General features: G+C 36.9%; 1 pseudogene; it reads left to right on the top strand.

Annotated features, from left to right (window-relative positions):
- The first annotated feature begins 38,500 nt into the window (after window positions 1-38,500).
- On the top strand, window positions 38,501-65,406 carry LOC148522665 (uncharacterized; annotated as a pseudogene).
- Window positions 65,407-72,089: the final 6,683 nt, after the last annotated feature.

Genomic DNA, 72,089 nt, shown 5'->3' with positions numbered 1-72,089 from the left:
GTTTGGTACTTTTTTTCAGCACAAAACAATGGAGTTGAAAAATTTCTTGGAATTTCCAAATTGCACTAATCTCCAAAATACCTTCATGATCATTATTCACCCCCTCCAGTCTGTTTGCTGTATGCAAGCTTCTTTGAAGTCTATGTGGTTTCAGGAATAATAAACAATTCTATCCTTGGAAACCACAGTTTTTAGCAAATAAATTTGGTGGAGTGAAAAAATCATTAAAACGTAATACACATTGTGTCACCTGTGTTTCTATGCAAATATTTTTAAACAAACCTAAAGGTGAAAATAAGTGGAAGTGCCTTAAGGGAACAACAATATCCTTTGAAACTACTTAGTATTTTTTCTGAGTTTGTTGCATGAGTTTAACTATAGAGTGTGCCTGTGTTTTTACCCACATTTTTTTATAAAAAATTAAAATAAAATAATAAAGACAATAATGCAGCAGGAGTCTCAACATGTGCGGTATTGTACACACCTATACATATATCTGTCCAATCTATCTGGTAGGATGGATAAAGTGCTCCATTTTAAAGTGTTTTGGTAATTTTTATTCCCACGAAAATGATTAGACACATATATCTATGGGTTTGGTTATGCATCCTTATGTTTATCAACAGAAATATTATTTGAAATGTGTTGCCAAAAAAAGAACAACACTCTGCATATAGAGTATTAATTGCTAAAATTTAAAAACCTCATCAAATTTTAAAGCTGCTCATAATCCAGGAATGTACTATCTCCAAAATGCATCATACTGCAACTGGTTGATTGTTTAGGAGAGATGGAGTGTATATGATAATGTGGTTGAACTTTAGTATTGGTTTGGATAAATGTTGGGTTTGGTGGGCAGTATAGGTATTTGGTTGTGATGGCATAGGATATGTGTATCATTGAGACTGTATTGGAGGTCTGTGGTTCAGCTGTGAATATAAAATTGTATTCTTTATTTCATTCAATTGTGCCTTGTATAGAGTATCATGAATAATCCTTTTTATTTCTATTCTTGTGTTTATTTCTAAATCCCAGAGTTTACCTGCAATATTTAATGCTTCCCCTTCCCAGAATCCCACTATTGCTCTAAAACACTTTTTGCACACACCATAGCCTGCTTAGTCATGGCCTTTGTGCAGTCTCCTGATTCTCGCATCCTTTTTTTGGCTCTTTTTTCATTAAATTGCTTCAGTGCAAGGTGGTGCCTTCAAAAACACAAAATTGAAAAAAAATACATACACATCTATCAATACATGGTAGCAAATTATAATTGTTTTCTTATTATGTTATATGTTACGAATGTCTTGTCTGTCTCAAATGAATATTTCTTGATATGTTATTTGTATTTGTTATAAAAATGTATTTATTTAATCTGAAAGAAGTTTATTAAAAGTTATGTTTTTAAATTATTTTATATTTCAAGAGTGCTCAGGTCACAGAGTTTTTTCTCGTCTTGGCTTTTTCACCTATGAACAGGAACAACAATGCAAATAGTAAGTGGAGAACACATATCAGATATGTTCTCAATATTTAGGGGTACTAATCAGAGATGCCCATTCCCTCCATTTTGTTTGCACTGCCACTGGAGCCTTTAGCTATTGCTTTACATAGAAATAAATATTTACTGGTATAAACATAGTCAATTAGCACTTTTGTAGTGGATATTATATTGTTTATTTCTAATGTTGACACGTTATTACTGTACATTTTTTATTTGATTAGTAGATTTGGTTCTTTTACAAGAAAAATCCAATGTGATGCCTAAAAATCTATTTTATCTCTAAAAATAACTTGGCATTAATATTGCTTCTATTTTTGAGAATCTTTATAAATTAAATTTCCCTTCTTTATATTAAAAGTATAACAAAAAATTGTTAGATACCTGGACACATCTATACTATATGGGGATGAGTAGCTTTATTAAAAAGTGTGAATTACCCTAAAACAGATGTTACCCATCACTCTCTATGAGAAATATTTTAAATCCTATGATAAACAATTATTTTTTTTTATGGGAAGGGAAAAAAACTAAAATTGCTCTCTCTAAATTTTGCTTACTAAAGACACATGTTGACTTTGGGACTCTAGACTTTCAAGTTTTCAAAACAGTTGTTTTATTATCATAATATATTAGACTGGTTCTAAATTAGAAGTATATATATACCAATTATTTACTTGATCATTTTTTTTTATCTGCTTATTCTCCTGCAGCTTTAATGTTTCTTCCAGTTTCTTCCATTCTGTCAGAAATATGTTCTAATATCATTTTATTGACAAATATCACTCCTGGTTGGAGATTTACAAAGAATTTAAAAAAATTTTTTTATCAACAACATTCATCACTTTTTGGGGAAATCCATTATTTACTCCTGGATTATAAAATAATATATTTTTGTTTTGGAGGGACAAAGGATTTCAGCTATGTGAGATCTGACGAAGTCCATTGACGTGACGAAACGCATTTGTGGATTTGGAGAAGAAATACCTGTGATTTTCTGCATGTCCAGCCGGTGTGAAGGAGAGGGAGAAGATCCCGTCTTGTCAGCCGCGATGCTTGTTCTGAGCTGATGCTGTACAACTCTGCGGCACTGTGAGAGCTTTATTTGATACGCTCATGAAAATTGAATACATTGTAAGTGTTCTCATTGACTTCTAATAAATTATATGTTTCAATGTGTTTCACGATGGTGCGCTCCCTATTTTTTGTTTCCATATAGACATATGGCTCAGGAGGTGAGCCAAAGGAGGTGAGCTGCACGGATCAACATCATCTGGTTGATTAAAACATTGGCTGGACAATATTATTGAAAAAGGAGACTACAAGGAATATTTGCGCTAGAGACTGTGTTTTTATGTAAATATATATATATATGTATATATATATATATATATATATATTTATTCGGGCCACTCTTGCTTCAGGTTCTAGCGAGCAGCCAGTGGCAAGAAACTTTGCCATGGCATCCCATAACCTTTCAGCACTTTCCTATAAAATCATCGACCACATCCCTCCGCATGTCAGAGGCAGTGATCGTGGATGCAAATTACTACAGTGCGAGTCTCAATGGATTATGATGTTAGATACACTCTCTCCCCGAGGTCTAAATGAAACACTGGGGCTCCAGTGTTTTGTTTAAATATAACATTTTTTGTATAATGTGTGGTGGTTGTCATGTATATTTTTACATCCTGATTATGCCCGGGTATTGGCAGGTAATCTAGGTGTTTAATGGTGCCCTCTTGTTTCCATGATATCTTTGTAATTTTTGGGATCTTTAGACAGACTGCTATTAATTTATTATTTAGCATAGCAGTGTTTGCACAGTGTGCAGGCTGTGTTATGCTGTGGTAATGAACATCTTTTTTATGCATATATGTGTTAATGTTTGTGCAATCAGTCAGTATTCAGGGTATTGAGCTTTAATAGCAAGAATCTATATTATGTTACCCACAGCTCTACTTCCGTATGTCATTAGACTGCTATGCATTTCCCTTATTGTGATTATTGTGGTTTAGGGGCTAGTGAGCACCACAGACTGTTTTTAATTATATGTCATTTGTGTTTGTCATAATGCTATTTGTTGTGTGGTAATCATGGCGATTGCCCTGGTATCTGTTGGATGGTGGGGGAGGATGTGATGTCACTGCTGGCTCCATGGACATCCAGTTTGGAGCCAGGAAGTGATGTCGCGGTGAAGCATGGTACCTAACTGTTATTTATACAGGGTAAGGGTTACATGCTTGCATGTACTTTATGCTTGAAAAAAGCACCGATTGAAAGTGCTGAAACATTGCAGAAACTATCTTCCATAGTTGGTCGTCTTTTCTATGGAGTGCCGCCCTGTGGGTGTTATGTTTAGTCCATCCTGGTTTCAGCGGCTGACTGCGGAGGGCACCCAGCTCAGGACATTGTGGAACCCGTGAGTGCCGGAGGCTTGGATGTGTATATATATATATAGTGGTATCTAGGTGCCAGATCCTTCATAGTATTTTACATATTACTCTGTGCATCAGGTTAGTATATTTCTCCTTTTTCATAAGGTTCTGATGCACTCAGACTAAGACATACACTCACACATGTGATGCCATAAATTGAAGTATTTATTTAAAATACAAATGATTAGGTTACATTTCTTTAAAATAGATTTCTCCAATTTTTAGATATACCACATGCCCTAACAACAATCCTATATTATTTTTGAATTACTAGTGAGGAATAGAGTGCAGCTAAATTGAAACTGTTTTTTTCTGTATTTAATTTTGATATGCATGTTTAATTTAGTGTGTTGCAACTACAGTTCATCATTTATAAAAGGAACATACCTGTCCTACAGGGAAAGTGTGATATGTAATATTCCTCTATTTGCTATTGTCAGTAATATAATAGCTTGGTGCAGGATAGTCCCACTCCACTAACACAAAACCTACCAAAGTTTCTTACTCAAATATATCCTATAAATACCTAGTTTGTCATACAACAATGATCAAAGTTTCTGTGAACACATCACTGAGAAAAATAGCTTAAATCTGATCATGGTATCCCCATTTTCATGCTGTAAGTAGAGAAAATGGTGGAATCCTGGTTTTCAAGCTAACAGTAGGTGTGAAAGGTTTGGCAGCATGTGTTCCCCTTCTATGGTCAGTGCAGGGGTTGAATGGTGTATTATCTGCACATTCTGAGATCACAATATGAGGATTATACAAAATTCATAGAAAGTGCTATAGACAGGGCTGTTTTTTAAGCAAGAATAAGCAGGAACTCAGATCCTGAACCATTTATTAACTGAAATATTGTCATTAACCAAAATGGATTTTCCATTAAATAGGTTTTATTTTGTAGTCACTTTTAAATGCCCTACTTACCAGTCTCTTACCACATGAACTCTGACTCCTTTTTTATTCAGATAAGCTAACACCCTCCTTTTTATTCATTGATCACTGTCCAGTCCTATATTTAATTATTCATTGTCTATTCATTCCTCGTGTATTAGTATTTTTTTTATCTATCTTGAATTTATTTGTATTTACCTATTCTTAGAATAACCTATACATTTATTAATTACTTATTTCACTGTTGCACTTTATATATATGATTATTAATTTATTTAGTAATGCACTAGCACTTTTATAGCACATTAGTTGCTAATTAGTCAATCACATTGTTTATATATATATATATATATAAATATAAAGTTGTTTTTCTATAGCTCCACACCAAATATATCTACCTACAGTTCCTGAACCTACTTTCTCTACAAAAAAGTGCTGTTTATACATACATCAACAGACCACATGTATAAGAATAAGTATCAGTATCTGCACTTTAGAGGTCTCGTACTTTATATCTGACTGGAAATGGGAATATAGCAATTTGATAACATATCACTCAATGAAATATTAGAAATTGATTAGGTCATATTTGCAAGTGTATTTAAATATACATCATGTTCAATATAGAAAATAACACTGTTAGGGGTAAATTTACTAAAGTGAGAGTTTTTAGAAGTGAGTTTTAAAAGAGATATTGCCCAAAGAAACCAATCATATTCTAGCTATAATCTTCTAGAAGGTGCTAGTAAAATGTTAAGTAGAATCTGACTGGTTGCTATGGGCAACATTTCTTCCAAAACTCACTTCTAAAACTGTCACTTTAGTAAATTTACACCCTAGAGTAATAGTAGATTTACTTAAATTACCAATATGCAAAATAAAAATATTTTATTTCTTACAGGACAACAAAGAGGCAGAATTCCTTTAAGAATTTTAGAATATTTTGTAAAAAATTACATTGTTCTCTGATGAAGCCAAATAAAAAAGTAATTTCTTCTTAAAACACCTGAGGATTCACAAAGGCAATTTTTTTATTACCTGGATAGCAGAAACTTTCCACAGATAAACTGTTTCTCATCTGAAATATGATGAGTCTCATAGAAGTGAAATCGCATCTGTTCTCTGAGTGTGACAAAAGCTTTACATGTAAATCACATCTTCTCATAGATCAGAGGATTCACACAGGAGAGAAATGGTTTACATGTTCTGAATGCAGCAAGTGTTTTTCCCAGAAGCAACATCTTGTTAGACATGAGATGATTCACACAGGAGAGATACTATTTAAATGTTCTGAATGCAGCAAATGTTTTTCCCATAAGTCAAATCTTGTTAAACATCAGAGGATTCACACAGGAGAGAAACTATTGAAATGTTCAGAATGTAGCAATTGTTTTACTGACATGACACAACTTGTTAGACATCAGAGAATTCACACAGGAGAAAAACAATTTAAATATTCTGAATGCAGCAAGTGCTTTTCCCAGAAGTCACATCTTGTTAGACATCAGAGGATTCACACAGGATAGAAACCATTTAAAAGTTCTAAATGTTGCAAATGTTTTACCCAGAAGTCATGTCTTCATAATCATCTAAGGAGTCACAGATTAAATCAAATATTTCAATGATCTGAATGCAGCAAATGTTTCTTTAGTAAGTCACAACTTTTTTACATGAGAGGATTCACACAGGAGTAAAACCATTTACATGTTCTGATTATGTCAAATGTTTTACTATAAAGATAGTACATATTAATCACATGAGGAGTTACTTTGAGACCATGAATGTAGCAGTTGCTTCTTATGTAAGTTAACTTGTATCACTTTAATATGTTGCATGTGAGGACATGTTATTATCTGTTTGAGATAAATGTTTTGTAAATATACGGTACATCTTTTTGAAAACCTTAGAGGAGAAACATTTATCCTTGACCCTCTGCACTAGTTAAAGATAAAGACAAAGTATAAGGTGAAACGTCCCAAATTTGTCTCAAAATTATGATTTATTTCTAATTATTAAATAGTTCACTATTATGGCATAAGGGGGTTCTACTACTGAAAATAACAAACAAGAGAGAGAATAGAAATTGTCTTGATGTAATGCACTGGTTTAAACATAAAATTTTTGTATCCTCAGTAAAGGCAGATTATCTATATTAAAAATATTAGCAAAATATTAGAATATAAAATATAGTAGGGAAAGTGACAAACAAGTATGAAAAAGACAATCAATGTGGGCTGGTGCAATTGTTGAATGTGTGTCCAATGTAGTGACTGATCTCTGTAATTTACAACTGTTCTGCTTATGCAGGTGCTAGGACTAGTTGAAGAAAGAGCTTTATGTCCAGTAAAGACTTCCAGAAGCTCCTCTCATTATTGGAAATCCATCTATTGGGCAATTTATATGCACCTTTCTCGCATCCTCTAGTAAGTGAAGCTATTAGTCACTGTTACTGCTCCATAGGACTGCATACAAAAATCTGAATCCATACCATGCTGCTAGGGGAGTGAGAAGGCATTTCTAAAGTGTTTTTTTGGTTATTTGTCCTCCTGGTTTCTAATTGAATTGATTCTTATGATTGACAGATATATGTGTACTTGACATGTCTACAGGATCCCTGCACACTGACCTGTATGATTATACAAGTCTACTCTCTGATCTATCTTATATCTCCTATATCTTTTTATCATACCTATGTACTGCAGTCATCCCTGCCACTATAAAAAAGTATAAAAAAGCACTATATAGTAAAATGTGCAACTAAGTCAGTGGTCACCTGTATCCTATAGTAACCAATTAAATTACAAGTTAAGTGATTTTTATGCCTCTAGTTAGCTAAAAGCTGATATCTGGATATTATGGGTTAGAGCAGATCATAATGTTATTTAATTCCACCCCAAAGACAGAAAATTGTGTACCGGGCTAATAATAAAGATGCAACACATTAAACTATTTAAAACTGAAATTACAGTGAAAGAAAACATATAACTAAGTAAGACATACAGTGTAACATAGTGATCTCTCTCAGAGAGATCAATTTTATTAAATAGCAACACTTGATGTTGACTAAAATCTGATATTAATAAATCTGTTTTTGATTGTGGAAATAATATATTTTCGGAATAGTAAATAAGTTTTTATATTTTCTATATTTTAGAAGATGGTGTCATGGGAGATAATTAGGGGGTTATGTTTAACTGACAATATTGCCTAAATAATAGCCACATAGCAAAAATGGGAGAATATTTCACTCTAGAATTTTAGATAATTCTGTATTAGTGCAATTTGCCAACAATATATAGTTACTACTGTCCCACTGGGGATCTAAGTTAAATTCAAGGTTGATGATGCTCCCAAGAGTTAGAGTACTATTTTCATAAAAGTCATACTGAAAAAGAGGACTTCTTTGTGGGGCATGATTTCAAGTTGTAATGTATATATACTTCTTAAACATTAAATTATATTCATTTTTATGAATTATAAAAAAACTGATGACCTTTATCAATATCATTTCATATAACAACAAACACTATAAACATGCAAGAAAAAGGTACCAAAGGTAATCAAGGTTGATTGAGCTCAACCCTTATGTAATGGCTGTTATCTGTAGTTTGGTGAATGAACCTGAAACTGTGCAGAGTTATGTTCAAAATCTTTTACTTTACAAAGTAATGTATGGCAAAAAAATGGTAACAGCAAGTAATCATAAATCAACAAAAATATAATTAAAAATAAAATTTAAAAATCAAGATCAGAATCAAAATCAACTAGAAACACAATTATTAGCACTTGAACGTGGTATTCTGGTTCAAAGTGTATATATGATAGGTAGCATGCCTATCATATATACACTTTGAACCAGAATATAACATTCAAGTGCTGATCACACTGAACTAACCAGCAGCCAAGCCGATTAGTGTTCCTGACCAGGAAGTAATGTTTAGCATCACGCAATGGAAGTAGGATCCAGGGAGACACCGTGACCATGGAGCTCCCATCTACAGAGGAGAGGAAGTTGGAGACAGATGGCAAGAGGAGAAGCAGGTGATTCCCACACCAGTGGAGGGGGTATGCGGTAGAGGTTTGGCATTGCTGACACTGCAATATCCCCTCCCCAGATGATGGCACCGCAGACCGTGTCACAGGTACCTGTGGGATTGCAGGTGCTGAGCTGCACACCTCCATAGGTCCTGCATAGACTTAGCAGCCGGTCACAGGGACACCCTTATGCAATCAACCACTACTCTCCCTACACCACTCACTCTGTAAAGAAGACCGAGGGATGTTATTCCATATCAGGACACCATACAAGCACATTGAATACTGGACACTGCGGGATGCCAAAATCCAGTCATTTAAACTGCACTAAAAGATTTCAAGCATAACAATTGGTTATAACAGTGAACAGTTATTTGGAAACAACTGACTTTATCCTGATGTTAAAGGATTTTTTGATAAAAGAATTTTCTTTTCTCAAAACACTGATACATTTAATCAGCACATAAATTCCTTTAGAATCACATACAGCAGAGTTGAATGCACATCAGCTCATTTTCTATTGATGACACAGTAACTGTGTCTCTTGTTGATTTTGATTCTGATATTGATTTTTATATTTTATTTTTAATTATATTTTTGTCAATTTATGATTACTTGCTGTTACCATTTATTTGCCATACATTACTTTGTAAAGTAAAATATTTTGATAAAATATTCTGCACAGTTTCAGGTTCATTCACCAAACTACAGATAATCTACAGATAACAGCCATTACATAAAGGTTGAGCTCAATCAATCTTGATTACCCTTGGTACCTTTTTCTTTCATGTAATACAGAGGGGGACAAACCTCTGCGATTTTTAGCTCACCCATTTAGTACCTTAGTGCGCAAGTGTTACTGCTAATTATCTATAAACACACAGAAATGAGGGAGTGAATAAAAATTGTATTACATGTAATTACTCACAACTGAACAATGTAGTAAATGTCAGCTACAATAGACTGGGAACTATCCTTTTTTTACAATGGGTTTGATATAGAGGTCATATGTAAAGGTAAAAAATAATGTATTCTCCTATAAAACATCTGTAAAAAGTTTAAACAATAAAGGAAAAAGATCAAATAGGTATATACAATCTGGAACATCCCATAAATATATAAAACATATATTATACTATATACTATATACCTTTACAAATTACATTGTTATGTTTCAATGTTACAAGAAGCTCATCTGATTTCCAAAGAGGTTGAGAAACTTTTAGTATTTGCACTTAGCAGATCATTGTAGTTGCTGCTAAGGCACTGCTCTAATTACTGCCTGTCTGTGTGCAGTGTCAGGTGCATGTTGATTGATTCTTCTGTCTGTGCACAGCCCAGATTCACACCAGTCTGTCATTAAGGAAGGCTTGCTCTGGTTGGTCCCTGTTCTGTTTAAATTTCAGCCAGTCCTTCACTCCATGCCGGTGATAGAGTTTCTCGTACTTCCAGTTTTCCAGTCTCCTGCTTGTCAGTTGAGTTCCTGAGCCAGTCTTGCTGTGTTTTGTTATTGCTGTTTGTTCCATCCAGGTGGCTCCACCTGCATCTCATCCACTCATGCTGCTTGTGCCATCTGGACAGCACGGTGTGCTTCCTACCTCAGAAGCATCTGTTGCCAGTGTCAACCCAGCAGCACATGTAGCAACTCTGCATTCCAGCTCCTCAATCTAGCAAAACATTGCCACTGTCATCCCAGCAGCAATGGTAGCAACTCTTTGTTCAAGATGCAAAATCTAGCACATTGTCACCAGTGTCATCCTTGGCACTTGTAGCAGCTCTGCGTTCTAGGTGCAAAATCTAGCATACCATAACCAGTATCATCCTGGTGGCAGTGGTACAACTCTGCATTTCAGGTGCACAATCTAGCACACCATCACCAGTGTCATCTTGGTGACATTTGTAGCAGCTCCACATTCTTGTGCATATTTCACCTTAGACTCATTAGCCTAAAGGCTGCATCTGTCCTGGGGCCCCAAGTCACTATCAGCCCCCAAGACTGCTACAACAGCCCAAAGGCTGTATGACATCTCTAGTCCCTTGGCCACGACTATTAAGGTCACTATCAGTCACAAAGGCTGCTACAACAGCCCAAAGGCTGCATAACATCTCCAGTCCCTTGGCCACAACTATAAAGCCCATAATCAGCCCTTTTGATGCTGCTTCACCAACCCACAGGCTGCATCTCATCTCCATCCCTCAGCTACAACTAGCCAAAGCAAATCAGCCCCAAGGTTGCATCAACAGCCTAAGGACTGCATCATATCTTTAACTCTCGGCCACAACTAGTAAATACATTCGAGCCCTCCAGGCTGTAATCAGTTGGTTATACATAAACGCAGTCAATTCCCTCCTGGAATCACAACAGAAACTTAATATGTCCTGATTTTGGGTAAATTCTTATGCCAGCTAAAATGAAAAGGTTTGAAGTTTGGTCATACTTTTACGTATATCAATACAATATATTATACATTAAAATGTAACTGATCCAGAGGGGCATTATGTAATAATTAATGTGACTATTAAATGTTTTCACTATGCATTTTGTCATTTATATCCTTTCATTATTTATAGTAAGAATTTATACTGCATACTTAATTATACAGACAGTACAAGTAGATTATAATTTAATAGTTGGGGTGAATTTAATATTTTAGCTTCTTCGATTATTACCATACAATATACTTCTCACACCCATTCTAATTAATATACTATAGGTTTTCCTTTTATATCACAATAACTACATTTAACAGATATATGAAGGGTATTTTATGAAAGGAATGCTGAAATTTAGCTTATTTCTATATCGGGTCATGCACTTATATGGGTTACATTATCTTTTAAATCCTTACAAGGATACTATAAAATGTGGCACTTATTTATCTAATTCTTGAGAATTTAGCAAATGTTAAACACTGTATAAAACATGTCAAAAGGATCTCACAGCTGCATATAAAACAGATAAATTCTCCCGTACCTTTTCACACTTTTAACTTGTATATCTTCAGCATAAGGCTCAATTTGGTGCTTTAATTACTCAAATAGCCAAAAAACATTTAGCAAATAATAATTATAGCCTTTATAGGCTATAAAAAAAGTCTGAAAAACTACTTTCCACCATTCTCTGTGGTGAGAGAAACCCTATTTGTAAAAGCTCCTAAAATACAGAGGGGACCAAGATTACCACCAGGAAAGAGGCAATAAAGGTATTTAATTTTTTTCTGAAGCATTATGTTTCCAAGATTCTTTGAATATTCAAAATAAATCTAAATTTAGGTGTATATTTGACTTCTTCACATATCAAAAGATCAAGCAAAAAACTCATTACACATATTTCATGCAATTAACTTTCTAAAGGCCTGATTCAGTACGCGATTGCATGGTAGCAATCATGCACGCAGTTCTGCTGCAAAATTATGCAAATGATTTCGATTACAATGTCACCGCAGCAGCACAATACAAAGATGCCCACTTCCCTTTACTCGCGTCTGTAATACCTTGCAAGTCTACAAAAACAATGTTAACAACAAGTAACATCAGAGCCATCAGTACATTTACACAAGGTCAGACCTTACCCAGAAATTGCTAAACTTCCTGTACGCAGCGCTCAGAGCTGCATATGCCATCGCAAGGGCTAATTTATGCATGCCCCTGCAATGGCATTCAAATGCACTGGGATGCCAGCGTTTCACCAAAAAACCTCGACACACCCCTAAATGGTACTTCCTGTCAATTACTCTGCCGTGGATCTGAGTACTCACTGCATATATTTTCCAAGGGTTCGTGCAAAAGCACTGCAATGCATATGTTGGCGCAGAACACGAACATTGCCCATGTGCATGTGCTTTGGCAGAAGCGATCGATGATAAATCAGGCCCTAAAGAATTTAGTTCACTTTCGTGTGGTAGGGCTTCAGGTCTGGATGGTCAAAGTAGTGAACACTCTTTTACAAGATAAAAGAACCTTTGACCCTTGCCCTCAATTAATTTGTTTCAACATACACTTTATCTAGGTTCTTTAATTAAGCTCTTTAAAAACTGTCACCTAAGCCAGAACTTTTAGAGTCATATAGGCCGATCTTACTACTTAATGTAGATTATAAAATATTTACCAAAAATTTTCCAGAATGTCTAATATGAATCTTTCCAGATATAGTTGAAGATCAGTCAGGATTTGTCTGGCAGTGCCATTTGGTTACCAACATTAGGAAAATATTAGTTATTATTTAGTCTCTTATTTCCTTTGGCACACCTGACCTCAACATGACTATATCCCTTGATGCTTAGAAAGCCTTTGATCTTATAACATGGGTTAATTTATTTGAGCCATTATTGAGGTTTGGTTTCCTATAGGAATTTATTAATATTATATGATCCCTCTGTACAGGAACAACAACACAAATAGAAAGTATAGAATACATATAAGATGTGTACTCAATATTTAGTGGTACTAGCTAGGGGTGTCCATTTCCTCCATTTTTATTTGACCTGGCCCTGGAGCCTATAGCTATTGCTTTACAAATAAATACATTGTTCACTGGTATAAACATAGTAAATTAGCACTTTTTGCAAAGGACATGATGCTGTTTATCTCTAATCCTGACCCATCGATACCATCCATTGTTGATTTGTTTAGTAGATTTTGTTTGTTTTCAAGATGTAGGGTTATTTTTGATGAATCCAAATTGATGCCTATGTTTGGCCATACAATTAATCATAATAACCATTCTATAGTTCAGCCATTCAAAATAACTCTAAAAAAACCCTTGGCTTTATTATTCCTTACGTTCTTGAGAATTTTTATAAATTACATTTTCATTCTGTATTTTAAAAATATCACAACAAGTGTTAGATACCTGGACAAATCTACACTTTATTGGTATAAGTAACTTTATTAAAAAGTGTGATTTACCATAAAATAGATCTTACCCATTACTCTCTGTAAGAAAGGTTATAAATCTTATGATAGATAAAGTACATTTGTTATGGCAAGTGAATAAAACTAGTATTGCTCTCTCTAAATTATGCTTATCAAGGACACAGGGTGGCTTTGGGGCTCCAGACCTTCAAGTTTTCATGAAAGTTGTTTTATTTTCATAATATATTAGAATGGTTCTGTATAAGTTGTATATATGCAAATTATTTGCTTGAACAAAACTTTTTTTCTGCTTTTTCTCCTGCAGCTTTAATGCACCTTCCCTTATCTTCCATTTTGTCAGAAATGTGTTCTAATATCATGTTTATACATAAATATCACTCCTAACTGGCAATTAACAAATGATTTAAAAGATTTGTTTTTATCAACACCATTATCACTTTTTGTGGAAATCCATTATTTACCCCTGGTTTAGAAAATAATATATTTATTTTTTGGAGGGACAAAGTGATTACAGCTCTATGAGATTTATTAGATCTTGGGGGTGTATTTTTGAATTTTACCTTAATTTTCCCTCATTGTTACAAAATACCTACTCCTGCAATTACATTTTATATGTATTTACAAGCTAGATATCACATCCAGCCTTTTTAGTTGTTGTACCCCCATTATTTTAAACAGATCCGTTAATGGTGTTTATATACTGTTTATGTATGTGAGCCTATAAAACCTTTTTCCTGACTATAAATTGGACATGTAGTACAGCTGATAAAGTTCTAGGCAAACTCACTTTTACATGGAAAAATATTTTAGATCCTGATATAAACCCCAAAAATCTAACTACAACCTATTATATAATTTTTAATTTACAGCCATGGCCAAAAGTTTTGAGAATGACACAAGTATTGGCTTTCACAAAGTTTGCTGCCTCAGTGTTTTTAGAGCTTTTTGTCAGATGTTACTATGGTATACTGAAGTAAAATTACAAGCATTTCATAAGTGTCAAAGGCTTTTATTGACAATTACATTAAGTTTATACAAAAAGTCAATATTTGCAGTGTTGACTTCTGCAATTGCCCTGGCATGTTATCAATCAACTTCTGGGCCACAAACTGACTGATGGCTGCCCATTCTTGCCAAAACAATGCTTGGAGTTTGTCAGAATTTGTGGCTTTTTGTTTGTCCACCCACCTCTTGAGTAACAATTCAATTGTCCCATAATCTTATAAATAAACTTTTTGCAGAGCTACTACTAAAATTTGGGACCATAAGTGTAACTTAGTAAGATATTCTTCCTTGAGGATACTGCGCTGTGTATAACCTAAGCAGAGGTATACAATTGCATGATCTGGGAAAAGGAGAGCTATAGGGAGTTCCTGCCAAGAAGCTGGTTAGTTTGACTGACACCAGCACCGGGGCAGCAGCCACCTGTCCTTCACCTTTTTCTTGGACACAACTCTTTCTCTAATGTTATGCAAAGTCTGAGTACAAAAGTGACAAAGTATCACACACAATATATCCAAAACACCTGCAGTGGAGGGTTATTGTAAATGAGAAACAGCAGTGATAGATTATGACTGACAGTTATTCAGAAAAGGCAGCATAACACACATCAGATTTCATAAGTCACATACATTGCACAAAGATAGACTGTTGATATATATACTGTATATATATATATATATATATATATATATATAGCACTGAGTCCAAATCAGGACAAGATCCAGCAAACCATTCACAAAGAAAAATATATTTTATCACCATCAGGTTAAAAAACAAGCCATGATATATTTGACATAATTAGCACATAAATGTTCAAGTTTAGTAGCCTTCAAGGGACACGGGGCGACATGCTCTGATCCTGGCATTCTCTTAGTGCAGGTAGTATATGGAGCTCTGTATGACCTGATCACCGCAGGAGAGGCATACAGGGAGACTGACCCAACAGCCTCAGAATACAACCACCGAGAACTCCTGAGCATGATCTCTGACTGACTCATTTAGAAGGAGGCTGGAAGGAGCAACCAGGATACAGGAAGTTTTACAACTGAACCAGTATCCAGGTCAGGGGAGGGCTGGCAGGGGATAGCGTACCTCCCATTATGCTGTATGGATCCACCTGGCACACTGACATGGCCACTGCCATCAAGCCCCTGGCAGTCAGGATTTCTCATTTACCAGTGGTCTAGTGCCAGAGACAGTTTACACGTGGCTTTGCACTACAGCATCCTCCGGCGAGTCTCCACCGCCTGAGGCACAGACTGCCACATACTTCCTTGCATCAGTGGCCACAGGGAATCCCTTACCTGCATCTTCGATGTGCCTGGTTGCAGTCCTGGGCAGTTTAAGTCCACTGAAAGTGCAAGTACCCACACCAGCATTGTGGCCCGGTGGGGGATGATGGAGTAGCGACACAAGCATCTATCTAGATGCTAAGCTGCTTCAAGTCTTCCTTCCATCAGCATGTGCCACCACTCAGAAAAAAAAAGAAAAAACTTGTGTGGGACTGCTCCCGCAGTCTCACTGACCGCATGGTGCTCCTGCACCAAACAGAAAAATTGACTGCCTGTAGCCATGGGAGGGGTATATATGGAAGAGGACCCAGGGCATCCTGGGAGTTAAATCTTGTTGACTGTTTGGTGCCTGAATCACTCCAGTTACATACCCAAGGTAATTTATGTGGACCCTATGAACCATTAAGAAGAAACATTCACTTTTCCTCTTTCCCATTTTTTTAAAGTAGCATTAACAGATAGATAAATTTATTAAATTGATAAGCATTTACTTTCCCTAAATAACATATAGTTCCCATTAATCAAATACTCTTACAGTTTTTTTTATCTAATACTGTCATATTTAAAAAGTAATGCTTAAATAATATATCATATAACATGTTAGTATCTAATGAAGGACACTAATACACACATCTATACACTCAACTACTCGTAAATGTGAAAGTAATGATCACACAGTCACAGAATGTCATTACATTTCAAATTCCAGCCTTTAATATTACACCTGTGATGAATGTTGCCTCTGGGTTTTGTCATTCATTGAGTGTCCGATTCAGGGGTGGATTGTGAACTAAAAGTGGCCCTGGAAAAATTGCTAGAAGTAGCCTCTTGTGGCCTAATCAACTGTAAGTGGAGTCAGCACCCAAGTAGGTGGGAACAGTACATCACTACTATTATGTTGGGCATAATGTGGGTAATTCAATTATTTTATGGGGCACCTTAAATAATCAGGGCAAAGAGGCTAAACCCATCTAAACTACTGCTTCAGATGGTCAATCTCCCATTTTGGTGCCAAAAGTACTGACTTCTCAATATTTCTGCTTGCTACCTCAGCTGGCTGTGAGCAGAAATATGTCTACACATGGCTATGTGCGCCAAAGCAGAGCAACAATTGAATTTCTCTGCTATGCGTCCATTAGTTAAGACACCCAAAAACTAATTTAAATTGCTTTAAAGTCTAGTGGTCCCTACACTCAAATACATTTAAGCTGCTGTGACAAGCCCCAATCCTTTACATTTCATATAACATATCCCACCAAAAACTGAACTCAACCACTAAAATACATTAGTGTGGCACCATCACAAAAAATCATGAGCTAAACATATTGCAGTCCTGACAATGTATGTAAACATGAATATAGGTTTACAACCTCAGTTTTGACGACTGGATACCCCAATTTGTGATAGGGTTTCCTTTTACCCCAAGTCTTGCTGTGCTTTTGCTAATTGTCCCTTGAATTACCAGTGTCATGGGAGCAAAAAGATGTAGGTGAGCAAAGGCACACAGAAGGCAATGTATTAGGACAGATATATCTCTATACTCTTGATCATCACTTTCATTAAGTCAGTCAAGTGGGGTCACAAAATGTGTGGAAACAGGTTTCTGGGTTTGGAGTGACATTGGATCACAAGTTAGGGAAAGAGATAGTCTGTGGATGTGGGGGTACAGAGATGGTCTTTAACTGTGGAAAGGACATTTTGTATCAGTAAAGTCCCTGGATATTCAGGGACAGAGATAGTCTATTGATGTGGGGAGACAGGGGGTTCACACAATTTCCCTGAAGTATGGGGACATAGATGGTCTCTGGGTGTAGGGGGACAGTTAGTGATACCTGGGTCTCAGGATTTTGGGGGACAGGGGACGCTTGTGAGTTTACTGGATATGTGTGTGTGGGAGGGGGTTTGCAGTCTCTGGGAAGAGGGAGGCATGTAACTTGTGTATCCACTTCCCTTCTCCAAAACACACAGTGTAGCTGACATAAGCTTGGCACAGATGAAGGCTTCAGTGCAGTATGGCCATGGAGCCTGGGAAACAACTGCCAAAGAGACTGCTGTGCTTCACCAGTCCTTCTTCCTCTAGTCTCCCAGTGTTTGACCAGCAGCACTTTGGCCTCTAAAACAGTGTATAGGGACCTGATTTCTCAGGCTCCATGGCTCCTGTTGTCCTGCACTCAGTGGGGGAATCTCACCCCAATACACCCTGGCTTTGAGCCCCCAGATCATCTCTGGTCCCCACTCATGGTGAGAGAGACCGTGCAGCCAGCTCAACCTTGCACATGCAGAGAGCAGCAATAACATAGCACAATCCCAGAAACAATCATGATAGATGGGTTAGGCAGTGAGAGGTTTAGGCAGTTCTGCCATGGGGGTGCAAAGGGTGTGGGTATCAAGCATATGGGGTGCTGTATATGAGGGAAGGTATTCTAAAGGGACATGCATGGAACACTGCATTTCATAGTTAGAACAAAAAAACATCTTACCTGTGAAATTTAGGTAGGCGGTATTGAATGTGGAATCTTATATGTCATATATTTATCATATCAGAAAATGATACACGACTTATGTATCTTATATATGCAAATATATTATAATAGGCTTACAAATTTGGTTTGCTCATAACAAAAGGGCCAATATTAATACCAGTCCAATCACACAACAATGTACATCACTTGAACATTGTCCATATATATATATATATATATATATATATATATATATAAATATAAATTGTATGCCTTATCAGCACAAATATTGTCCAACCTTGCAGGGCATTATATATTACAAGCAGATTTCATGTATATTTTAGAGATTCCAAAAATGAGTTTGAAACATGGAATATCAGCTCTATTTCACTAACACTTTATTCTAGGTATACAAACTACAAGATGTGAAAAACACAATGATAATAAGTCTTATAATTATTTTAAGCTTCCTTAACTATGATAAATATATAACAAAACACAAACACTATTACAAACTTAAAAAATACACATACTGTACAGTTGCAAGTTTTTCTCTTAGGGTAAAAATACATAACTACCTTCTTCTGACATCTTAGGATCTTTTCCTTGTCTCTGTCCCTCTGAACTAACTAACTAGCTCTAAAACTCTGCCTTATATCCCAGACCTTAACAATCCAAATTTACATATTTTAATAGACAAGAATCCTAGGGTTGCCATATTCCAAGGTGTCATAAAACATGTCAGATTGTTCTTACTCAAAGGTGACTAGCAGAGGAAGTTTGCTGGAGTCATAAAGTCTGATAGCTCATCAAGGGTTTTCTGTTGTAGATGTCTCTCATTGTAGTATGGAAAAATGACGGAGCATTATGGAAGCCCTGGGGTAGAGACGTAAACGTGTATTGCTTTCCGATGCATGTAAAGGCAAATTTTTTGTATTAACTCTCTTCAGATAGAGGCAGTGACCAAAATATGTTTGAAATGTCTAAGAATGTGAACCATTTATGCTCTGGGCTTAGCATTTTCAGAATGTCTGGCATTGACACAACTGTGGGTGTGCAGCTATGTGTAAAGCCATTGAGTTTGTGGTAGTCAATTGTGAGCTGCCAGGAACTGTCCGGTTTATGTACTTGCCATATTGGTGCATTGTTAGTGGACACGCATGGTCTAATTATATGATGCTCTAACAGAGAGTCAATTGTTTCTTGGATGAAACTTATTGCCTCCTGTGGGAAAGTTTACTGTTTCTGTGAGGGAGGATAAGGACCACTGACTTAATCACTTTGTTTACCTTGCCTCAGTCATGTTTGTGTTTAGCAAAGGCATTCTGAAATTGTTCAAGTAAGGGCAATACCAAATCTTAATTAGGGTGTTCATTATTAGCATTATTCACATCATATGTTGCATTGTTGGGTTTTACTGACGCAATTACATGAGACTCTGGTATAACTACAATCTCAAGTATTGCATTAAGAGGACTTTGTAGGAGCAAAAGGTTAGTCAGATCCAATATACACCTATTACGGATTATAAAATCAGACCTAACAAATTAGTTTCACTAGGCAATGAGGCTAATGCAAATGTGTGAATAGCAGATGCATCTCCTACTTGTATTGGGAGAGGTTTTGACAAAACTGTATTCACCTTATTCCCTACAAAACTTTGGAGATGTATTGCTATTCCGGCTGACAGAGGATAGTGTTGTGATTAGTCATCATGTAGGATAGATATAGCGGCACCGGTGTCTAGTAGCATTGTGTGTTGATGGCCCCTGACCAGAACTGATACTTGAGGGCACCAGCACCTTTCTAAAGTGATTGGTGCAACTATCCTTGGGGCCACTGACTGTCAATTTTTCTATTTCTGTGTGTAAGTTTGCTGCACTTTGTTTGCTTTTTCTAAATCCTCATATTTCTCTTTTATGGTCTGTAGCTGGTGTCTTAGCTCTGTGTAAGTGGGACCCTGGTTGTAAGTGGGACCCAGGTGTTTAAACTCTGTGTCATTTCCTCTGCTCCCATAGTGTTAATATTAATGGGTTATCTTCACTTTGCTGTTTTATTTCATATGTTACCATTGTACCTGCTACTGAAGGGTTAATTATCTTTTGAAGCTCCTCTACAGTTTACTCATATGCACCTTTGCCTTCCTTAATCAAATCTGGCAAAGCACTCCATGCAGCTAATGGAATTGTTAATTGCAATACCTTAACCTGATCAGTGAGATTTTTAATTCCTAGAAGTTCACACCTCTGTTGGACGTTGGCTGCATGGGATGTGATGTGTTCTCCTGGACTCATTTTACCAATCATATCTGCCACTCCCATAAGTGTTTTTATGGGTTGTGGGGGGTGACTGGCACCAGGGGCCCTGGAGTGAATGGCCTCAACCTCACTATTGAATCCCAGTAAGGTTTTCCTACTCTCAGTGCGGAATGCTGGCTATTTATTAGGCATTAGTGTCTCTATCTCTATCTGTTCCTCATCACTACTATCTGGGCCTATTAATATAGAGCACTCTCTATTTGCTGCTGATTCCGAAAATTCTCCCAATGCTATGGGCACCCTGAGGGTAGATTCAGTAGAATTCCCCTCTTCCCAGAAGCTCTCCCTCTCCTCATGATTCATGTCCCAATGTTCTCTTTCATATGCATAGACAGGGTATGGGACAGTGGCTGCAATCCCTATCTTAGTGTTTGCAGCAAAATCCCCTTTTAGGACAGATATCTCTTGCATAAGCTGCATCTCCCTGTCCATACAAGAGGCATGGTCAATTGCTTTCCCTTTCATACACTCTGTGAGCTGTCCCTAAACAACTTTATATGCACTTATGATCTCATCTCTCTATGTGTAACCTCTATTAAAGCTCTCCTACATTATGTGACTTAGTTCTGGGAGATTTTACCCATGTCATTAAGTGCTGTTAACATTATAACTTGGACATTTAGCTGTTCTACTTTTTCTTTGCTTTCTATTTCTTTTAAGTTAAATTCTTCTCTACATATTTGTAGGGTTTCAGCTAAATTACTTAATTTTGTAGCCATAGCCAGGGAGGCTGCATATAAGCCTGCAATGGCCATTCCTTTCTGTTTGCTATTGTTTTTCTTTGATGATTTAATTTCATAATCAAACAATCCCTGGACATAGCTCCAAGGATTCTCCTTTAATTTAATATCACAAACAAAGTCTGTACACTTTTGCTTTGTGATGTATTTCACTACAAAACTGTCTATATTTGACAGAGCCAGCTCCATTATACAAATGCGCGAGACCCAGAAAGCAATGGGCACTCTGTCACTCTGGGTCTCGCAACAAAGTGGGTGAGCTGTCGATGCTGAGTGACAGCTCGCCCCCTTTTGGTGGGTGGGCCGGGAGAGTGGCTGCCCAAATGGAGGCATTCCCATGTGAAAGCCTCCATTTGGGGGCGGCCCCACTGACATCACAAGTGATGTCAGTGGGAGAGATTTTGGCTCTGTTAGAGCCAAAATCTATCTGGGGCTTGCAACAATGAGACCCTACCACAAGGGTCTCATCGCAAGCCCGATGGTCATGATGGTCTTGATCATCGCGACCATCTTCCTTGCCACTCGCTATAGCTGTGGGTGGTCACCCACAGCTATGCGAGCAGCCAGGAGGCCGTTCTAAAAAAAAATAGCTCAGACATGATTCAGAGCGAGCGCTCTGTCAGAGCATGTGGCTCTGAATCAGGGCCTGTATGTGTAGCTTTCTGCAGCATGTGCCCACTAGGCAACACCACGAATAGATGGAATATCCATATAAGACTATTTGCTTCTATAGCAATATCTTTTGGTCCTTGGTCAGTGTGAGGGTATTTTTGAGAGCTGCAACTCTACCTTTGATGCAGGGGCGGATTGGGCCACCAGGACAGCGGGAAGGTTCCCGCTGGGCCGGTCCCATTCCCTCCTCTGCCGGGCCGGCTGACACTGTCTGTCAGCCAGGCCGCTTTATAAATTTCCCTGTCCCGGCTGCGGGCAGCCGCACTTGAAAGCTGTCATCAGATCACGCTGGTGCGGGGTCGGGGCTAGACGGACTTTGAATGTTAGTTACTGCTGCAGAGACTCCGGGTATTAGTAGCAGGCAGCAGCATCACAGCGAGAGCAGGAGCAGCCGGGAGGAGCAGGAGCACGACAGCAGGTCAGTAGCATAGCCGGGAGGAGGGGCACCATGTTTCGTCACACTGCTGCACTAGTAAGACACCACTATTATGTGTAACAGAAGCAAGGGATTTGTCAGACAGAGGGCGGGGGCAGGGCAGCCGGCAGTATACAACCATGAGCTTCATAGTATAACAATACTATAGTATGAAGCACATGATTATGTACTGACAGCTGCCCTCTGCTCTCTCTGACACACCCCTGGCTTCTGTTGTTACACACAAGGAAATCACACCCTCTCCCCCTGTGCACGGAGCCAGTACAGTATGGGCAGCATGGGAGGGGGCATGGTCACAAGTACAGGAGGCGGGACGGGCTCTCGGTGGGAGCTGAACTGCTGAATCATGATGATCCAGACCCAGCAGAAGATGGCCACCACCACGTAGGTAAGGGGATGCAGAGTAAGGGCACTAGTACCAGTTTGTGTGTGTGTGTGTGTGTGGGGGGGGGTGTATGTAGAAGATGGCTGCCATCAGAGGAAAGAGTGTGTGTAAGGGGGGGAAAGTGTTTGCAGCAGATGGCCACCACCAGGGGAAAGAGTGTGTGTTTGTGTAGGAAATGGGGGTATGGGCACTACCAGATGTTTGTGTGTGGGTGGGGGAGGCTGTATGCTGAAGATGGCCATCACCAGGGGAGAGATTGTGTGTGTAGAGGAGGTAGAATATGGGCACTACCCCCCCCCACACACACACAGAAGTATATGCAGAAGATGGCCTCCTCCCTGGGGTAGTGTGTGTGTAGGGGGGTATGGACACTACCATGTGTGTGTGTGTGTGAAGAGGGGGGGTGAATGCAGAAGATGGCCACCACCAGGAGACATAGAGCGTGAGTGTGTGTGTGTAAGGGAGGTTATGCAGAATATGGGCACAACTGTGTGTGTTGTATGCAGAAGATGGGCACCACCAGAAAAGGGGGAGAGTGTGTGTGTAGGGGGAGATATGCAAAATGTGGGCACTACCAAGTTCGGGGTGGTGCATACAGAAGATGCCCACCGTCAGGAGAGTGTGGTGTTGGTGAGGGAGTATGCAGGAGATGGCCACCACCAGGAGTGTGTGTGTGTGTGTGTAGGGGGGTTATGCAGAATATGGGCACTACCAGGTGTATGTGTGGGGGAGGGGGGAGTGGTATGTAAAAGATGGGCACCACCAGGAGTGTGTATTGGAGGGTATGTAGAAGATAAGCATCACCAGGAGTGTGCACAGGGGTATGCAGTAAATGGGCACTACCAGTTATCTGGGTGAAGTGAGGGTTACAGGAATGGACACTATAAGGAGTGTGAGGTGGATATTCAGTAAGAGAAGGGCATTACCAGGAGTTTTAGGGGACTACAGGAGATGGGCATTAGAAGGAGTGCAGTCGGGGGAGTGTAGGAGTTGAGGAATGTGTTGCGAGTGTAGGAGATGGGCACTGCCAGGAATGTGTGGAGCACTGAGGTCATGGGTACAATACCCACCATGGCCCTAAACGGTGTGGTATATAATCCCTCTGCTTGCGTGGGTTTCCTCCGGGTACTCCGATTTCCTCCCACAATCCAAATTTAGTAATAGGTGCTGGGAAAATGAATGGGTGCTGTGGGTAAATGTAATAATAGGTGCTATGTGTGAATTTAGTAATGGGTGCTGGGAAACTTATTGGGTGCTGGGGGTAAATGTATTAATTGGTGCTGGGGTAAATGTATTAATGTGTTTTATTTTTTCCTGTAAGGGGCAAATGTGTTTTATTTTTTTTCTTGTGAGGGTCAATGTATTTAGTTTTTTTTTTCTTGAGGGGCTAATGTGCTTTTTTTCCCATGTGGAAGCCCATGTGTGTGTTGTTTTTTCTGTGATTGTTAATGTGTTATGTTTTTTCCTGTGGGGGGCCAATGTTTGTCTTTTCCTATTGGGGCCAATGTGTTTTTTATTTTTTTCCATCATGCATCCCGATAATGTTCGTACAGAGGGCCTGATTCAGACCCGCTCGCAAGCGCAGAGCGTTTGCAAGCGGGTCGATGATGTGCCAGTGCGCATGCACGGCGTGCGTGAGCCCCGGAGCGAGCGCAAAAAGCACTCGCTCCGGCGCTCTAATCCAAAAGGGGCGGCTGTCGATGTTGATCGACAGCTTGCCCCGTTTGGAAGGCGGGGAGGGGGAGTGGCTGGGCAAACAGGAACGCTTGCCACTTGTGGGTGGCCCTACCACTTGTGGGTGGCCCTACTGACATCACAAGTCCACTGGGGGTTGCGATCACAAGACCCTACCGCAAGGGTCTTGTCGCAAGCCCGATGGTCGTGATGGTCTTGACCATCGTGACTATCACCTGGCCGCTTGCATAAGCTGTGGGTGGTAACCCACAACTATGTGAGCGGCAAAGAGGCCGCAACTAAAAAAACAAGCGCCTGCCCTGATTCAGACCGAGCGCTCCCTTTTTGCGAGCGCCTCTGTATCAGGTCCAGAGTCAAAGTACAGATTCTGGCACATGCATAAAGAAGTATATTGAAAATGTGTTTGGCGTACTGTACCTAGGTGATTACAGAGGGTTGGCTAATCAGATGCAGATGTAGGTGAGTGAGGGTATAATTAGAGTGACACAGGCATGTTGTTGATAGTTTTTGTGTACAGAGACATGAATGATGCTGTAACTTACGTCAACAGTGCGACTGATGGGGGTCTAAAAGCATGATTGCAGCATCTGTAGTCATTAAAAGTGGTCATCTCAGTCTTGCACATTCAGGCGCACGGGTGTACACCAGGGAAGGGCTCTATAGCAACATTAGCATTATGCAGCAAAAGACGCAAAGAAAGCCACCACTGCATCCAACTCAGAGTATCCCGCCACCTCCCTCTTCACAAACCCCACCTGCTCAACAGACCCCTCCCCCATTAGGGCTGCTTCCAGAAATTTCCCGGGCTGGTTTTCCATCCCAATCCGCCCCTGCTTTGATGTGTCTGGAATCAGCAGTAGCATAACTAGATGCAGCTAGCAGACAGACATACAGCCATGGTTGGAGAACAAATCAGACACAGGAAAACGCTGGTGGATTCAATGTGATACTGGTCAGACCGCTCTAAAAGCTATCCCAGTTCACTCGTTTATTTATACCAATCTGAAACAGGTTAGTCACCATGAGTCAGCGTTTTGCATGTGCACAAACAACTTGTTTGTGCACCGCAATACTGGCTGGACATACAGATAAACATATGACATTATGACACATGTTCTTGTAATATCTTGGAATCTTCTGTCTTGCCTGCCATCTTGTTATCTCCTTTTGGGTGGTCATCATAGACTGTCTCTTTGATAATGCTTATCTTCTTCACTCCAGGCTGACTGGTGAATAATATATTTTTCTGAATCTTTAGACTTACATAACTTTTCAAATCTTTTCTAAAGCAACATACACACAGATAGAGCATTTAATAAACTTAATGAAGGTTCTATACGATCACAGTCAGTCCTTGGCCATGCACTTAATGTCTACGGTCATAAACCCAGAAGTCTATAAATACCCATGAGAGCTCAATATTGAAAGAGCTGCTGTTGGATCTCAAAATACCATTATGATCACAAATAGGGGGGGATAAATTAACTTATTTATTAGAAATGAAATATCTCTATTATTTCAGGTGTGCTTAAAACAATTTTCAATATTTTTAATCTGTCATCTATTATCTATGAAAAATGCTCCTACTTTAAGATTATTTATATATGGCCTATGTGTATTTTTACCAACAACTATGAATGGAATATTTTATTTATCCATAGTCTGCATATTGGAGAAGGAGGACCTAAAGATAACCAGATAGGAATATGCCCCACTTGTCATATTGTGAGTCATGGTACGACACCTGTTTTCAGTGAAGGTCTATTTTTTATTGAATTTAGGAAATATTCCCACTAGAAATATTCCTTAAAGGGAATTTTTTGTATTCTTTCTTTCGGTACACATGAAAATGGAGTATTCCAGAAGATTTTGATCATCTGTAAAAGAAGGCCATCTACTTCTGAGTAACCGGATTGAGGACTAAGTAGTCTCATTTGTGTTTGAACATTAACATTTCTCATTCTCATTTTTCTATTTTTTATCCTATTATTTTTTTTTTTTTTTTTTTTCAATGTATATCCAGCATTATCCCATTCTCAGATTGTTTTGAAAAATTCTGGTCTTGAGTAAAGTGACACTCATATTTCTGGGTACAGGAAGGCTGCAAGTTTTGCGCACCCTCTTCACACATATTTTTCTTTTTGTTCTGCATATTGGGCCTGATTCAGTAATACACATGATGGTTTGAGTACAACTCCAATGGTGGCCGATCAGTATATGCACAGTGTCTGTGATGATCAGTGTCTGCAGGTTCTATCACAGTGTCCCATAACCTAGGGTTGGTGAGCATATTACAAAATGAGGGTCTGTCAATTCTAAGGATCGCATTTTGTGTACTATTTTATTTTCATCTGTATTGGCAGGGCCAAATAGGACCAAATGTTTAGTGTGTCTGCACCTTCAACGATTCTTGCTACCATTCTTACAATTGTACGCCAAGCAGGGTTGCCTCTGTGGGTGTGCATAATTAATCCCAAGTTCTGTAAACATTTGGCCTTTCTTTGCTTTTTCAGATCATTTTCTTTGGCCCATACACTATTATTTATTATTACCAGTTATTTATATAGCGCACACATATTCCGCAGCGCTTTACAGAGAATAGTTGGCCATTCACATCAGTCACTATAGGCTAGCCTTTCCAAGGAACATATACTCCAAGCCTATTTTACCCTATTGGAATAAACTGTATCAGTGCTTGCTGGCATGTGTTGTTCCACAGCTTGCACGAATGTGTATGAATGAAAGTGCAAGTGGGCAAATGCATAATAGCTTTACCTTAAAAATGTTCACACACATTCCACAACTTTCCTTTCTAGTATGAGCAGCCCAACACCTGGATGGCAACCCCTGATCTATACTGTACTACCTATTCATATATATCCCCCAATGGTAAGGCAGTATATCCTGAAGACAGTTTGCTTATAGACTAAAACATTGATAGCATTATATATATATAGATATATATATCTATATATATATATATATATATATATATATATATATATAACAAAGGGGCTTTGAGCTCTGAAACATTAGAATTTTATGTGACACCTTAATATTGTGTTTTGTATCAGCCTCAGAGTGCTGCAGTTTTTAGTCCTCAAAAGCTCAGACACATAAAGATAAGTTTAATGTTTCATTAAAGTATGATTTTCATCAGGAAATACAAATGTAGTTAAAACATCTTACCTTATATACCCTCACCCAGCATGTGTGTGCATCCAAGAGAAATGGAAAAAACAATAGGTAGCGCTACTATGAGTCCCATTCGATACACAATTTGTGTTTAATATTTACTGTTATATAAATACTGTAGCAACTGCTGATAAAAGTCAGGTAGTGTCCTGGAATAGTAGAAGAATATAAACTAGATAGAAATACAGCAGCGCTTAAAGTATTTACTCAAATTAAAATATACTTTAATTCTCAGGTATTAGATACAAATACTTGTGATATCAAGGTAGAATAACATAAAAATACTAATAATAATATAACCTTACTGCATAAATTTAAAATAGGGTGAAAAAAAACCACATTAAAAAAACATAAATGAAAACATAGAAAAAAGGCACAACCTATACATGGAGGGTATGATGATGATGATGATGATGATGATTGTGCAAGGTGTGCACAGATGTGCACACACTCATGTGTTGAGTCTTAAATTGAAAGTTTGTATATAATTCCAGAATACAATTTGTCAATTGCTAGTTAATATCTACCAAATGTTGCAAGTCCAGATCAGAGTAAATCAATTTCTAATAGCAGATAAAAGGAAGAAAATCAATCCTGCTCAAGTGGTTAATAACCATATTGCCCACACACAGGCCCTGTAAAAGCCCCTCTCTGTATCTGGTAACAGATATCACATACATATGGAGAAGTATGCACCATAACATACAGTACATGTTCCAGCCCAGATGTATCACCGGGTAAAGAGGGTTAGTGGAGGGTCTCTGCCATCCAGGTTGATCTCCCATTTAGCAGCAGCAGTACTTTCTATGCCTTTAGAAGTTGAGTGGAGTGCTGGTGCTCTGTTTATATCGGGGCTGTGTTGTGTGTTTTAAAGTTGAGCGGGACCCAGGTACAGGGTGGGGATGATGTCACCTGTGCATCAGCATGGCGAATATCAGTGACATCTAACCCATCACCATGGAGACAGTAGACAATGCAATGCACTATGAAGATAAATAACAAACAATAAATCTTGATGTAACAAGGAACACTATTATGAAAGAATAGAAAGTCAACATAAATAAGACAATGTACATGGTATAAACAATTATGCAAGTAGATAACAAGCTGCAAATCACAGGTTCAGTAACCTAAGCATAAAAGACACCATATGAAATGATCAAATAACTAACACAGACAGTGTACTAAATAAAACACATGAAGACTAAAACATGTAAATCAGACCAAAAGGGAACCGATGTGCCCTTTCAAGTCAGACATGACAAGGGCAGAACCCCATTAAGCCCCTTAAGGGCAATTATCTCCAAAAAGTGAATCCAGAAAGCCTTGCATTTCATTCAATATTATTTATATCCCCTCCTCTCTTTAAATGAGGTATATGAATAAATATTCTCTACCAAATAATGGCAAAATTGTGCCCAGCTTCAGTGAAATGGTGAGCCACTGGTTAATCGCTGGAACCATTAATGAGTGCTGCTCTAACAGAGGATCTATAAGCACCCATCCTCTCTTTACATTTTCTAGAGGTCTTACTAATATACTGTAGGTAAGGCCACAAGGGCACACAATCTGATAAATAACAAAAGAGGATTCACATGTCAGATGGTGCCTAATTTGGAGATTATAACTATCTATTTGAACAAGATTCCATAGCTTTTTAGTGACATTGTTAATCTGTGGAGATAGACTATTAAATTGTGTGACCCATGTAAACTTATAAGTGGTTTGAATGAACATGTAATTTCCTACATAGAAATGCTTCCTGTTCAAACAATAAAACTTTCTGTTTTAATTGTAACAGTTGTTTATAATCATTACCTCTGACCATTTTATTGCAAATCAGATCATAAATCTGCTCTACTGCCTTTTGTGTAACATTATTTATCCTTCTTAGTTGTATCATCTGTGAATATGGAATACCATATGTCAAATTTATAGGATGGCTACTATTAGCAGATACCAATCACTACAGGGTTTGAATTTTGATATAAAGTGTTCTATTCTTTTTGCATTTTCTGTAAAAAAGTGTACTCCTTCACCATTATGAAGATTTCAATGGGAAATATTTTAACAAATATCAAAAAAACTGTAAATGGTTTTACATGGAAAATATTAGTTCCCAAAGAGTGTAACACTACATTAATTATTGTTTTCATGTTTGTTTGTCTGTCCCTTATAAAGACATACACCTTTAGCATATCAGGCTGGAATTTGGTTAGGGCAGTGCATATTATTCAATATTCAGTCACTATTTTTCTTAAATTGGCATATTATACCAGTCAATACTTCATGATAAACATCATCAGACACAACTGCTTGTTCAGTACTAGTTGTGTGATGAGGTGGTGATTCAGTTTCAGGCATTAAAAGTGTTAAACATGACCATTCTCTTTTAGCCAGTTTACTTGATATGATATTTTTCTATAGTGCTGCTTTATGAAGCTTTGCCTTGTCATTATAGTCTGTTAAAGGTTTAGTTTGTAGTGAGGTCATAATTTCTACTTCTAGATGATGTGTTATCTGTTTTGCGTACTGTATATCCTCTGCAAGTAGCATATTGTTGCATAAATGCTATATTCCTTGTTTATATACCAAGCACACTTTCTATATGTAATTTAGCAATGATTAGTCCAAAGGCCCATTCATAATGAGATATCAAAACAGTGAACCAATAATCGAACAGATTGTTTTACCAGATGCTGTTCTTTACGAATGCAGCATTTCTTATTGCAATGTGATTTTATAATGTCCCTCTTCTTTTACAGGATAATAAGGAGACAAAAGTTTTGTACCTTAAGAAAAGGTCCATCTCACAAATAGCTGACTCTAAGTTGCTTGAAGCAGTAGATAAAATAATATTTATTTGAGCAATTTAAGTATGGATAGGAGAAGAAAGAAAGAAAGAAAGAAAGAAAGAAAGAAAGAAAGAAAGAAAGAAAGAAAGAAAGAAAGAAAGAAAGAAAGAAAGAAAGAAAGAAAGAAAGAAAGGGTGAAGGAAATGATAATAGGAAATAGAAAAAAAGCAGAGAATATATGGAACTTATGGAAAATGACATTTTAAATTGGAAAGAGAGAGGGAAAGGGGAAAAAGCTTAAACATACTCTTTATTGCTGTCAATTGAGATTTTTTGTTACATTTTTCTCCATTCTTCTTTTCCTCCATACTTGAAAGAAACTGAAAAATAGCAGAAAATGGAAACAAAATAGTTCCCATTGTGGCTGCTATTTCTGTTTCCCCAAGGGTCAGATCTGTATCTACTTCCCCTGTACCCTCTAGCGTTGCTGAACAGTCTCCATGGGGTTACCCCCAACACCTCTAACTTACGAAGATATTGTGAAGGCAATCCAAGATAGTATGTGACCCCTTTTCAAGAAACAAGCTCAACAACTAGCAGATGCTGTGAGAAACTTCAAAGCACAAAATATACAGCTTTCATCTCACATAGACACAACTGATGTTTGTTGGGTGATAGATTCCAAGATGTGCAAGTAATGAGACAATAGTCTGTTTCCATGATTAAAACCCCAAATCAGATCACTGACAAGTTAGATGACTTGGAGACTCAGTCTAGGAGGAATAAGTTTTGGGTAATTGGTCTACCAGAAACTGTGAATTGAATATTGTTTATCTAAAAGACCCAGGGCAGTGATTTTTCACTGTTTGAATATTTTACATAAGATGGTTTAATGGACTACCTCAAGAAAATTGATCAATCTGGAATGATATGTATGCTGCCTTCGCCTGTTTCAGGATTATTGTGCTGTACTATCTAAAACCCCACAAAAATTATCTTCAATCTGTACAAAATTGATAAAATATTTTCAAATGATTTCTTTACTGTACCCTGCTGGCTTGTGGATTGTTCTTGATTCAGGGAATATGGGCTTTAGTTCAGCAGTAGATGCTTCAATTTTGCTGTATAAAATTGCATAAACTCATCTTCATAGTTCATCATAAAATCACAAAAACAGAAAAAGGGGCTGAAAGTTAGATATATTGTGCTTTACTCGTTTGTCTATTTTCTTTGATTCAGAGCCTAAGGAAAGAATATGTTTTTAATGCATATTAGAATATTCACAGTCATATCTTTTGATATTGTATAGGTTATATAATTGAACATTTCTTACTTATTAAGGAGTTGTCATTGTTATTAGTGGATTTCATTAGGGATCTCAGGAGTATAGTTTGGGTTGATCAACTAACTATCATGTTTTGTGATAACTTATTCTGGAAGTCTATTTTTTTTTCAATTTTTCTCCTGCTTTGGGATTTTTGTTGTTTTTGTGGTCCCTGGCTCTCTATTAAGACTTGTCCCTCCTCTTATTTGGTTTGCAATCATATTGTTTTATTTTTTCTCTTTATAATTTGGTTATCTTTCTGATATTGCATGATTGTGATTTATCTAGGACCCTTTGTATAGTTTAATACTAATATTAAAATTTGCTTGTGGAATATAATCTGGCATTAATTCACTTATTAAGCGGAATAATTTTTTTATCTATCACAATTACATAGTGATGTCTCAATGTTTCAAGTAGCTCATTTGAATTCTAAATAGGTTGAGAAAGTTAATATGACCCAATTGCAGCTCCTTTCTTATGCCAACTAAAATTCAAAGCTTGGAGGTGTGCTCATACTTTTGCATAAATCAATACATTATATTATAATGTAACTGATCCAAAGGGGAATTATGTAATAATTAATGTGACTATTGAAGGTTCTCACTATATATTTTGTCATTTATTTCCTCTCATTATTTATAGTAAGAATTTTTTCAACTACTTCTTAATTAACTATATATATATATATATATATATATGTAGATTATAATTTAATAGTTGTGTTGACTAACATTTTAGTTTCTTCGATTATGGACAGACAATCTGCTTCTCACACCCATTCTCATTCATATAATATAGGTCTTTATTTTATATCACAATAAATACCTTTAGCATATATATGGAGGGCAGGGCTGCCATCAGAAATTTTGGGGCCTGGTACTGACAAAATAGGCAGGGCCCCATGGGGTATAGGGCAGACTTGTGTGGAGTTGTGGATAAAGTGGGTGGAGCTACTTTGGGGGTGGTGCATTAATTGGTATGTAAATCAGGGATGGCTAGACATGGTGGATGGGGGGGCACAGGGTAGAGAAGGCTGGGTATTAATGGGGACACAGGGAGGGAAGGCTAAAAATTCAGGGGCACTTGGCTGGGAAGAATGGATTGGGGTGGCAAAGGGCAGGGAAGGCTGGCTCGGTCTGAGGGGGGCAAAGGGCAGGGAAGGCTGGCTGGACTAGGGGAGAGGCAGGGCAGAGAAGGCTGGCTGGACTAGGACAGGGAAGACAGGCTGGCTGGACTAGAAGGGGAAGGGAGTGCAGGGAAGTCTGGCTGAACTGGTGGGGTGGGCAGGGAAGGATGGCTTGCTAGACTAGGGGGGTGGGCAGGGAAGGATGCTGGCTGCACTGGGGGGAGGGTGGGCAGGGAAGGATGCTGGCTGCACTGGGGGGAGGGTGGGCAGGGAAGGATCCTGGCTGCACTGGGGGGAGGGTGGGCAGGGAAGGATGCTGGCTGCACTGGGGGGAGGGTGGGCAGGGAAGGATGCTGGCTGCACTGGGGGGAGGGTGGGCAGGGAAGGATGCTGACTGCACTGGGGGGAGGGTGGGCAGGGAAGGATGCTGGCTGCACTGGGGGGAGGTTGGGCAGGGAAGGATGCTGGCTGCACTGGCGGAGGGTGGGCAGGGAAGGAAGGCTGACTGCACTGGGGGGAGGGTGGGCAGGGAAGGATGCTGGCTGCACTGGTGGTGGGGGTGGGCAGGAAAGGAAGGCTGGCTGCACTGGTGGGGGGGTGGGCAGGGAAAGAAGGCCTTCTGGACTGGGGGGATAGGTAGGGAAGGATGCTTGCTGGACTGGGGGGGTGGGCATGGAAGAAAGGCTGGCTGGACTGGGGTGGTGGGCAGGGAAGGAAGGATGGCTGGGATGGAGAGGGCTTAGGGAAGGCTGGCTGGACTGGTGGAGGGGCAGGGAAGGCAGCATGGCTGGCTAAACTGAGGGTAGGGCAGGCTGGCTGGACTGGGGGGCATTGCAGGGAAGGCTATCTGGACTCGAGTGGGGGCACAAAACATGTAGAACAGAAGTACCTGAGAAAGGGGCCATCTGATAGCAGCGAGTAATGCAGCAGGTGGAGAAAAAGAGCATCTGCATTGTGGCATTTAAACTATGGAGCCGGTCGTGAGCCAATCATAGCTCGCAGAACAGCAGCCAATCATTAGCAGCCGCTCCTGATTGGCTGCTGTTTCGCGAGCTATAATTGGCTCGCGGCCAGCTCAATACTACTATTGAGCTGGCCGCGAGCCAACCACAGCTCGCGGAACAGCAGCCAACCAGGGCGGCTGGTCCTGATTGGCAGCCGTTCCGCGAGCTGTTATTGGATCGCGGGCAGCTCCATTGTAGTTCAAATGCCGCAACACCACTGATGCTCTTCCTCACCGAGTCGCCGCTGCCAGCCGGGCCCCCTCTCTCTCCTGGCCCAGGACAGGAGGCCTGGCAGTCCCCCCCTGATGGCGGCCCTGATGGAGGGTATTATACCCCTCTGAAAAACTACTACTTATTATCAGATTTGCATCTTACTAATGATAGAAATGCTAATATTAAGCATATTTCTATACCAGTTCATGCACTTATAACTGTTACATTACATTTTAAATCCTTAATAGGTTCCTATAAAATGTGTCACTTAATGTCACATTTATCTAATTCTTTAGAATTTTGAAATTTTTCACCACTGTATAAAACATGTCAAAAGGATCTTACAGATGCATTTATGGCATATAAAATGTCCTCCTCCCCCTCACTATAAACCTGTATACATTCAACCTTTTGCTTAATTTGATGCTTTCATTAATCAAATAGCCACAAAACAGAAAGCAAGTAATAATTATAGATTCTATAAGTATGGAAAACTACTGTCCACCCTTCTCAATGGTGAGAGAAACCATATTTGTAAAAGCTCTTAAAAAAATAGAGGAATCCAGGATTACCAACAGGAAAGAGGTGTTGAGGATATATAAACTTTTTTATGAAACAATATATTTCCCAGATTCTTTGAATATTCAAAATAAATCTTAATTTTTGGAGTATATTCAACTTCCTCAGATATCAACAGATCAAGATTCTAATGGCCTGATTCAGCACAGATCGCACAGTTGCAATTGTGCACGCAGTTCAGCAGCAAAATTATGCAAATTAATGTGATTGTAATGTGTCAAAACACAATATAAAGATGCCCACTTCCCTTTACTCACATCTGTAATACCTTGCAAATCTGCAAAAACATCAATAACATTAAGTAACATCGGAGCCTCCCGCACATTTACACAAGGTCAGACCTTACTCAGAAATTGATAAACTTCCTGTATGCAGCTGGAGCTCAGGCTGCATATGCCATCACAAAGGCTAATTTATGCACATCCCTGCAATGGTGTTCAAATGCACTGGCATGGCTGTGTTGTGCTGAACACCCCCTGTAACATGCCCAAATGGTACTTACTGTAAATCACTCTGAGATGGGGCTGCATACTCACTGCATTAATTTTCCAAGGGATTGCGCACATGCACTACAATGCATATGCATGGTCAGAACATGAACATCGCCTGTCTGCATGCACTGTAGCAATTGCGATCCATGATGAATCTGGCCCTAAAGCAAATAATTCACTTTCGGTGGGTGAGACTCCAGGGCCAGTTGGTCAAGTAGTGAATACTATCATATTTTACAAGATAAAAATAAAGAACCTTTGAGCCTGCCCTTAATCAATTTTTTCAACATACTCTTTACCTAGGTTCTTTAATTCAGCTGTATAAAAACTATTACCTAAGCCAAGGAGAGATTAGGAACTTTCAAAGTCCAATAGGCTAATATCCATACTTATTATATGTTATAAAATAGTTACAAAAAATTTAGCAGATTGTCTAAAATGCATATAGTTGAAGATCAAACAGGATTTGTTTGGCAGTGCCATATGGTTACCAACATTAGGAACATCTTATCCATTCTTCAGTCTATTATTTCCTCCAGCACACCTGACCTCAACATAGCTATATCCCTTGACCATGAGAAAGTGTTTAATCTTATAACATGAGATCATTTATTTGAGTCATTGTTGAGGTTTGGTTTTCTGTATGAATTCATTAATATTCTATGGTCCCTCTATACAGGAACAACAGCACAATTAGTAAGTGGAGAACACATATCAGATGTGTTTTCAATATTTAGTAGTACTAGTCCAGAATGCCCATTTCCTCCATTTTTATCTACCTTGGCCTAGAAGCCTTTAGCTACTTCTTTACATAGAGATACATTGTTCACTGGTATAAACTTAGTAAATTAGCACTTGCAGAGAATATGTTGTTGTTTATCTGTTTAATTAATCCTGACACATCATTACTGTCCATTTTTTATTTGATTAGTAGATAATATGGTTATTTTCCAAGATATAGAGTTAATTTTGATAACTCCAATGTGCTGCCTGTGTTAGGCCATAAAATTAATCATAATAATGCTTCTTTAGTTCAGCCATTTAAAATATCTTTTAACTCTCAAAAATAACTTCACAGTTATATTCCTTCTGTACTTGAGAATCTTTATATTTACATTGTCCCTCTATATTTGAAAAAGATCACAAAAGTTGTTAGATACCTGGACACATAGAGTATACAATTTTATTGGGATGATTAGCTTTATTAAAAAGTGTGAATTACCTTAAAACAGATGTTACCCATCTCTCTATATGAAAGATTATATATCCTATGTTAAACTACTAAGATTTTTATGGCAAGTGAAAACAACCTAGAATTGCTCTCTTTAAATTATACTTACCAAGGACACAGAGTGGCATTGGGGCTCCAGACCTTCAAGTTTTCATGAAAGTTGTTTTAATAACATAATATATTAGAAGTATATATAACAATTATTTACTTGACCAAAACTTTTTCTCTGCTTATTCCTTTGCAGTTTTAATGCACATTCCCTAATTTTCCATTCCATAGAAATGTGTTCTAATATCTTGTTTAAAGATGCATATCACTCCTGGCTGGCAATTAACAATACATTTAAAATATTCTTTCTATCAACATCATTCATCACTTTTTTGGGAAATGCAATATTTACCCCTGGTTTAGAAAATAATATATTATGTTGTAACCCCATCCTTTTAAACAGATCCTTTAGTGGTGTTAATGTACTCTCTATGTTTGTGAGCCTATAAAACCTGTTATCTGACTACAAACTATTTTACACTTAGAAATGTTTGTCAAGGAGCCCAAGAGCCCCGAAACGTTGGAATTTTTTGTGACCATTTTAATATACTTATTTGCTTATCAGTCTGTGAGTGTCGCAGTTATTCAGCTTCTTCACTAGTTTTTTCATCCTGAGGGCACTGGAGCAAGTTGCCTTTGTACCAGAGGAGTGCCGGTCTGTTTGCAGTATTTATATAAATATATATATATATATATATATATATATATATATAGAGAGAGAAAGAGAGAGAGCGAGAGATGGGATGTAGTTAAAATGCTAATCAGATGGGATGCCGGATGAATATATGCCAATGCCTGAGTCCCAACAACCAGTAGAAGTTTCTTACACAAAAATACACTATAAGTACCTATTTTGTCATACAACAATAATCAACTGTTTCTGTGTACACATCAATGAGCAAAATATATTTAATCTAATCATATTATCCCTACTCCCATGGTGTGGGGAGAGAAAATTGGTGCATCAAATGACAGTAGGTGTGACAGAACCAGTAGCATGTCTTACCCAGCTAACATCAGTGCAGGGGGTGAGTAATGTACAATCTGCACATTCTGAGGTCACAGTATGAGGATTATACAATATTTATAGACAGTGCTATAGACACGGCTAGTTTATTAACTACCACATATTGTCCTAAGCCAAAATGTTTTTAAATAGAAAAGTTTCCTTTTAAACTCCCTTTTGAGTGCTGTACATTTTAAATATTTATTCATATAGTTGTTTATCTATAGCTCCATTCCATGTGGCTCCACCACAGTTCCTGAACCTATTTTTCAGAAAAATAGCCCTGTTTATTGATACATCAATAGAGCATGTGTATTATATTAAGTATTTGGGATCTGCTAAAAGAGGATAGAGCTCTCTGTGCTGCACATCTGACTGGAATGGGAATTTAGTAATTGAATAACATAACAGTCATTGAAATATTAGTAATTGACATGGTCATATTTGCAAGTGTATTTAAATTTACCTCATGTTCTTTATAAAAAAATCATAACACTACTAGTGTAAAAGCAGATTTACTAAAATTATCAATATGCTTTTAAAAATTACTTCTATTCTTACAGCACAATACAGGACCTGAAATCATTTTAAGAATTTTAGAAGATTTTGTAAAAAATGACATTGTTCTCTTATCAAGCCAACTAAAGACATTTCTAAAATTGCTTGAGGATTCACAAAGGCAATTTTCATTAACTGGATAGGAGAAACATTCTACCGTAAATTTATTTATCATCTAATATATGATGCATATCACAAAAGTGAAGACGCATCTGTGCTCTAAGTGTGACAAAAGCTTTACACATAAATCACAGCTTCTCATACATCAGAAAAATCACACAGGAGAGAAACCACTTACATGTTCTGAATGCAGCATGTGTTTTTCCCTAAAGCAAAGTCTTGCTAGACATCAGAGGATTCACACAGGAGAGAAACCATTTAAATGTTCTGAATGCAGCAAGTATTTTACCTACAGAACACAACTTGTTAGACATCAGATGATACATTTAGGAGATAAACCATTTAAATGTTCTGAATGTAGCAAGTGTTTTACTGACATGACACAACTTGTTAGACATCAGATGATTCACACAGGAGTAAAACCATTTACATGTTCTGAATGTAGTAAGTGTTTTTCCCAAAAGCAAAGTCTTGCTACACATCAGAGGATTCACACAGGAGATAAACCATTTAAATGTTCTGAATGCAGCAAGTGTTTTTCCATAAAGCCAAATCTTGTTAGACATCAGAGGATTCACACAGGAGATAAACCATTTAAATGTTCTGAATGCAACAAGTGTTTTTCCCTAAAGCCAAATCTTGTTAGACATCAGAGGATTCACACAGGAGAAAAACCATTTAAATGTTCTGAATGCAGCAAGTATTTTACCCGCAGTACACAGCTTGCTAGACATCAGATGATACATTTAGGAGATAAACTATTTAAATGTTCTGAGTGTAGCAAATGTTATACTGACATGACAAAACTTGTTAGACATCAGAGGATTCACACAGATGAGAAACCATTTCAATGTTCTGAATGCAGCAAGTGTTTTCCCAAAAGTCAGGTCTTGTAAGACATCAGAGGTTTCACATAGGAGAAAAAACATTTATAATGTTCTGAATGCTGCAAGTGTTTTTCCCATAATTCAGATCTTGTTACACAGCAGAAGATTTACACAGGAGAGAAACCATTTAAATGTTTTTAATGCAGCAAGTTTTTTTTCCATAAGTCAGCTCTTGTTAAAAATCAGAGGAGTCACACAGGATAAAAACCATTTACATGTACTGAATGCAGCAAGTGTTTTACTGACATTACACTACTTGTTCTTCATCACAGAATTCACACAGGAGAGAAACCATTTAAATATTCTAAATGCAGCAAGTGTTTTAGTCATAGAACACAACTTATTAGACATCAGATGATACATTTAGAAGATAAACCATTTAAATGTTCTGAATGCAGCAAATATTTTTCCATTAATCATAGTGTGTTATACATCAGAGGAATCACACAGAAGAGAAAACTTTTTTAATGCAATGAATACTGTAATTTTTTTTTACCAAAAAGCAAAAAATTATTAGTCATCAGATTATTCACAAAGGAGAGAAGCTCTATAAATGTTTTAAATGCTGTAAGTGTTTTACCCACAATACACAACTTGTTTTTACATCAGATTATTCACACAGGAGCATGCAAATTATCAGAATGCAGAAAATGTTTTACTGTAAAGAAAACACTTGTTATTCACATGTGGTGTCACTCTGATGCCCTGAATGTAGCATGTGTTTCTCAAATAATTTACTGTAACTTGTATTAATTTAACATGTTTAGAAGTCAGGGCATTTTTGTTCAGTATGTCACAAGTGTTTTATATAAATAAATCTTGTTTAAAAAACTTTAGAGAAGACACATCTATCCTTGACCCTCTACACCATTGCAAAGATATAGACTATGTGTATGTTGAAACTGGCCAAAAAATACTTGAAATTAAAATGTATTTAGAATAATAAATTGCTCACTATTATGGCATAAGGGGGTTCTACTACTGACACCTAATACAATAGTAAACAACAAACATGAGAGATAATAGCAGTTGTCTTGGAGTAGTGCTCTGGTTTAAACATATTTTTTGTATTTTCAGTAAAGGCAGATTATCCATATTCAAAAATATCAGCACAATATTAGAACATAACAAATAGTAGGGAAGGTGAAGAACAAGTATGAAAAAGTGAAATAAAAATTAATTGGGGCTGGTGCAAGCATTGATTGTGCATCCTAATGGAGTGACTGATATCTGTAACAATCAGCTGTTCTGCTCATGCAGGTGATGAAACAAATAGAATAAAGAGTTTTATATCCAGTAAAGATTTCCAAAAGCTCCTCTCATTACTTGGATTTCATCTAATGGGTAATTTAAATTACTATATATGCAACTTTCTTGCATCCCCTAGTAAGTGCAGCTATATGTCACTATTACTGTACCATAGGACTTGTGAATTATAGTTTGCAACCCCAATAGGGCTGCATTCCAAAATTTGGATCAATATCGGGCTGCTAGGGGAATTAGATGACATTTCCACAATGTTACATTGGCAAATCACCCTCCTGGTTCCTAATTGAATTGATTCTGATGATTGGCAGAGATATGTTTACTGGACATGTCTACAGTATCCATGCACACTGACCTGTTTGACCCTACAAGTCTACTCTCTGATCTGTCTTTTACCTCTTAAGTCACAGGTCACGTGTATCCTATAGCAACCAATCTTATTACAAGATTTGTTAGTTTGTTGCCTCTAGACAGATAATAGCTGATATCTGGATGTTATATGTTATAGCACTTCATATTGTTAAATAAATCTAATCCCAAAGAGAGAATACTGTGTACCAGGCTAATAATAAAAATGCAGCACATTCAACTATGTAAAAATATAAGCACTACTAAAGAAAACTAATTATGACATACAGTACAACATAGTGATCCATCTCACAGAGGACAATATTATTAATTAGCAACACTTGATGTTGACTAAAAACTGATCTTAATAAATCTGTTTTTCATTGTAGAACTAATATGTTTTATGAGCAAAAAATATGTTTGTAGCCATGTAGCAAAAAAAGGGAGCAGATTTCACTCTAGAATTTTAGGTAATTTTTGTATTAGTGCAATGTGCCAACAATACATAATTACTACTGTCCCACTGGAGATCTAAGTTAAATTCAAAATTAAAGGTGCTCCTTGGAGTCATAGGGGTCTATTTACTAGGGAGTGTTAGGAGAGAGTTTAAAGTGATAAGGTACCAGACAATCTGCTCCTAGCTGCAATCTCACAGGCTCTGTTTGAAAAATGACAGTTGGGAGCTTATTGGCTGGCACCTTATCACTTTTCACTCTGTCTCCTAACACTGCTTAGTAAATTGACCCCATTATTATTATTATTATTATTATTATTATTACTATTATCCTTTATTTATATGGCACCACAAGGGTTCCGCAGTGCCTTACAAAGTACAGAAACAAATGAGCACACAAGACAACAGTTATTAACAATACAGACAATGCAGGACAAGTACATGATTTATAAACAATGCTGCATAACACCTAAATAAGCAGCAGGGTGTCAGTAAGCAGTTTTAGGTGCCATTGTAAATTAAAGTATAAGTAAGGCAAGAAGAAGCACATGCGGAAAGAGGGCCCTGCTTGTGAGAGCTTACATTCTGAGGGGATGGTCAGACAAACAGGAGTGACACAGATGGGCTAGATAGTGAGGAAGGAGCATAGAGTAGTAGGTTAGGATGTGCGCTGGAAAGCATTGAGGAAGAAATGGGTCTTGAGGGTCCCTTTGAAGATTAAGAGCCAGGAAGCCAAGTGATGGAGGAATTTTGCAGGAGCAGTGGTGTCAGAGGGGTATATTCAGGGTTTGGTGATGGCAAGGAGAATCAAAGCATTGCAGATGAAGTGCTCATGAATGGAGACCGGTTTATTATAGACAAAACTGGCTTTCCAGAGGAAACAGGAGAGAGGGACAGAGTTAAGAGGCGAGAGGAGAATAAGATTATTAGGGTTGATATAGTGTGGAGGTGATATTGATTTAGAGAAGGGGGATAAGGAGTGTGGGATTATGTGGCTGGCTTCTGAATTAGTAAGGGTGACAGTAGGTGGTGGGTAAGGTGGAGGTTTAGTGTGGTGTGGGGGGGAAAGGATAGGTAACTTGGAGAAAAGAGAGGGTGCAGGGTTTAGTGGTGGTGCAGCACGACCATGGTGGAAGAGAAGTTAATAATACTGGAGTTGTGGGAGATGCAGTGGAGAGACTTATATGTGATGAAGAGAGACAGAGGAGGGGAAGGAAGGGGAGAATGTAGAGGGGACTATGGATGGAGAAAAGAGGTGAAAACGGGTGGTAGAGGAGAAATTAATGTAGCAGCTGAGTAAGAGAGGAGTAGAAGAAAAGAGACATCGTGTAGATGAGGCAGTTGGGGGGGAAAAAGTCAGTAGTAGTAATGAGTGTGAGATGAGGGAGCAGTACAGGTCAACGGTCAAAATCAGATAAAAGGAAGAACAGTGCTGGAAGTTGTAAAGGCACAACTACAAAAGTATATTATAACCAAAAAATCAGTATAGAGCTGTTAAAGTAGCAAGGCTTGAAAATTAGTATACAGTATGAATATATATATATATATATATATATATATATATATATATATAAAAAAATAAAAGGTATAGGTGTGAAACAATGGTAGATACTACAGTGGTATAAAGATAAATTGACAGTGGTATTGGAATGATTTAAACAATGTAGAGAAGAAACACAAACATACAAGTATTAAATTTTCAGTAAGCAGGTAGTTGCTTGCAATGCTGAAGCAGGGTGTTGGCAAAAGGTGTGTCCAGGTTATAATGGAAGCTGGTTGCTGAGTAGCAGGTTTTCCAGAAGCTCAGAAGATCCTTTGTTTTTTTTTCCATGTTATAGAGAATTCTTTTAAAATGTCATCCTCCTGTCTTCCCGCTGCTTAACTCCTGACTAACTCTTTAAGTTATGCTGTACATGTAGTCCCACTTAGAAAAAAAACCCACTTTGAAATAAATCCTAGCAGCCTACCCCATAGAGTACTATTCTCATAAAAGTCATATGGAAAAAGAGGACTCCTTTGTGGAGGACGATTTCGAGTTGAAATGTATATAAATTTCTTACTTATTAAAATATAACCTTTTTATGAATGATAGAAAAAAACAAGTGGCCATTAACAATATCCTTTCATATAACAACAAACACACAGAAATGAGGGAGTGAATAAAAATGTTACTAATTGTGATAACTTACAACTGACCAATGTAGTATATGCCATCTATAATGGATTGGGAACTATCCTTTTATTAAAATGCATTTGTTATAGAGGTCATAGGAAGAGGTAAAGGTAAAGGTGCATACACACGCAATGATTTTTTGAACGATTATCATTAACTATATCATTTATCGTTCAATCGTTGAAAGAATCGTTCACTTTCTGAGTTAAAATGATGAATGATTATTGTTCATGCGCGTTCACGTTTGTAGTTTGTAGTTCAGTCAGACTGACCAACTTGATGATTTTCAGTAAGGGAATATGTAAAAATCGTTTGTAGTTCAAAAAAATCGTTCATTACATTTAGTAAATGAATGATTTTAGTAAACGATTTTAGTTAATTTTTCCCTTGAAAAAAAGAACTAAATTTGTTTACTAAAATTGTTCATTTACTAAATCGTTGTGTGTGTATGCACCTTAAGAAATAGTTGAAATACCAAAGGTAAAAATTCAAATAGGTATAAACAATCTTGAACATCCCATAAATAAATATAACATATGATATTTATGCAAAAGATTGCAAATTTACAGTATATACCTGGAAATTGAATAGCTCTTCAGTTGAACTTCATAAATTAATTGTTAGTTATTCATAAAAAAATTGCTTGTCCTCACATCAACATGCAATTACAGTACTAGCTGAACCATAACAATAAACATTTATAGCAGTGTTAATAATTCAGCACAAATATTAGGTTTCAATGGCAACTAGATAACGTGACATATAAACATTTACACTGTGCATGAATGAAGCATTGTAATATCAAATGCAGACTTATTTAGTGCAGAATCCAGTGTGGAATATTTTCAACATCTTTGCAGGTGGTAGCAATATTGTAAATGGTATTTTGTCTAAATTTACAAAAGCTTTTTATTTTGTATTATCATTGCAGATGACTAGTAATAGTGACATTCAGATCTCTCATGTACAGAATTACATTGAATATCAAAAATTTTTGAGTGAATAAATACATTTGCTTCCCCTCTTCTACATTTTGTTTTCAAGTTGCATTAACAGATAGATAAATGTCTTATATGGATGAGCGTTTAGTTTACCTACATAACATATAGGGCCCGATTCAGACCTGGTTGCAATGCTGCATTCACACGCTGCCAAAAAGGGCAGAGTATACAAATCCTGCAAGCTCACAGCACGGCTTAAGGATGCCATCTATATCTTACTGTGTGGCGGCAGTGCAATGGCAATCTGGTCTAGTGCCGCCCCCTTTCCCTTCACAGCACATGTCATCTCCTGGAAGTGTATAAGACAATCGGTAACATCAAGAAACATTGGAGGCATATTCAGTGCTTGAGGTAGACCTTACCTAGCCACAAGCACTGAGATTACTTCAGTCAAAAAAAGAGCCAGGTGAGGCGTACAAATAATGCTCCACTTTAATTATGGATGCCCTTACAATGCCATTTTGATGGTCAGACATGACTGCGTTCATAGCTTCACTCCCCTGTTTACAAGCACCTCCTCCTGTTACCACCCACAATTGTCACTTTCTGTCACTGAAATTAGCAGGCCATCTATGTGTTCTGAGCGATCGCTTTCCGATCACTATGAGAGGCTCGCGCACATGCACTGCAATGCATAAGCATGCGCAGATGGCGACAATCGACCAGCAGTGTGCAAACACACCGTTGTGACCAGGTCTAAATTGGGCCCATAGTTCCCAGTAATAAAAAACTCATAAAGGTATTTTTACCTAAAAGTGTCATATTTAATAAGTAAAACTAAAATAATACATCAGTTCACATGTTATCATCTAATGAAGGACAATAATACACACATCTATCCACTCAGTTACTCATAAATGTGAAAGGAATGATCACACAATTACAGAAGTTCATTACATTTCTTAATTCAGCCTATATTCTTACAACTGTAATGAACATTGGATCTGGGTTACATTATTATATGTGTCTCAGCATCAGGGGTGGAATTGGAACTAAAAGTGTCCCTGAAAAAAATGTAGAAGTGGCCTCACGTGGGTGGGACCAAATCAACTATAGGTGGAGCTAACATCAAAGTAGGCAGGATTAGTACATCGCTGCACCTGTGTGGATGCTGTTGGATTTAATGGGGCGATTCAATTATTTTATCGGGTGCCTTAACTAATAGGTGCAAAGCAGGTAAACCCATCTAAAGTACTGCTTTGGTTGCCCAAACTCCATTTTTGGTGGCAAAAAGTACCAACTTCTCGTACATTTCTGCTCACCACCTTAGCAGACTGCAAGCAGAAATGTTTCTATCCATGGCTAAGTGTGCTCGAATGGAGCCACAATTGAATTGCTAGACTTGGCACCCATTAGTTAAGACACCCAATAAAAGAATTGAGTTGCCCCCACTTCTTACCCTTCCCTCACCCGACCCACCTGCTATTATCTGTGCACAATATATTGCTTCATATTTCAATGACAAGATTGATAAGATCTGGAATGAAATGGTTTGATCTTCCTTAGCTAGTGACCTGTTCAATTCCCTACCTGGACCCTCTGGCACATTCTCTTCATTTGACCTTACAAAAAAGATGAAGTATCTACACTCTTCTTCTCCTCCTACTCTATTACCTCTCATCTTGATCCTATACCCTCACAAATCAGTAAATCTCTGTCTCCTGTGCTCATCCTAACCTTAACTAAAATCTGTAATCTCTCTCTCTTTTGGCATCTTTTGATCACTGTTCAAGCATCCAGTGATCACTCCCACTCTGAAAAAAACTAAATTCTGATACTAAAACTCTCTCAAATAACCATCCCATTTCCTAGCTCCCATGCCCTTCCAAGCTACTTGAGAGACTTGCCTACACCCGCCTCACACACTTTCTTAACTCAAACAAATCATTGGACCCACTTCAGTCCAGCTTTCATTCCCAACACTCCACAGAGACAGCACTGACTAAGGTAGTAAATGAACTGGTCACTGCCAAGGCTAAAGGCCACTACTCACTTCTAATTATTCTAGATCTCTCTGCAGTGTCAAAGAGATCTAATTATTCTAGATCTCTTTGACACTGTTGACCACTTTCTTCTAATTCAAACAATACAATTCCTAAGTCTTAAGGACACAGCTTTTTCTTGATTCTCATCTTACCTATCTAACCACTCTTTGACTGTTTGTGTTTCTGATTCTGTCTGCTCCTTGCAAACTCTGTCAGTTGGAGTACAGCAAGGCTTAGTCTTAGGTCCTCTGCCATTCTCAATCTATACCAGCTTTCTTGGCAAACTATTCAGCTCTTTTGGATTACAGTACCATCTGTACATGTATGATAATCAAATCTACCTATCCTCCCCAGAGTTATCACAATCTGTATTGGTCCGTGTCACTGAATGTCTTTTTGCCATTTCATCTTGGATGTCATCTTGCTACCTCAAACTTAACATTTCTAAAAAAGTATTAATAATCTTTTCACCAGCCAATAACAGTTACCAACCTAATATCTCTATCACTGTTGATAACTCGACAATCCACCCACCCCACAAGCTCGCTGCCTTATCTTTGACTCTGAACTATTCTTTGTTCCCCACATTCAATCTGACTCAAAATCATGTTACATACATTACATACAGTAGAATAGATGTAAAATTCCAAAACTCTCGTCCATGCACCCATTAATTCCCGCATTGACTATTGCAATAGTCTCCTTAATGATCATCCAAAAAACAGGCTCTCACCATTACAATCCATTACGAATGCAGCTGTGAGGCTAATCTTCCTTGCCAAACGTTCATTGTATGCTGTTCCATTCTGTCAGTTCCTCCAATGGTTGCCTGTTTTCTACCGCATTCAACACATAACACTTGTAATTACACATAAGGCTATTAACCAAACCACACCAACATAGTAAATGATGATCAGCAATTTGCTCCTAAATGCCAGAAAACACATGAAAATGGTCGTTAGACAAGTTTGTTGAGTGTTTGATCTAAACAATTTGTTCAAACAACTGTTTTTGTCCATTTTTCGGCATTTGGGAGCAAATTGCTGATTATCATTTGCTTTCATACCTTACCAGATTTTCATTCCAACCAATCAACTAGTTGGATGGTTAGATAGAAAATCTTTATATGTGTATACAGCTTAAATGATAAGATGTGTCTGCTTCAAGATTTCAGTGGAGCGATTATTTTTTATCCCTTTTTTAAGGTTCTTTTACTAGGTAATTTCTCAGGGTGTTGACTATAAAAAATGTATCCTCCACCTTTGCTATGGGAATCCTCAAGGGATACTGTTACATCATAATGTTGTTTGGTGTTTGCCACTGCAGTTGATAAAACTTTCAAAGTTGCTGTCCAACCTTAATTTCTTAAAATAATGATAGACTGTCCTCTATCTGTACTAATTGATCTGATCTTGACATATAATGGACTTCTACAGTATATAAAGCTGGTCTTACATAAAATATTTTTTCTATAAAATATTCCTTTAAAAAAGAAATTCATAAATAGGCATCAACTTTACTAATTATATATGTCTAAGAAAATCATTTTTAGTATTTATATTACAGTATTACAATGTCTTTAAGATTTTGAAAAGCATATTTTTAATAAAGTTGAAACTAACTTTGATATATACTACAAAGGTGCAGCACTCAGACACAGATGATGGCAGTCATATTGCAAATAACAACATTTCAGTTTATTAACTGTCTTTAGGATACAATTTAAAAAAGTAAAAACATGCCTTTATTTGTTCCACCACCACCACCATGTGCAAATCAGGACAGATGGGCTCCCCGCTTGGGGATGCCAAGCAATGACATCATCATGCACCCACACCTCTGCATGATGTCCCCTCATCCTGGAATGTCACACAACATGTGACCAATCACCCAGGGCAGCAATAGACAACAAATGGCAGCTGCCATAGAAGCATAGTAACAAAACATAATACCCATGAACAAAGCAAATACATAGGCATAATAAATGATCTCTGAAATAAGGATCACAGCCAACTACACTAATCCTGGAAACAAATATTCATTTTCTATATGGAGCCAGAGGAACAAGAAAATAGCAGCATTAATTGCATGCAAATAGAGAGAGAGATATGTTAACTCATTTGTGAGATTTGATACATTTGTCACATAGTTTCTATTTTTATTTTGATAACTATCTCTTATGTAATATTGGGTACAAACATATTGATATATTGTCTGTATGACCAATGAATGATATATTGTTCAGTGCATTTGCTCGTCTGTATACAAGATACGTTTGTAAACAATGTCTTTCATAGATATATTGCAATAGCTGTGCTAAACGGCAGTTGCAATTTATATAATATATATTATTAACATCTGCTTGAGTGTACACATGACCAAATGACACAATATGCAGCCACAGGAAACAATGACAATGACATCACAGCTGGTTCTACTTGGCAGACATATCATGTGGATGATTGGTTAGTAAGTATGCTTCCCAAATTTGACAACTTTGACAGCAAGTCGCAATAGTCCATTGGTTCTTAAAACAATTATGAACATTTAAGAATATTTTTCAAGAACTGTGGGGCTGATGAAGCTTTGGAAATAGAAAGATATTTAGCACTTAACTGATCATACAATACAATTCACTTTATTGTCATCAGCAACAAAACAGAACATGTTAGATTGTCAACTAAATGTCAATTACAAACACTTCAGCTTATAAAACAAACCAGTAAAACACTTCCATAATACTCAGGTCAATGCATTTTGACAGCTCAATAGATGAACAGCTACCGGAAAGAAGCTATAATATAGCCACTTTGTATGTGTGCACACACTCCTAAAGTGTATATTTGATAGTAATCTTTCGAAAACCATATAGTTGGGATGAATAGGATCAGCTAAGATGCCTCTAGACTGCTTTAATACTCTGCTCTCATAGAGATCTTGAATTTGAGGTAGTTTTCCACCTATTATTTGACCTGCAGTCTTGACCACCCACTCAAGAGCACCCTGATCTGCTGTGGTACAATTCCCAAACCATATAATAATCCCATAAGTCAAGACACTCTCGATTATACAACGATAAAAACTTAAAAGCGTCTCCGTACTCAGACCAGCTGCCTTCAATCTCCACAGAAAAAAAGGTGTTTCTGCACCTTTTTTACCACAGATGAAGAATTCAAAGACCAGGACAGATCCTTTGAGATATGAACTCCAAAAATTTAAAGGAATCCACCTCCTCAATGACCATATCATCCAAAACCACTGGTAATTTGGGTCCACAACCAACCCTCCTAAAATCAATTACCATCTCTTTAGTTTTTGTGGTATTTAGGAGTAAAAAATGTTCTTTACTAAATTCAAGCAATCTTTGCACCTCATACTGATAGGCTTCCTCACCCTCATTTTATTTCAGACCCGCAATGGCGATCTCATCAGCAAACTTCACAATCTTAACAGACTGTGAAGTTGAAAAACAGTCATAGGTAAAGAGAGAAGATAATAGAGGGCTCAAAACACACCCCTATGGGGCACTAGTTTTCAACAAAATTTCTCCAGAGATACATCCCCCTAACTTAACCACTTGGGGCCTATCTGTGAAAAATGTCAAAACGCATTTTCACATATACCCATTTAATCCTAACTGAAATAGCTTAGAAACCAAAGATGCAGGAATAATAGTATTAAAAGCAGAACTAAAATCAACAAATAAAATTCTAACATAGGACCTCCTTTGTTCTAAATGAGTCTGCACCGTGTGTAAAACTGTTAAAACAGTGTCATCTGTAGAACGATTTGCCCTATAAGCAAATTGGCAAGGATCAAATCCAGCAGCAAAGTGGGCTTTAGTATGTTTCAGCACTAAACGCTCGAAACAATGGAAGTTAGAGCAATCAGGCGATAGTTGTTTAAACATTTAGGCACACCTTTTTTTGGGACAGGGACAATAGTTGTTTCTTTAAGACATTTTGGAACTTGGCAATATTCAAGGGACACATTAAATATCAATGTAAAAATCCCTGCTAACTCATTACAACAATCTTTTAAAACCCTCCCCCGGATGCCATCTGGGCCTGCAGCTTTACCCGAGGTTATACTGTGCAAGCACTCCCATACTAATGATTTATCTAACACTAAGGGTAACTCTTTAGGTTGAATTTCTGGGACCATAATTTCGGACACATTTTCTTTGTCAAACCTATAATAAAATATATTCAGGTTTTCCACCAAAGCACTGCCTTCCTCACATAACTCAGTTGCTTTAGTTTTATAGTCAGTGATATCACATAGACCTTGGTGAAACCATGCTGCACTGCAGGTGGGGCAGATTTAAAATGTGCAGAGATATTTAGATTTTGGAGGGAGGTGTCCAAACTGACATCTAAAGTGCAGTGTAATAATAAAGCTGTGCAGTATTTGTGGGCTACATACAAAAATAGCCAGTATTTACACTACATGCAAAAAATGTATGTATTTACAGTCACCCCTTGCATTGCAACATGGTTTGTCCAGGTACACAGTTAAGTGCTAATTCTCACTCTATTCTCAAAGCTGAATAAGGCCTTGTGTTCCTATCATCTGTGACAAATGCTTCTGCTTTTATATTATCTAGCTATGGCCTATCTGTAACATTATCAACAACTGTGGATGGAATATTAAATGTATCCATAGTCTGCATAGTGGGCTTGAGTTAGAGTGGCACCTGATGGTTTGCATACACCTCTGATGGTGGCCAATCACCACATGTAGATACTACTGTGCATGTGATGATCAGGGTCTGCAGGATATCTTGCAGTGCGCCATAAGTGGGGCAGGGGTGGCTACCATTTTACAAAATGCACACACGTCACAGTTGTTTTGTAGGTGTGTTGAGTCCAGGGTTTACATCTGATGCAGATTTCCTGCCCCTAGTGATGAGTTCTGGCACACATTCTGTGTGGGCTTAGGCTGAGAGGGCTGTTGGTGATAAGATGCTGCATCTTGAATAAGCAGTCCAGGTAAAAGGCATGTCACAGTTCCTGTTCCTATCACAGTCACTGTTTATTGAAAAGTAATTAGAAATATTTCTATTGTATTAATGCAAGAGTAAAGTTATCTTAATTGAGAATAACTAGTGCATTATATGTATGGGCAATGAGTGAACATGTCAAACTCTGTATAGTATATTAATAAATTAGGTAGTGATATTCTTTGAATTTGCAGCAGATCTAAATGTGACAATTCTGAGCAAACACAGTGATACAGCCAACTCTTATATATAATGCATATAATTTGCTATTTAAGACCTTAAGGAATGTAGGCAAGAAAAGCAACTGAGCTAATCACAGATAAGTAGTCATTCTATATCCAGATACCCATATGGGAAAAGCACAATGTTATTAATATTACCTGATAAAACATATAAACATTACTTATTAATTTGTGATGTTTAACAGTCATTCGGTATTAAGTAGAAGTGCTATATATTAACAGCTAGTTAATCACTATTAAAATAAAAGGTAGCACTGTCAATATAACATATTTATTTTCTTTAATATCTAGTGCTGTAATAAATGTGGTAATATAATATTAACATTTGCTGTACTTAGAATAATTAGCAGAATATACATAGGAGATATTGGGTTGAGACTCAGGGCCTGAATTAGAAATGGATAGACTTGCATAGCTGTACACAAGTGACTGTACAATACCGTCCATCTCAGATGCAAAGCCTGACAGAGGACACTCGGACAGACTTGCTATACACCTGTGCTCACCTCAATGGGCTCTCCCTCCCCGCTACCATTAGCGCTGGATTGCTCAATTCGGTGAGCAGGACTCCAGAGACAGACAGAGAGGGGGAAAAACTGTGAGTCTCTAATTACTGGCTTTAACAAGCCTGCCTGTTAACACTGGAACCATATGGAGGAACTGTATACGTATTACCATTTGCTGCTAACAGAGAGACTTTCTCATTTATATTCAAAATTTTAATCCATTTATACCTCAGTCCAGATACACTGGAATATATTTCTACCAATGCTGCTGATGGGGCCATGATACCCTGTTTATTTTTTGACTCATGAGTACTTGAACATTTTTTAAGGGATATCCCTGGTTTAGCAGACTGCTGGTATTTATTATTTATTTATTTTCTATTGCTTCATACCATTCTGAGATATCTATATAATTCTATTTTAGATTGTATGTTATCTCTTTGGTATTTTTTTTCCTTCTGTTTATTAATAAATTATATTTATGAAATACCTCTGTTTATTGTGAATTACTTATGCGCAGGTGTATAAGCAAGACCTTAAAATAGTGAAGTTTGGTACTCTTTTTTTTCAACACAAAACAATGGGGTTGAAAAAATGACTTGGAATTTACAAATTGCACTAATCTCCAAAATACCTTCATTATTGACCCACTCCAGTCTTATTGGTCTATGCAAGATTCTTTTAATTCTATATAGTATCAGCAATAATAAACAATTATATCCTTGGAAACCACAGTTTTTAGCAAATAAATTTGGTGGAGTGAAAAAATCGTTAAAACATAATACACATTGTGTCACCTGTGTTTATATGCAAATATTTTTAAACAAACCTAAAGGTGATAATAAGTGGAAGTGCCTTAAGGGAAGAACAATATCCTTTGAAGCCACTTAGTTTTTTTTATCAGTTTCTTGTATGTTATAACTATAGACTGTGCCCATGTTTTTTGTCCACATTTTTTAATAAAGAAATAAAATAATAAAGACAATAATGCCATAGGAGTCTCAACATGTGTGTTATTGTGCATACACAAAATATCTTCCCAATCTATCTGGTAGGATGGATAATGTGCTCCATTTTACAGTGGTTTGGACCAAATTTTTCTTGATTATTGCATTCATACATTACCAGATTTTTATTCCCACAAAAATGATTAGACACACAGATCTATAGGTATGGTTATACAGCCTTATGTTTATCAAAGAAATATTATGTGAAAAGGGTTTTTAAAAAAAAAGAAGAACACTCTGCATATAAAGTATTCATTGCTAAAATTTAAAAATCTCAAGCAATTTTTAAAGCTGCTCATAATCCAGGAATGTACTATATCCAAAATGCATCATACTGAGACTGGTTGATGGTTAAGGAGAGGTGGAGTGTATATGATAATGTGGTTGAACATTAGTGGTTTTTTGGAAAAATGTTGGGTTTGTGGTGGCATAGGATATGTGTGTCGTTGAGACTGTAGGCCTGGGGTTAAGCTGTGAACATAAAATTGTATTCTTTATTTAATTCAATTGTGCCTTGTATATAGTATCATGAGTAATCCTTTCTATTTAAATTTTTGTGTTTATTTCTAAATCCTGGAGTTTACCTGCTATATTTAATGCTTCCCCTTCTCAGGAATCCCACTTTTGCTCTAAAACACTTTTTGCACAGGCGATAACCTGCTTAGTCATGGCCTCTGTGCAGTCTACTGACTCTCACATCCATTTTTTGGCTCTTCTTTCATTAATTTGTTCAACTTGATGGCCAGATGTTCTTGATTGTGAAGGTGTGATGTTTTCTCCTTGTGTCATTGTTGTATCTTGTGTTGGCCCATATTCATGAGTGGGTATGGTAAATACATATGTGTCTGCATCTTCAGTGCAAGGTGGTGCCTTCAAAAACAAAAAATACTAAAAAATATATACACATCTATCAATACATGGTAGCAAATTATAATTGTTTTCTTATTATGTTATATGTTAAGTATGTCATGTCTGTCTCATCTAAATATTTCTTGATATGTTATTTGTATTTGTTATAATGATGTATTTATTTAATCTGAAAGAAGTTTATTAAAAGTTATGCTTTAAATTATTTTATATTTCAAGAGTGCTCACATCACAGAGTTTTTTCTCGTCTTGGCTTTTTCCCCTATGTACAGGAACAGAAATGAAAATAGTAAGTGTAGAACACATATCAGATATGTTCTCAATATTTAGGGGTACTAATAAGAGGTTCCCATTCCCTCCATTTTTATTTGCAATGACCCTGGAGCCTGTAGCTATTGCTTTACATAGAAATAAATTATTCACTGGTATGAACATAGTAAAATAACTCTTTTGTAATGGATATTATACTGTTTATTTCTAATTTTGACACATTATTACCATCCATTATTGATTTGATTAGTAGATTTGGTTCTTTTGCAAGATATAGGGTTAATTTTGATAAATCCAATGTGATGCCTAAAAATATATTTTATCTCTAAAAAATAACTTGGCATTAATATTGCTTCTGTTTTTGAGACTCTTTATAAAATAAATTTCCCTTCTATATATAAAAAGTATAACAAAAAAATATTAGATACCTGGACACATCTATACTATATTGGGATGATTAGCTTTATTAAAAAGTGTGAATTACCCTAAAACAGATGTTACCCATCACTTTCTATGAGAAATATTTTAAATCCTATGATAAACTATGAATTTTTTTATGGGAAGGGAAAAAACTAAAATTGCTCTCTCTAAATTTTGCTTACCAAGGTCACAGGGTGACTTTGGGACTCTAGACCTACAAGTTTTCATTAAAGTTGTTTATTCTCATAATATATTAGACTGGTTCTAAAATAGAAGTATATATATATCAATTATTTACTTGAACAATTTTTTTTCTCTGCTTAATCTCCTGCAGCTTTAATGTTCCTTCCTGTATCTTCCATTCTGTCTGAAATGTGTTCTAATATCATTTTATTGATAAATATCACTCCTGGTTGTAGATTTACAAAGAATTTAAAAATTTTTTTTATCAACACCATTCATCACTTTGTGGGGAAATCCATTATTTACCCCTGGTTTATAAAATAATATATTTTTGTTTTGGAGGGACAAAGGGATTTCAGCTATGTAAGATCTTTAGATCTGGGGGGTGTATTTTAAGATTGCACCTCATTGTTTCATAAATATCCACTCCTGCGATCACATGTCTATTTGAATTTACAAGCAAAACAATACACCAAGTCTTTCTCTTGTTGTACCCCCATCCTTTGAAAAAGATCTATTAATAACATTCATGTACTCTCTATGCATGTGAGTCTATAAATCTTGCAGCCTGACTATAAATTTGACATGCATTATAGCTGATAAAGTTTGAGGCAAATTCACTTTTATATGGCAAAAGTGTTTAGGTTCACAGTTATAAACCCCAAACTACACACCATGATAGAATTATGATTATTTTACACTCAGCAATGTTCCAAGAAGTGCATTTTAAACTTTACATAAAGTTATATATCTTAGGAACAGAGAAGAAATATTGTAGAGACTTAATATGGATTATTTCTCAAAAGAAAACAACCTAAGGCAAGTTTTTTTCCAACAATTTTGGGAATGCTGTAAGGTTAGAAAATTTTTGGATAAGTATTAGTATTTATTACTTCTGTCTTTCATATATTACTAAAGTGTTATCTTTTGATATGCTTTGTTGTTTTGAAAACTGGGAACAGGATATAAATATTTTTTATCCTTTCTCATTCTTGCTTTGAAAATTGCTAAGAAAGTCATTTTGAAATCTTGGACAGTTCCTTTTTTACATCATTAGGAGATTTTACAACAGATCTTACATTTTGATCAAAGATCATAATTGACTGATACTGAGAAAAGTATTATCAAGTTTTTTAATAAATGGGAAGTATATATAGATATATTACACAGTACAACTTAAACAATATTTTGAAACTATTTGAACAAATAACATGGAATCTTTATACAGAACTTTCATGAAAGGGGAATATACTATATTATTCAAGTATAGGTATAAATAATAAAGGGGAGAGGGGAGTGAACCAGGTCTCTTTATTGCCTATATCATACATTTGCTCTAATTTAAATTATTATTATTTGAGGTGCTGTTTCTATGTGATTTTTCAGGGTGTTGACTATATTAAATGTATCATTTTCCATTGCTATGGGGATCATCATAAGAGCATGTTACATTATAGTACTATATGGTGTTTGCTGCTGCACTTGAAGAAACTTTTATCTATGATATTGAGTATCTATGATACTCATTCTGTTCTTGACATATTATTGACTTCTACATTATTAAATACTGGTTTTACACAAAACATGTTTTTCATTAATATTTTCATTTAATAAACAATTTCACAACTTCACTGTTTATACATGTCCAAGGAATTCATACTATGCGCTTCTATTGCTATGTCTTTAAAATGATTACAAATATTACATTTTCATTCAGGTTTGTATACATTATATACTGTTATAGTTTAGCAAGGAGGTATTGAGAAATTTCTATACATATGTAGAACAGGTCTTTTTGCTGAAACTTTGGCCAGACAATAGGTGACTTCTAATCTAAAGACCACATTGGTGACATAACAATATGCTAGAAGTTGTTGTGATCTAATTAGAATGCAAGGTTTTAGCCCCTGTTAAGGTGTATTTAGAATTTCCATTTGTAGTAGGTGACTATACAAATATTTACACCTCATTTACAAGAGAAGGAGCTGGGTGTGAGAAGCTGCTATGTTAATGAAAATCTAGAACAGTTATAAGACCTTAATTTAAATGTCACCTATCAGTGTTAAAATTTAGTCTGGTCGTCCTGGGAACTACTGGAGAGAGATGGGGGTGGACTGACTATAAATTGGCTGTATCGGGCTACTAATAGCTGAAGGATTTGTTGCTGGTTGTGTTGCTGGTTGAAGAGCTGGAAGACTGTAAGAGTAAGACAGAGACAAGAGGAATAATATACAAAGTTAGGTAATTATACATTAATACACAATTATACATACAATTATACTGATATATACAAAAAATATTTGTAAATATAATTTTGTAGATATTCTCAATTCTTAAAATATTTTACCTTAACAATGGTAATATGGCTCCTACACAAAGTATTAGCACATGGTATTGCTTCTTTTTATCTATGATCTATCTATTTATTTAGTCTATATAGCTATGGTGGTATTATGTGTGTTATATAGTATATCTATATATTCTCTTTCAGTCCTTTTTATCATACAGTATGTCTAACATATTTGTTTATTTTAAATTCTCTATTTTATAGCAGGTACATGCATGTACATTTTCATTATAATCTTTATCTTTAATGATAAAAATATTCCAACATTTTCTTGTTTTATTAAGAGGTTAGCACATTTTTTCCTTTTTGCTTAGTAATGTTAAAGGGATATCTAAATAGCAGCTCCTTCATAGTATCTTACATATTAATCTGTGAATCAAATTAATATATATAATTGAGTTATTTAGGTGGTAACGCATTGTGAATATTTAACAAATTACCTATTGCAACAGCTTAAGTTAGTAAATATAAATGGCTATATAGGTGGCAGTTCCTTCATAGCTTCTTACATATTACTCTGTGCATCAGGTTCATGCATATAAGGGGTATCCAAGGAGCAACTCCTTGAATGTATATTACAAACATACTTTGTGCAGCAGGTTAGTGTTTATATAAAGGTATCTACTGTAAGTAGCAGATCATATATATTATCTAATCAGGTTTGTATATAAAAGTTAGTATTTAGGTGTTAGCTCTTTGTTAGTATATTGCAACAGCTTAGTATATATAAAGATGTATCTAGGAGACAGTTCCATCTTCTTATATTACTTTGTGCATCAGGTAGCATATTTTACAGGGAATCTAGGTAGCAGCTCCATCATAGTATCTTACATATTACTCTGTGCATCTGCTTTGCATATATAATGGAATATCTAGGTGGCAGCTCCATCATTGTATCTTACATATTACTCAGTGCATCATGTTAGTATATATAATGTAGTAAATAGATGCCAGATACTTCATAATATCTTATGTATTACTCTGTGCATCAGCTTATTATATATAATGAGGTATCTAGGTCCCAGATCCTTTATAGTATATTACATATTACTCTGTACATCAGGTTGTTATGTATATATATATATATATATATATATATATATGTATATACACACACACATATATATATATATATATATATATATATACACAGCACAAATGGCAGCACTCCACGACTTGATATGATGTAAACAAAGTTTAATCCAATGACCATTTCGGGCACATGCCCGTCATCAGGGATATAAACCAACAATACAAACTCCACTTACATATATACCAAAAGTGATTTACCTTAATCAGCTGATTGTCCACAGCTGGTTCGCGATGCTACAAACACCCAGGGACACGTGCCCACACTGCAGCATCACTGCCTCTGGGACGTCACAGAGCCAAGACAAATGGTCGGGCCAATCAGCCGCCACATCAAACATTGTCAAGGCAATGCAGTACAAGCTAAAAACAAATGAAAAAACACATGAAAATTTTATAAAGCATGCATCAAATACATACAAAGACAAATGAAAAAAATATATCATTATATATAATTACATCCAATCATTTTTGGGAGAGAGAAGTTGAAACTGTAACACAATAAAGAAAACACTGCAACCCCCAAGATTCATTAAGCCCTTTAGGAGCCATTGTGTCCAATTAAAAAATCCAGCGGCATTCAGCTTGTAATACATATTTTGCCCTATTGCCACCTCTTATACTAGGGGGGATATGATTGATAACTTTAAAACATAAGTCTGCTACTCCATGCTGTGCTGATATCCAATGTTTGGCCACTGGCTGGTCACTAGTACCAGAGTTAATGCCTGAGCATATTGCAGATCTATGTAGCACCAAGAGCTCCTTAATCTGCCACTCTGTCTTGCCTACATAATATAGGCCACATGGACATGATAACAGATAAACTACAAAGGTAGTACTGCAGGTCACTGGAAATCTGATATGGAACATTTTCCCAGTATAGGGATGATGAAAAACATCTCCCAAATTAGCAGACCTGCAGGTAATGCACCCAATACCCCTATGGTAACCATTTTTTTGAGTGAGAAAAAGAGATGTTTTCCTCTTCCTCAATTTAGCAACATCTAGATGAACCAGTCTATCCTTTAGGTTACGGCCTCTGGTATAACAAGGCATCACTTTAGTATTAACCAAAGATGGAAGCTCATCATCACTCCTCAATAATGGCCACAGATTTTTTACAATTCTCGTAGTATCATTACTTCTAGTGGTATATCTATTTACCCATGGTATCTTTTTGACAACATCCTGATGTACAATGATAGAATGCAAAGCAGTGTCGTGAGGAATATTACACACTTTTTCTTTAATTTTCAGTAACTCATGTCTATTGTAACCTTTCACCACAAATTTGTTGACCATTAAGTCAAGTTGACATTTTAGCTGAGTAGGATCACTGGTAATATGTCTAACACATAAGAGTTGCAAATAGGGCAAACCATGGCGTAATGGCAAAGGATGGAAACTATCGTGTCGAAGTTCAGAATTCCGATCAGTCTCCTTGACAAATAGATCAGTATTACAAATGTCATTGTCATTGATAATATTCACATCCAAGAAATGTACATTAGATTTGTCAATTATGTAGGTAAATTGAACCTCATGACCAGTACGGTTATGCACCTCAAATAAATTCTGTAGTTCATTATGCATCCCTGACCAGAAAATCAATAGATCATCTAAATATCTAAAAAAAAAGAACAAGTTTCTCAGCAATGGTAGAATTACTAAAGAACATACTCTGTTCAATCATGTGCATATAGGCGTTGGCGTATGATGGGGCCACATTGGACCCCATCGCACAGCCCGCACATTGTTGATAGAATTTATTGTCATAAATAAAATTGTTCCTAGTAAGAACTAGATCTAGCATCTTATTGAATAGGTGTATGGGTGGACCAGTATACAAACTGTTTTTACTAATTAAATTTCCCACTGCTCTAAGCCCTTCATTGTGTGGGATACAAGTATAAAGACTTGTAATATCAGCACTACAAAGGAGGGTTTCAGATGGTAATTTACCCAACTCTTTAAGTTTAATCAATAAGGCGTGGTATCCTTTAAATAAGTTGGAATATTTTGTAAACATATGTTAAGATAGTAATCTAACATCACTGAAATGGGCTGGTATAGTGACCCCCTGGCCGAGATGATAGGTTGGACAGGAGGGTCTACTAAGGACTTATGTACCTTAGGCAAGGTGTAAAACAGAGGTACAATAGGGTAATCAACCGTCAATACACTTTTCAAATCTGCAGTCGTAAGGCCCTCATTAACTGCTTCTGACAAAATTGAATCAAGTTCTTTCTTATATTTTGCTGTAGGATCTATTTGCAATAATTCATAGGTATCATGATCTGACAATTGGCGCATATATTCATTATCATATTTATCAAGGTCTTGCACAACTATCACCCCCCCACCTTATCAGCGCCACATATAACATTATCCATGCATTTTTCAAGGGATATTAAAGCCTGATATTCATCTCTAGATAAATTGTTGGGAAAAGAGGGTTTCTGGGGTAATTGTGCCACTTGATGATCAACAAGACGTGAGAATGTCCCAATGGATGCATTAACTGTACTTGGGTTAAATCTGGACCAAGGTTTAAATTTATTTAAAGTTAATGGTATATCTTGTTATTGCAGATTCTCCTCCAATGTAGTAGATATATTTTGTTTACCAAAATATTCTTTAAGACGTAAACTCCTATTAAGTCTGAAGGTGTCCACTTTCCACTGAAAGGAGTCAGGTTTATTAGTTGGTATGTAGGAGAGTCCTTTTGATAGAACTTTCTCCTCCACAGGTGTAAGGGTGGTGTTAGAAATATTAAATATGGCATTCACCCCTTGCGGGGTGGTTTCCTGGGGGCATCTTTGCCGCATGTTTTGCCCACCATGGCGAGTCTGCCTGCACCTGGGCTGTCTACTGATGCCCTGGTGATAATACCTAAAGGGTATTGTATCCCTTGAGTAGAGGTAGTGGGCAGAATTTCCATTTTGCTGGCTGATGTAGTAGATCTTTCATATTTTCCCAGGGGACCAACGTGTCCTAGTGTATTTATGTATCAGCCGTTGTCCACCGGCAGTTGAATTTAGCCAAGTGTATACCCTCTGTTGTTGATAATCGAGTTGCACTTTAGACAATTTGACTTTTTTAAATTTAATTAAATCAATCTTATTTTGCTTCAATTGAGATTGAAGTTTATCCAACCAGCTGTTGTTGGTATCTTTTATTAAAGTATTTTTATGTTCAATCTCAAACACTGTAATTTTCTCTTTAATTTCTCTGAGTTCTCATGTGGATTCAACAATAACCAGGAGGATCAGGCCCATGGAACATTTTTTGAGTATTGCTACCTATTTGCAGCAGAAAGGTATACTGTATGTACCTATAGTTAGGGTATTATGAATTCTATATATATATAATTCTATATGGTATATATGTATGTGGAGTTTTTATTGTTGGTTTATATCCCTGATGATGGGCATGTGCCCGAAATGGTCACTGGATTAAACTTTGTTTACATCGTATCAAGTTGTGGAGTGCCGCCATTTGTGCTGTATATTTTGGGCTACCTATCCCATTGAAGGCAGATACACATATATGTTTCTGAGACTTTGATGAGTGCTGGGATTTTTTCTACTACTAAATATATCATCACAACATACAACGCACAAGAGCGAAAGATCAAAGATTCCCAGAATAAATACTGACATATACTGAAAATGGATCCCATTCTGAAAGAATCTCTACCTCCTAAACCACTGATTGTCTTTAAGAAAGCCAGGAGTCTCAAGTATCACCAAGCTCCCAGTATGCTGCCTAATAGTATGACACAACAAGTGAGTACTCTATCCAAGTATCCTGGCTGTTATAAATGCAGCAAATGCAATATTTGTAGATACCTACACCCACAGAGGAAGACCTCCAAGAACTTCAACAACTCAAAGGAATACAAAATAAAACAGCATATCAACTTTAATTTTACATCTATCATTTACATACTAGAGTGCACATATGGAACCAAGTATGTGGGGAAAAACAAAAACAACCTTAAAACTCATGATTCAAGAACATGTCTGTAATATAAAGAACAAAGTAGAAGGACACATGGTCTATAAACATTTTACTGAACATCACGCATCCAATCCTGAAGAAATGACTTTAAAGCTCTAGAATATGTTACTCTGGGAGAAAGAGGAGGGGGATCTCTCTAATAAATTATCCAGAAGAGAAATGTTCTGGATTTTTGAATTACAAACCCTACACCCTCAAGGCTTCAATGACAGTTATGAAATCGCACCATTCATATAGACAGGTTTGCCCACCGCTTATGGGATATGAAGAGAGGATGTCACTCTGCAAGAAGGTGCACGTATCTACCGCCATATCACACTAAATATGACCAATGTTGTCTGATCTTGGAAAATAAAAACTGAGAGCCTGATCAGTACCTGTTGGGAGACCAACAGAGAATATCAGGTGCTGTAGATCTCTCTCATCTGCAATATGGACCATGCATCTCATTCCCAGATTCAGTGGCTCAGAGGTGTATATATGGATGTGGATTTATTTATATGGTGAAACTATGATGGATAAAAACACCATCAATTCACCAAATGAGGAATATTGATCCCTATAATCTCTAACATCTAAACATTCACTCTTTAATATGCTAGTACTCCAACAAATAAATGTATATAAACAAATATATATTGAAGGTTACTTATCTGTTTCTCTTGCTTTCTAGCTATCTGTATGGCACTAATCTTTCACTTATACTGAATCTACAAGTAATACACTCACGTTATTCCGTGAATACCAGACCATGAATAAATGCACAACTCTGAGCTATACATGACCTAAGATACATCTGTATTTATGCATCTTATCATGTTTCGCCCTCATAGATCTTTGGTGCATTATAAAGTTCAATATATCTTATTGGTGCAATCGAACATGTTTGTATATTCAGAAATGTTCACAGTAAATACTTTAACAATATTGTTTAATTCATATACGGTCTGTTAATATTTTTAAACTTGTAGGTCTACGTAGCCATGCATAAAAATGAATATGCAGTATGGCACATGTAATGTAAAGGGACTCTTTTATTTAAAAGTGGCTCCATAATAAAAAATAGACCAATATATATATATATATATATATATATATAATGTAGTTAAAATTCCGTTCAGATAGTATGCCGGTTGAAGATATGCCGATGCCTGAGTCCCAACCACTGGTTATAGTTTCTTAAGCAAAAATACCCTAGAAATACATAGTTTGTCACACAACAATAATCAAAGTTTCTGTGTACACATCACTGAGAAAAATAGCTTTAATCTAATCATGTTATCCCCTTTCACATGATGTGTGTAGAGAAATGGGGGCATCCTGGTTCTTCAGCTGACAGTAGGTGTGACAGCATCAGCAGGGGGTGAATAAATTATAATCTGCACTTTCTGAGGTCACAGTATGAGGATTATACAATATTTATAGACAGTGCAATTTTTTAGAAGTAAAAGGCAGGAATTTAGTTTAAGAACCTATTAATAACTAGGACATATTGCCCTAAGCCAAAATGTTTTTTCCATGAAAAAATAATTATTTTAAAGTCCCTTTGGAGTGCCATACTTTTGAAATACTACATATACTTGTTTTTCTATAGCTCCACATGAACATATTGTTCCAGAAAAAAAGCCCAGTTTATAGATCCATTAATAGACCATGTGTATTATGTTAAGTATTGGTATTGTGTATTATGTTAAGTATTGGTATCTGGTGCTAGAGGGTAGAGGTCTCTGTGCTGCACATTTGACTTGAAATGGTATTATAGCATTTTGATAACATAAAAATCATTGAAACCGTATTACTTGATTGGGTCATATTTGCAAGGGAATTTAATCATACATCATGTTCTTTATGAAAATAAAACACTTTTTGTGTAAGAGCAGATTTACTCAAATTAACAATATGATTTTTAAAATTAAATCTTTTCTTATAGGACAATAAAGAAACAGAATTCTCTTAAAGAGTCTTAGAAAACTTTGTAAAAAATGACATTGTTCTTTTATGAAGACAACTAAAGACTCAATTTCTTCTTAAATCGCTTGAGGAATCACAAAGGCAATTTTTATTACCTGGATAGGAGAAACCTTCTACGGTTAATTTGTTTCTCATCTAATATATAATGAATCTCATAGAAGTGAATCCACATCTGTGCTGAGTGTGACAAAAGCTTTACACGTAAATCACAGCTTCTCATACATCAGAGGAGTCACACGGGAGAGAAACCATTTACATGTTCTGAATGCAGCAAGTGTTTTTCACACAAGCAAAATTTTTTTAGACATCAGAGGATTCACACAGGAGAGAAACCATTTAATTGTTCTAAATGCAGAAAGAATTTTACCCAAAGTACAGAACTTGTTAGACATCAGAGAATTCACACAGGAGAGAAACCATTTAAATGTTCTGAATGCAGCAAGTGTTTTTCACAGAAGTCACATCTTGTTAGTCATCAGAGAAGTCACACAGAAGAGAAACCATTTACATGTTCTGAATGCAGCAAATGTTTTTCACACACGCAAAGTCTTTTTAGACATCAGAGGATTCACACAGGAGAGAAGCCATTTACATGTTCTGAATGTAGCAAGTGTTTTTCCCAGAAGCCAAGCCTTGTTAGTCATCAGAGGATTCACACAGGAGAGAAACCTTTTAAATGCTCAGAATGCAGCAAATGTTTTACCATTAAGTCAAATCTTGTTAAACATCAGATGATTCACACAGGAGAGACACCATTTACATGTTCTGAATGCAGCAAGTGTTTTTCCCAGAAACCACATCTTGTTAATCATCAGAGGATTCACATAGGATAGAAACCATTTAAATGTTATGAATGCAGAACTTGTCCATAAGTCAACTATTGGTAAACATCAGAGGAGTCACACAGGAGAAAAACAATTTAAATGATCTGAATGCAGCAAATGTTTTTCCTGTTAATCACAACTTATTATACGAGTCACACAGGAGAGAGACCTTTTAAATTATCTGAATGTTGCACAGGAGTAAAACCATTCAAATGTTCAGAATGCAGAAAATGTTTTACTGTAAAGATAACATTTGTTAGGAGGAGTCACTTTGATACCCTAAATGTAGCATGTGTTTCTTAAATAAGTTAATGTGTATCACTTTTATAAATTTAAAAGAGCATTTTGTTTCTGTATGTGACAAGTTTTTTATATTATTAAATCTTTTTTAAAGACTTAACGTAGAAACATCTATCCTTGACCCTCTTCACCACTGCAAAAGAAATACACTTTGTGTATGGTGAAACTGGCAAAAAATTGCTTGAAATCATTACTTATTTATATTTATAAAATTGTCACTATTATGGCATAAGGGGGTTCTACTACTGACAACTAATACAATAGTAAACAATAAACAAGAAAAATAATAGCAGTTGTCTCTGTGTAGTGCACTGGTTTAAAGATAACTTTTTTGTATTTTCAGTAAAGGTAGAAAATCAATATTCAAAAATATTAGTCAAATATTCAAACATAACATATATTAGGTAAAGTGACAAAAAAGTAAAACAAAGTAATAAAAAGATAATTGGATCCAGTGAAAGTGTTAATAGTGCATCCTATGGAGTGACTCATCTCTGTAATATACAGCTGTTCTGCTCATGAAGTTGCTGGAAGAAGTAGAATAAAGAGCTTTATATCCAGTACAGATTTCCAAAAACTCCTCTCAGTACTGGGATTCCATCTATTGGGTCATTTCAATTATATGCAACTTTCTTGCATCCCCTAGTAAGTGCAGCTATATGTCACTGCTACTGCCCCATAGGGCTGCATTCAAAAATCTGAATCAAAATAAGGCTGGTAGGGGAGTGAGATGAAATTTCCACAATTTTACATAGGCAACTTGCCCTCCTGGTTTCTAATTGTATTTACTCTTATGACTGACAGAGATATGTGTACTGGACATACCTACAGGATTTCTGTACACTGACCTGTTTGACCATACATGCAAAAATAAAATGCATATCTCTGAGTGACACCCTGTCTTTGCAGAGGATACTGCCACTTGGAAACTTTTTGAACTGAACTTACAGGTATTTCACTCTTCAGGGGTGGGCTGGGCCAGGGTGCAGGGGGACATATGTCCCCCATCCCAATCTCATATTGGGCTGCCTTGGACCAGTCAGTGGCCCACTTCAGTTTTTCCCTACACTTTGGTGTTCAGCTCATTGGTTCTAGTGCACATCACAATAAAGCTTCTGCTATTTGTGTTCTATAATTTTGGGGCTCAGAATTACAAAATAGAAATAACCATCTGGCCTCAAATGGAGCAAGATGAAATGATAGGGGGAACCTAAGTGTGGTCCATGTGTGCACAGGTCAACATCTCACCAGTGCCTATTCAATAACCCTCATTCACTGCCAGTTCCTTGTGTCTGCAGTCCGCATGCTCAGGCAGTAGGAGATGCCAGTCAGGACTTAATAGATCATCATTTACTGGAATGACTACAGCAAAGTCACAATCATTGACGGATTACTCTGGGGAGGAGCAGATCCTCTTTTCTGTTTCCAAATGATACCATGCAGTCTGCCTCTATACAAAGCCAATACACAGTGATCCCTAAAAATGCAGCACTGGCACAACAGCAAGGTATCCCCTCTTGGTAGTCAGAATCATATGTTACAACATGACCTGGAGCTCTACATAGAGAGAAAAGAAATATAGGGGTCCTATGTGTAACTAGACCTCTAACTGCAAGTCTAAATATTATGAGAGTAAAGGTCCCAGCACACCTTGTCAACTGGATATGCTGGGACATGTAGTGCTATGGCAACTAGAGCGGGCCTGAGAAAATACAAATGTGTATTTTCAATATTTGTACTTTACTTTCAATACATTTTATTTAATTGGAACTATTACATGAATCTGTATGTTTTACTTTTTAGTCTGCTTCAGTAATTCTGTATATATATATATATATATATATATATATATATATATATATATATACAGTCAGGTGCATAAATATTGGGACATTGACAGAATTTTCATATTTTGGCCTCTATTCACCACCACAATGGCTTTGAAATGAAACAAACAAGATGTGCTTTAACTGCAGACTTTCAGATTAAAAAGTGAAAGTTAGATTTAGGATTGTTTAGGTTGTCCCATTACTTTTGGCCCCTTAAAAAGTGGGAGGCACACATTGAAACTATTGGATGTAATTACCCTCAAATTAAGTCTGAAAGTCTGCAGTTAAAGCACATCTTGTTTGTTTCATTTCAAAGTCATAGTGGTGGTGAATAGAGGCCAAAATATGAAAATTCTGTCAATGTCCCAATATTTATGCACCTGACTGTATATATATATATATATATATATATATATATATATATTATTGACTGGATTCATCCCCTTAATCCCCTTATAACAATTTACACCATTTTTTGCATTGAAGATTGGAAGTTAAGATGCTTTCCTATACATCTATATTGGACGACCCAGATGAAATTTTATTAATATATAATTTTTTAATTATTAATATTTTTCATGATTTTTTCATATAAGTAATATTTTTTTCTATACTAGCAATATTGCCTATTGTTTTTTTGATCCCTTATATAAACATATATATATTTCTTATGTATATTTCTTCCAGAGGCTCATTTATTATGTTAATCAAGTGTGTTTTGTGTTTTATATTTTGGTAATGGTTGTTACTATGTCTATTTTTAGCTTAACAGCTCTAACTCCAAGGGCAGGCTTGTATACACTAAGATAGGATTTTACTGAGAACTAAATAGCTTGGATGTGGGTACTAGATTATATATTGCACACTGCAGTTGGAACGCATGATTGGTGACTTCTGGTTGCTTGACATGCAAGCCGGAAGCGTGGTCTAACCCACCTGTTGTTTTGAGTCCCTGCTATTAAGGTAGTGTAGATCGTGTGACTTCTGGTTCTGTGGGTCACAAGCCGGAAATATGGTACGGTGCGATCTAAAGTGTTGTGCTGTCTGATGCTGTGAGTACAAGGTGCATGAGTGCAGGGTGGGCTCATTGTGGGGTCTCAACATATTGACCATGGGCTATTGTTGTTAGATAGTGTTGTCGAAGCCAACGTTATTGTTGATGTCCATATATGGTAACGATATTAAATACACACCTCTATACACTCCTTTCTATTCCTTCTAATGTCCTGCCTATACCTTCTAATGTCCTGCCTATACCTTCTAAGGATGACGCTATTTTGCATATGCAATCATACAGTAAATAAAGACTTCAGACCTAGAACATGTGGTTCCAAAACACAAAGTAAAAACATTAAAGTAAAAGTACAGTCAGTTACACGTTATTGATCCAAATACAATTCAGCACAAAGGAATTATACAGACCCAAGTATAGTATACATACGCAGTGCTTCAGGTCCAGATGTAGGCATCAGCAAGAAACCCCTCATCAATCAGCATTCAGTAAGAAGACTAAGACCCAGGGTTGGAGCACACATATTTATACCCCCCAGATATAGACTACACAATAGAGAAGTTTGTTGCTGATGCCACTGGTTCCCAAGGGGGATGCATCTGTTAAAGAGCATTTAACAGGCTGATTCAAATAGACACAACCCAGCCTCTAACAACTGGGGGTCTCTGGTTTCCCGCCTCATGCAACATCCTAACAGTTGTTCATATAATATACATTTTGTTGCTTGAAGTCTCTGCGGTCCATAAGTTGAGAATGCATGATGCGATCTCCACACCGATGATACCAGAATACTGTTGAAAGAGAATGCATCAGTACAATACCAAACATGACTTACTTATCACGTATAAAACCTTAGTTACCAAATAAACTTTATTTCACAGCAATTAATGATAAATGAACATACTTAAATCTTATACCTTAAAGCTTATGAAACCTTTTATGTGAATATGCAATGTGTGATTATTTGGGGTTTGATATAAAGACGCTAGTTAACTTGGGGCAGATGCATGCGCATAAAGCTAATAAACAGCGTTTTCATACATGATCTTATGCATTCGCTAATATGCGACTAGTTAACAGTGCAATTGTGCATATTAATGTGTGTATGAGAAATGATGAAAGATGCAATCGCATGATGCTAATAGTAATATCGCCATATGTACTTAATTGAGAGTTTATCTAAAATGGCGCTTGGGCGGTCATTCACAAAATGGCGTCTTGCGATCTAATTTCCAAGATGGCATCTTGCGGCCGGTCGCAAGATGGCATCGCTGCGATTCAATTTTAAACTGATCTTGTCTCAGCCAATTATCCAGCTTCGACAGTCCACCCTTGATAGCGAACAACATGCTATCACTATCTGCTTTTAGAATTTAATTTTTTTTAGGCTTACATTTATATACCATTTAGTGTTATTATGGGATGGCACAAGGTGGTTCTTACTCCATCAATAATGTGTGTCTGAGTGGGGACATAAAACTACTATTATACGCACACTGCAGATCTTGGAAGATCATGGGGGTGATGTGGGGATGCATCAATCCTATAAAGGTAGTCTTGAAGGGGAATTGAGACTTTACATTATCTGAGGTGTTTTAAAAATAACATTTCAATAATACATTCTATGCACGTCTAAATATAATACATTAAATAATGGTATTACCTAGTTCAGGGTTGTAATACAGTTCTATATTTACCTCGGTATTCATATTGTCATTACTGACCACCATCATAATTTTGTTCTTTCGTTTTACTCTATTTTAAAATTTTCCACACTTCAACACAATAGGAACACACCAGACGCATATGCCAATTAGTATGATGACAATTAGTATAAGGATCAAGAATTTGCCTATGCTGGCGATCACTTCCTGGACCCATTCCCCTAGACCTGAGAACCATTTCACTGGGTTCAGCCATGAAACCCATCCTTCTATCTTCTCCCCTACTGCAGCCACTGAAGCATTATGGTTCTTATGAAACTCCCATTTTAACTGCAGGATCTCATCCTTCTTCCGGTCTATTACCTCCTTGGGGTCGCTGGTATCATTGATGACATAGGTGCAAAATTTTTCTCCAAATTGGATGGCCAGAGTTATGCAGTACCCTCCAGTAACATCAGTTAAATAATTTAACACTAGCCTGTGTTGCACCAGTTCTTTCTTGTACGCTTGCAATTCTCTCTCTGTATACCTGAATGTGTCATCGTACAGCTCAGTGATATTATCTCTCAATTTAGCAAGTTCCTGAATATATCTAAAATTTAATGTACCCCGAGCAATCCTGGTGGGATCCAGTGCGACTAATACATGAAAGCCAGTTGTCTCACTAATTAACTGAGTGGCTTTATGCACGTCACCAGGTATTATGTTTCATTTGTCTCTGTGTTCATATTGCATGTGAAGGTATGGTGATGGTGTGTTTTTATGTATACCAAGCATTTCAACATGTGTGAGGGTCATAACTTCTGGGACTACTCTTCCCAGGTAACACAAACCTTTGGAACTCAGGGAGAGCCACTTATACGCTTTTCTTCCACATATAAAATATACATTATCAGGGAGAACATAAGGAATGGTATGCATCATTATCATTAAGCACATTTCCCTTGCAAACAATCCTATTTCTGGGTCTTCCATCTGGTACATGCAAGTCTCTGGCTGTATTATTTTAGCACAATAACCATCTGGCATCTTACCAATAATTTCTTTGGTGGAACTCAATGTATACCGGTACCTAAAATGTCTCCTACTAGATTTAATTGAGCGTAACAGATCATGGTTTATGGACTCACAATCAGCTCTTTGTGAGAAGGTCATCATGTGATTATTCCCTGTCACTTCCCAACTCCCAGGTTTAATGGGGTTGGTTATGTTTAAACACAAAAGTGATCTATCTACTTGGAATTGATAGAGTTTGAAATGAGATGGTTTGGATGAGAGGAATTTTTCCATCCAATGATTTCCCTTTCTGTAATTCTAAAATTTCCGTGATATTCAGCGGAAATGGTACCAACCCTACGTTATGCTGTCCCTGTGGCACATGTGAACACACCCAGCAATCAGTTTGATTTAACACTTTGCCTACCATGCTATGATAATCCTCTAAAGGATACCCACCCCAGTACAGTTTATATTTAGGTTGGCACCGTTGGATACAATTCTCATCAACTAGGGACCCACAAAGCTCACAAATACAGGAATCTTCAGATGATAAACTTCCACACCATCCCCGAGTATCCGGAATAACAGCTCTTTTAACAATAACAGTACTAAGATTGGTCAGACACTCCCCTGTTTGGCATAGTACTCCTCCTGACTCCACTCCATCAGCACTGCCATCAGATCCCTTCTCCTCAATCGGTCTCCTATCACAGAAACCGGATATCCCAGAACCAACCAGAATGGTGAACACTCTAAAAGAGAATATGAAAATGAACACAGCAGGCCCGTCCATTGCCACAACAAGACCTGCAAAATTTATTTTAGTTCAGGTATCCCACTATGACCTTTTCAATCCTCCCGGAATAAGTTCGCGATCGACAGGTCCACGCTATCAACCTTGTCTCCGACTTGTTTCTTTACCGGTTGATTGACCTTTTTGCAGTGAGTGGAATGGACCCAGGTATCTCTCTCAGCCACCTTC

Source organism: Taudactylus pleione, unplaced genomic scaffold, assembly GCF_031769625.1.
Source record: "Taudactylus pleione unplaced genomic scaffold, aTauple2 ptg000145l, whole genome shotgun sequence".
NCBI classification, from domain to species: Eukaryota; Metazoa; Chordata; class Amphibia; order Anura; family Myobatrachidae; genus Taudactylus; species Taudactylus pleione.
This window is presented reverse-complemented; position numbering and strand designations above follow the sequence as displayed.